At 39.2% G+C, this 60,948-nt stretch overlaps 2 protein-coding genes, 1 non-coding gene and 1 pseudogene across 3 annotated transcripts; 2 read left to right on the top strand and 2 right to left on the bottom strand.

The window, feature by feature from the left end:
* The first annotated feature begins 6,820 nt into the window (after positions 1 to 6,820).
* Positions 6,821 to 20,571, top strand: TUBE1 (tubulin epsilon 1). The gene is made up of 12 exons (XM_049771234.1): positions 6,821 to 6,850; positions 6,948 to 7,021; positions 7,661 to 7,713; positions 9,213 to 9,270; positions 10,740 to 10,855; positions 12,721 to 12,842; positions 13,961 to 14,148; positions 14,321 to 14,493; positions 16,444 to 16,584; positions 18,662 to 18,802; positions 19,679 to 19,853; positions 20,409 to 20,571. Exons 1-12 carry the CDS (start codon positions 6,826 to 6,828, stop codon positions 20,565 to 20,567), a joined length of 1,425 nt encoding a protein of 474 aa, XP_049627191.1. The 5' UTR covers positions 6,821 to 6,825; the 3' UTR covers positions 20,568 to 20,571.
* A 357-nt stretch (positions 20,572 to 20,928) lies between these two features.
* Positions 20,929 to 21,035, top strand: LOC126008404 (U6 spliceosomal RNA). Its single transcript, XR_007495737.1, has one exon. It is a non-coding gene; the product is annotated as a U6 spliceosomal RNA (small nuclear RNA).
* A 2,561-nt stretch (positions 21,036 to 23,596) lies between these two features.
* On the bottom strand, positions 23,597 to 33,177 carry CCN6 (cellular communication network factor 6). Its single transcript, XM_049772609.1, has 4 exons — positions 32,877 to 33,177; positions 31,003 to 31,245; positions 26,291 to 26,484; positions 23,597 to 23,878 (listed from the first exon to the last, which is right to left on the bottom strand). The coding sequence occupies exons 1-4, from the start codon at positions 33,175 to 33,177 to the stop codon at positions 23,597 to 23,599; spliced, it is 1,020 nt and encodes a 339-aa protein (XP_049628566.1).
* A 1,780-nt stretch (positions 33,178 to 34,957) lies between these two features.
* Positions 34,958 to 36,052, bottom strand: LOC126007124 (Krueppel-like factor 4; annotated as a pseudogene).
* Between the last annotated feature and the right edge of the window lie 24,896 nt (positions 36,053 to 60,948).

Here is a 60,948-nt window from a genome sequence, read left to right as displayed (position 1 = left end):
GCCTGCCACCTTGCTATATGAGTCTATTGTTTCTAGAAGCTTTTTGGTAGAGTCTTTAGGGTTTTCTAAGTAGAGTATCATGTCATCTGCAAACAGTGAGAGCTTGACTTCTTCCTTTCCTATCTGAATTCCCTTGATATCTTTTTCTTGCCTAATCACTATAGCAAGTAATTCCAGTGCTATATTGAATAGGAGTGGTGAGAGAGGACAGCCTTGTCTTGTGCCAGAATTTAGAGGGAAGGCTTTTAGTTTTTCTCCATTGAGGATAATATTTGCCACTGGCTTGTTGTAGATGGCATTAACTATATTGAGAAAGGTTCCTTCCATTCCCATCTTGCTGAAAGTTTTGATCAAGAATGGGTGTTGGATCTTATCAAATGGTTTCTCTGCAAATATTGAAATGATCATGTGGTTTTTATTTTTCTTGTTGTTGATGTTGTGTATTATGTTGATAGATTAATGGATGTTAAACCATCCTTGCATTTCTGGGATGAAACCTACTTGATCATAGTGGATGATCTTCTTAATGAGGCATTGAATTCTATTTGCCAGGATTTTGTTGAGGATCTTTGCATCTGCATTCATCAGTGATATTGGTCTGTAATTTTCTTTTTTCGTAGCATCTCTGTCTGGTTTAGGTATCAAGGTGATGTTGGCTTCATAAAAACTATTTGGAAGTGTTTCTGTTTGCTCAATTTCATGAAAGAGTCTTGCCAGGATTGGTAGTAGTTCCTCTTGGAAAGTTTGAAAGAATTCATTAGTGTATCCATCTGGGCCTGGGCTTTTGTTTTTCAGCAGATATTTGATTACCATTTTAATTTCATCGATGGACATGGGGGTGTTTAGATATGCTACATCCTCTTCCTTCAACCGTGGAAGATTATAAGAGTCCAAGAATTTATCCATTTCATCCAGGTTCTCATTTTTAGTGGCATAGAGTTTCTCAAAGTAGTTTCTGATTACCCTTTGAATCTCTGTCATATCAGTAGTGATCTTTCCTTTTTCATTCCTAATACGAGTTATCAAGTTTCTCTCTCTCTTTCTTGTTAGTTTTGCCAGTGGTCTATCAATCTTGTTTATTTTTTCAAAGAACCAACTTCTGCTTTCGTTGATCTTTCGGATTGTTTTTTGGGTTTCCACTTCGTTGATTTCTGCTCTCAGCTTTGTTATTTCCTTCTGTCTCCTTATTTTTGGGTCCTTATGTTGAGCACTTTCTAGGTCTATTAGCTGTGTCATTAAGCTACTCAGGTAAGCTCCTTCTTCCTTCCTGATGTGTGCTTGCAAAGCTATAAATTTTCCTCTCAGTACTGCTTTTGCTGTGTCCCATAAGTTCTGATAGTTTGTGTCTTTATTGTCATTTGTTTCCAGGAACCTTTTGATTTCCTCCTTGATTTCATCTCGGACCCACTGGTTATTGAGTATGAGGCTGTTTACTTCCAGGTGTTGTTAAGTTTTTCTTCTGAGTCCCTTTGAAATTCACAAATAATTTCAGAGGCCTTGTGGTCAGCGAAGTAGTCCTGCAAAATTTCCATCCTCTAGATATTAATGGAGGTATGTTTATGTGCCAGCAGTAGTCCTATCCTGGAGAATGTCCCATGTACAGTGAAGAAGAATGTGTATCCAGGTTCTGGGGATGGAGTGCCTATATATATCCACTAGGCCTCATTCTACCATTTCTCTTTTCAGGTCTAGTATATTCTTATTGAGTTTCAGTCTGGTTGACTTATCCAGTGTTAACAAAGCCATGTTGAGGTCCCCCACAATTATTGTGTTTTTATTGATATTATTTTTCAAATTTGTCAACAATTGTATTAAATATTTTGCTGGCCCCTCATTCGGCGCATATATGTTTAGGAGAGTTATTTCTTCCTGCTCTACATACCCCTTGATTAATATAAAATGTCCATCTATGTCCCTTACAACCTTCCTGAGTATAAAGTTTGCATTATCTGATATTAGTATGGCCACTCCAGCTTTTTTATGGGTGTTGTTTGCTTGGATAATTTTTCTCCAGTCTTTTGAGTCTGTGTTTGTTCTGACTATTCAGGTGCGTTTCTTGTAGGCAGCAGAAGGTTGGATTGAGTTTTTGATCCATTTAGCCACTCTGTGTCTCTTAACTGGTGCATTTATCCATTGACGTTGAGTCCTGGGATTTAATGCCATCTTTATATCAAAATTTGGTGTGTCTTTTGTTTAATCTTGTCTTAAGTTAGGTCTTTCAGTTTTTCTCTTAAGACTGGTTTTGAGTCTGTAAAGTTTCTGAGCTGTTTGTTGCCTGTGAAACCATGTATTCTTCCGTTAAACTGGAAAGTGAGTTTTGCTGGGTACAGTATTCTAGGTGAAGCATTCATTTCATTCAGTCTTGTCACAATATCCCACCACTGCTTTCTGGCCTTGAATGTTTCTGGTGATAGGTCTGCTGTAAATCTCAAGGATGCTCCCTTGAATGTAATTTCCCTTTTTGATTTTGCTGTTTTCAGAATTCTGCCTCTATCTGTGGGATTCGTCATTGTGACTAGGATGTGTCTTGGGGTAGTTTTTCTGGGGTCTCTTTTGGTTGGTACTCTTCGAGCATGCAGGATTTGATCACATATATTCTTTAGCTCTGGAAGTTTCTCTTGAATGATGTTCTTAACCATTGATTCTTCCTGGAAATTTTCTTCCTGGGTCTCTGGGACTTCAATGATTCTTAAGTTGTTTCTGTTGAGCTTATCATAGACTTCTATTTTCATCTGTTCCCATTCTTTGACTAATTTTTCCACTGTCTGCTCATTTGCTTTAAGTTTTTTTCCAATCTCTCCCGCTGTATGAAATTGTTATTTATCTCATCTTCCACAGTGCCAAGTCTATTCTAAGCTTCTGATACCCTATCCCAGAGCTTATCCATTTTGTCATTCACTTCATTTACTGAGTTTTTCAGGCCTGTTAGTTGACATGTTATTTCAGTTTTGAGTTTTGTGATTTCTGTCTTCATATTTTCTTGGTTCTTATTAGTGTTCTGTTCAACTTGATCCATGGTTTCTTTGAGTTCGTTGAGCATCTTCCATATTGCTTATCTAAAATCCTTATCTGAGAGGTTGATTAGTTGGTTGGTCATTATGTGGTCATCAGAATTGTCATCTTCATTCTCTATGTCTGATGCTGGCCTGCGCTGTTTCCCCATTCTCACACTAGTATTGTGGGTTTTTCTATGTGTTGTGGTGGTATTCATTGACTAAATGATGCAGGCAGCCACACTCCTCTGGCTCCGCCCTTTCTGGATGGGTTGACTTGCCTCCAAGGGAGGGGAGTCCTCCGGGGATGAAGCCTCACACAGGATCAAATCTTAGGCCTGAGCACGCAGCAGAGAAGACAGTCTGGAGAGAAATGCTGGGCTTCAGTGGTCCAGCACAGTTCTTAGTGTGATTTTTTCTTCTTGTTGCGATGGTGTTCTTTTCTTAGAAAGAGCGCAGGGCCACGTAGCGAACCTCCTAAGAGGTTCACACAACCAGACAGTAGACAGACACACACAGGCAGCACTCACAATTTTTCAGTCGGGCCCCACTGGGCAGGTGTAGTTTCGTGGATTTTCCCAGCCTGACGTCACAAACAGGGGACCTGGCTTCTGCAAAGTACTGCTTATAGCTGGTTTTCACCTTATGGAGCAATTCCTTGGCGTTCCCGCCCCAGAATTGGCCTCTGGGAGAGCGAGTTTTCTGGAGCCTCTTTTTGGCCCACTCCCAAGAAGTTCACACAACCGGACAGTAGACAGACAACCACCAACAAAAAAGTTTAAATAAATTTAAAATAAAAAAGTTTTAAAGAAATAAGTTTAAATTTTTATATTAAGAAATTTACTTATAATGTGTTTTAGTTTTTTTCCTGTTTCTTATATATAGTATCATAGGTATAGAGGTTCATAATATTTGTCATATTTAGAAACAGTTCACCCATTATATTTTCAAGTCATTTTTATTCTTCCTTCCAGAACCCAATTCTGGAATTTAAGTTGTTTCAAGTTGTCCTATAGCACATTGATTTCCTCTTTTTCTATTAATTTGGTTCTGTTTATTTGGGATATTTTCCATTATTGTTTTTAGATATACTACTCTTTTCTATTGAAATATCTAACTCAAGATTAATCTAGCCCAATTTTTTACCTCTGGAAGTATAATATGAGTATTTTATATTTGTTTCATAACTTGTACTTCCTCTGTATTTTTAATAGCTGATGTATTCTCATATATTTTTGAAAGTCCTTATCTAGTAATTCTTTCTTTTGTACTATTTTTGGTCTGATTTTACTGATAATTTCATCTGATTGTTAACTGCAATTTTTCTAGTCTTTGTTTATCCTGAAATTTTGATTGAATGCCAGATTTTATGAATTTTATATTGTTGGATGTTTGATCGCCTGAACCACATATGGTCCTCTGAGCCCCACCAGGAATAATCCCTAATCAGAAAACTAAAAGTAAGACCTGAGGCTGTCAGGTGTGACCACAAAACAAGACAAAAAATTATTTGTTAGGAGATTTGGAGCCACAACTGATTATCTTAGGGCTGGTCCTAGCTCGTTGCTTAAGGGTCATTCCTAGTGATGCTCAGAGTGCCATGTGAAGTGCTTGTATAGAACCAGAGTCAACAGCATGCAAGTCAAGCACCTTATGCTTGCATTATTTCACATCAACACTTATTAAATGACTTGACTACATAATACAAGTCAGAAATATAGGTAATGTGGATAGAAAAAAATTAGTCAACTCCACCCTCGCATGTTGGCTACCGTGACTGACTCAGTGGTTACTTTTGCAAAACTCCCTGCCATCTTTTCAGTGCTAAGTGCTGCTTTGCTATAAGCCCATATACCAACAGGAAAAAGGCAACCTTCAAGTAATAAGTAACTTCTCAGCCTAGGGGAGGAAGACACTGCCTGATACCATGGAGCCAAGTCTCCCTATAATTTACATTCCTGAGTTAATAGCTAAACCTCCTCAACAGAGCTTGCCCCACCATAAAACCTGCTGAGAGTTCCGGAAAGTGGTCTACAAACCCTACTTTAGGGTCATAGGGCAATTCCTTGAAAACTGCTGACTTAGGAGTGATTGTAAAATTGTCACTGCTTCTCCCTCCCTTCTGGAAAATGATTTACTGCCTTTGTTTCATGGCTTTCGCGCCAAAATGTATGATTGACACCATCTTTTACCTGCCCCCTTCTCCTTCTCTATATAAGAGATGCAGAACCCCAATAAAGACACCTTTGAACGGTCTGATCGCCAAAGGTCATTATTATTAACCTCTCTTAGATTTTTTACAGGTGTGGTTGTTCTTCTAGCCCTGCTAAATAAAGGTGCGGTTGTCCGTGAGCCTCTCAACTGATTCCCGCTGGCCGGGCCCCTCCGGGGGGCTTGCAGGACCCCGCACTCGCATACCTTATTTTCCAATACAACATCTAGTACTTCATCCAAAAATTCATATGTCATGGAGTTAATATTCTTGTTATTAGTCTCCTGTAAATCCCAAATAATATATTCTTTGTTTTATTGTTCCCCCCACCAACATTAGGTTTTACCACTGGCATGTACTTCATTTTTTGCATGCTATTTTCTACCGGTTATAGTCCCTTTAATATTAATATGCATAATTTTTTATATTTCCCCTTGCACTTACTACACATATAAAATTCTGTCCTAAATTTTACTGGTGTGTTAATTAGATATTGTACTAATACTATTGCACCTCCCCAAATTATCTGCATCATCAACCAAAATACATTTTTTTTTGCTCATTAGATTGTGAATAGCCTTTTGTCCAGTTGACCTCCACTTCCCCCATCATGATTAAACTAGGAGCAGCACTATTCTATATTTAAATTAAATTTCTGACTCAGATCTAATCTACATGTCTTTATCATTTGGGTATTAGCAGACACCTAGAACATTTATTTTCCTTAGGAAAAGTAGAAAAGTTCAAGATGCAAAAGCAGCATGTAAGCAAAGCTAACACCCCTGCTTTGTCGTAGGTGAGATCTTTTATTTGGCGACAGGACTTCCTTTCAATGGGGCAAAGATGAATACTCTGCCTTTCTGCTAGAACCTCGTGCAGAGATAAATGCAGAGAGAATTCAAAATAATCCTATCTTCTGGGCAAATTGTCCTTGACTTTTACTTATCAGCAAGGAGTTAAAAGTCCTATTTTCTTTTCTTTGTGTCTGATTGTGAGGAAATATACAACACCAGAATTGTCCTAAATTTTGCTTTCTCTTTTGAATTTACTGATGTGTTGGAGCTACTTGTTCAGCAGCATCCCATCGAATCCGAAAGGGTGGAATTGGGCCATCCCGGAGTATTATTGAAACAAAACCACGATTGTTTCTCATAGACCGTAGTTTTAAAGACCCAACTTTTAAAATAAAAATGAAAATAAACCATGACTCCAGTTACAAAAAGGATTAATTTAGCTAAAGAAGGTAAGTTGGCAGCCAGGAGGATCCTGGAGCTATTTAAAAATAAATTTAAAAAATAATAATAAAGACCTAAGTTTTAAAATCCTACTCCCCAAACTAATTACCCGCCTTTTACCCTGGCCTCTAGTGCTGCCGACGTGATGCTCAAAGATGTTGACTAGGCAGCGACGCTCAAAGATGTTGACAAGAGGCCCGGTTGCTATGGTGACAGAGAGACGCTAGCGGAAAACCTAGGCCAGAATCGGAAGTGCTTTTACGACGGCAGCGACTTGCGGCAGTCACGTGACTCCAATTGCCCCGTCCCCTGCCTGGACGGTGGCTGGGCGGGGACATTCAAAGAGGGCGCCGGTGCTGCGGGGCTGGGTCGAGTGCGCTGCGGCATGACGCAGTCGGTGGTCGTGCAAGGTGATGCCCGCGGGTAGAAGGGGGCCGCGGATGCTGTGTGTGTAGCCGTGCCTCCGTCCTCATGCCTGTACTCTTTCCTTCCCTTCCCTGCTCGCAGTAGGCCAGTGCGGAAACCAGATCGGCTGCTGCTTCTGGGACCTGGCGCTCCGGGAGCACGCGGCGGTCAACCAGGTACCGGCCCCGCGCCCCTTGGCCGGTCCTGAGCCTCTTCCGACTTCGCAGGAGTCCTCTGCTTGCATTGTTCGTAGGCTGATGGACGTTGCGGGAGGTTTTTTTTGCAGAAACAACGTGCTGGCTATTAAATAGCTTTGGGGGGAGAGCTCTGAGCACCACCGAGTGTGACCGCCTCCCCTCAAAAAAGAGTGTTGAGGTTGCACACAATAAACTTAAAGGCCCAGACGTAGACACTGATCCCCCCAAAAATCCCACCTGTTCTCAGGGTCTCATCTTAATCTGATCCTTGGGAAACGCAACATAGGTGTGATAGCCTATTCTTAGTTTGATCACTCAGCTAAAATGATCTCCAAAAAGCCAAAGAAATTTCTCATTTGATACCTCTATTCTACAGTTCACTGGAATAATGGAACCCCCTGTTCATTGGTCCTCGGTTACTCTTGAACTTCTATAGATTTGAAGACATTTTCTGTTCTCTAGAGATTGAATAATCAGTCTAAGTGTCTTATTTGCTTTTTTTTAAATCAAAACCTTATATCTACTTCCTACCCTTCACAGTTACTAAATAGCAATAAGTTCATATAGGTAAAAGAAGCAGAACTTAATAAAATACTATGAATATCATTTTCTTTGCAGAAAGGAATTTATGATGAGGCAATAAGCAGCTTCTTTAGAAATGTGGACACCAGGTAAGGGATTAAGTCTTTGGCAATGTAATGGTTCTTTTTCATATTCAATTTTCAATTATATATTCAATTTTCATTTTGACGTTTGGAAACTCTAAAAAGGACAATAAAAATAACCGATGGCTGAAAAGTTGTCTGCCTTTGAGTTTCTCATTATTGAAATTTTTACTATCATTATTTTTATGTCATGTATTATATAACATTCTGCATAGTAGGAAAGGTTTGGAAGTGTTGGGCCATATCTGGCAATACTCAGGACTTATATTCTATCCTTGCTCTGCACTCAGGGAACACTCCTGCTGAGGCTCAGGAGTCTACACAGGGGACCAGGACTGAACCTTACAATAGTCTGTACAAGAACGCTATCCCCTATGCTGCAACTCTTGAGAGCATTTTCTTGTTTCTCCAATGTCAGGTTTGCAGAAAGTGGGAGGTGGTGAGTGCCATCTTTCTCCTCTTTCTGTGTTTTATCAGCTTCTTTTCTAAAATTAATACCAAAATACTTTCTAAAATAAAATCATATTCAGCTGGAAGATGGCTCAAATGGCTGGAATGTATGCTTTGCACATGAGGTCTCCAAGTTTGATTCCAAACACCTCATGTTCCCTGAACATCTGATTGTGGCCCTCTACTCCACCTCTCCACCCCTGACAGGAAAACAAGACTACATCTTTGTATATAATTTGTTTAAGGAATTACTCAAACCTTTTTGAATTGCATAAATTTACCTATATGAAGCTTAGTAAACTTTTTCTATAAAGAGCCAGGTCATATTTCTAATTTTGTAGACTACAAAGTCTATAATAGCTACCAATATAGTTAATATATAAATAAACTATTCTGGGAGCCGGTGAGGTGGTGCTAGAGGTAAGGTGTCTGCCTTGCAAGCGCTAGCAAAGGAAGGACTGTGGGTTCGATTGCCCTGTCGTCCCATATGGTCCCCCCAAGCCAGGGGGAATTTCTGAGCGCTTAACCAGGAGTAATCCCTGAGCATCAAATGGGTGTGACCCAAAAAAAAAGAAAAAGAAAGTATTCTGAAGAATTCAGATAAAACTTTCCTTACAGAAGTAAGCAGCCTGTCAGGCTGGCCTAATGTTTATTGTTTACCAATCTATTGCATTGTCCATGCTCAATTCTACTTCCCTTTAATTTAGGTAAAAGCAAAATAATTGTCATCAATTCTATCTGGTCTTTTTACCAGAAAATCTTCCTAGAAGCCACTGAGAGCTCAGGAATTGAACACTTGTATTGAATATGTGAGGCCCAGATTGGATCCCAGACATACAAAGAAGAGCTTTACAGAATATTCACCTTTTGTCTTCATAAGAGCTAGGGTATATGGCCAACTCTTAACAAGAAAGGAGGAGACCTTTATTGGTGATTTTTTTATGTTGGCTGCATTTAGTTTACAAACAACTTAATGTAATAAAGCTTTATTGTTTGATATAATAGCTGTGGATCTTATGACCTTTTTTCTCACCTTTTATTTTAATCTTATTCAGGGTGACTGATGATGGAGGCAATATTTCCAGGAGAAAAATCTGTTCTTTAAAAGCACGAGTAAGCTGTATACACTGAATTCTTACATTGCATATGTTTTTAAAACTATCATGAGAATAAAACTTTTTAATTTTAACTTAATTTCTTAAAAAGGTGGTAAGCTATCTTTAAGCTAAGCAGATATTTGTGTCTAGCTGAAACTAAGATATTTTGTAATAGAGTAAAAACAGCAGATCTCTTTTCCTACACGTTTAGAAAAGTACATCTGATTAACAATAAAAGCTTTCCATAAAGACCTAATATATTTTCAGGAGCAGCGTATTCAAAGATAGTGGAAGATTATATCCAGTCACAGTAGAGTGAATATTCTTTTTAAATTAAGTCTCTTTCCAATAGCACTTTTCTTCTGTGACTGTTTCTATACAAAGATCAGTCTTTATCAAAAATGCTATAGACTGTGACTAACATGAAGGGCAATTTAGAAGCCAGGGATGTAATCCAGTACACATTTCCTGTAGCCACTTTGCCTCCCTTCTTCCCTTCTTTTTTTTAAATATGTTTTCCATAGTGAATTTTATATTCTTATTTTCTTCTTAGTTGTGTAAGCTCTTTCCTTCCTGCACACATTTGTAGTAATTAATTAGTCTGTATAGTTTCTTGGCATAAGAAACCCTGTTAATCTCCTTTGACACCTATCTAGTGTCTTAATTTTGCCCAGAATAATAAATTACTGATTTGAGTAGGATAGTTTTAACTATGATTCTTCAAGAAGAATCTTGCACCCTGCATTTGTAATTTTTTTGTTTGTTTGTAAGAGTACCCCTCTTATATTTTGAGACCTCGTTTTTAAGAGAATTTATAGCCATATGCATGCAAACACATGGGGAAATGCACTGTAAAATTAACTGAGGGGATTGGTCTTATCCTTTCTTTTTCCATTTGACATTTTGATGCAGGATAAAATAATTTAGAATCTGGATACCAAAGTGATAGTATAGTGGGTAAAGCATTTGTTGGGTTCAATCCCCAGCATCCCTATGGTCCCCTAAACCTGCCGGGAGTAACCCCCAAACACTGCCAGATGTGACCCAAAAAAAAAAAAAAGAATTTAGCATCTGTTTATGGAATCTATGCTAGATCACCTCATTCATTTTTCATTTTAGTTTTCTTTTTTTTTAATCTTAAGTCTTTCATTTACTATGTTTAGTAGCTAAATTCTTAATTTAATTTAATTTGTTTAATTCTTAATTTCAATAATCTTCCTAAATTGTATTTTCCTTTGAATTTTGTAAACATTTTGACTCTCTGCCACATTAAAAAAAATTTTAGGATCTTTTTAATTGGATTGTACCTCTTGAATGTATACAGTTTTGTCTTTGTTTTTTTAATTCTTAGAACAGATTTCACAAAGAAAAGTTTGATTAAACTTTCAAAAAAGAACACTGCAACTGATGGCTCTTAAAGGTCTTTTCCTTCACAGAGTGACTAATTCTAGAATATGCTAATGAACTTTTATTTCTCTTTCTCAGGCTGTTTTGGTTGATATGGAAGAAGGGGTAGTAAATGAGATTCTGCAAGGCCCACTAAGAGACGTATTTGATAGTAAGCAGCTCATCACTGATATTTCTGGCTCAGGGAATAATTGGTGAGAATATGCTGAACATAAAAATTCAACATCAGGGGCTGGAGAAATAGTACAGTTGGATAGGGAACTTGCCTTGCATATGGCTAACATAGGTTCAGTCCCTGGCACTACATATGATCCCCTGAATCCACCAAGAGTGATCCTTGAGCACAGCAGGGTAAGCTTTATCACAGCCAGGTGTAGCCCAGAAAACAAAACCGAACAAAATTGAATATCATCTGCAAATGAAAATTTTCCTTTATTTTGACAGATACTGGGCACATAAAAGCACAGTGTAACTTGTCACCTCCAGCTTTAAGCCTCTTAGTTCAGTCTTTTACTTGATAAAGGATAGGGTTTCACAATGCTTGCTTACCATTTGATTCTACTTTTGTAATAAGTCTAATTTATTCATTTTTCTTAGGGACCATAACTTGTGGTTGGGAAAAAGTCAAAGATCTTTGGTGCCAGAAATCCAACTCCAGGCTTTGTATATGCTAGATATGTTCTCTACCACTTGAGCAATCTCCCTGGATCTTTTATTTATTTATTTTAAGAAATAAGTGAATCAGGGGCCTGAATGATAGATAGTACAGTGGATTGGGTGCTTGCCTTGAATGCATTCAACCCATATTTTATCCCTAGCATCTTATATGATCCCCCTGGGTGGGCATTGACAGTAGTAATTCTGAGAGTAGTGCCAGGAGTCAGCTCTAAGCACTGACAGTCTGACCCAAAAAAGGAAAAGATGAATGAACATTAAGAAAAAAATGCATTTGCTATATTTTATTTTGTTACTTGAGTCTTTCATCTTGTCATTGTAGTGACAAATTGTTTTTATAAATTGTGCCTGAGTTATGTTACTATTCTCAAATTCTCGGTTATATTTTGGAAACCATTGCAGAGATGTAGTTTTTTCATTGCCGTTTTTTAAAATTACATATGTCCTTTATTATTTGCAAATTCATTATTTTTACTTTTTATAGCCAATTCTCAGCCTCATAATATGTAGTGATACCCGATTTTAGTGCGTGAATTTAAATCCTGCTGTGTACTCAGTCTTATTTGAAGAGAGCCAGTCATTAAATAACAACTTTCCTAATCAGCAAGCTCTTATAGAAAAATACATGTTGTGGGGAGACAGTTTTTCATTTATCATAGTACAACCCAAAAGGCTTACCTTTAGATATTAATTTCCTCTCAGTTCCTTTTTGTCTAGTAGTAACATGGTGTGACCAATGCTTTGCTCATATTTAAAACTAACACATTTTTAATTCTACTTTTTAATGCTTTTCTGATTTCATTCAAATTTTTTGGGAGGGTAGGTAATGCCAGAGATTAAACCAAGGGCCTTGTATATATAGGAGGTATATATTCTACTCCTTAATCAGTTTAATCACTGGTTCTTAATTTTAATAAACTTTTATCACTGACTCTTTTAGATTTTAATGTATTTGTGTTTTGGGCCCCAACTTAGCATTTTTCAGGTCTTACTCCTGGCTCTGCATTCAGAGATCACTACTAGTGGGCTTGATGACTCCATTTGGGGTATCACTCATCAAACCTAGGTTGGCTGAGTACAAGTGTCCTTCCTACTGTACTCTCTCTGGCTCTTACTTTTTTATTTTAATAAATAAAATTCAGTGAAATCAGAGTTTAAAAGGAGAAAGGAATTATTGATTTAACTAATATGTTACTTTTCTATGTAAATTGAAAAAACTAGTTTTCATTGGCAGTAAGCTATCAGGATATTTGCAAGTTATTAACTTGTTACCTATAATATTAAAATAATGAAATTTGCTTAATACACTAAAATTATTTTAGTTTTTTATGTGTATTTAGATCACAAATAATAAAGAATTAACAAATTATAATTTTCTTTTCAGGGCTGTGGGTCATAAAGTTTTTGGCAATCATTATCAAGAACAGATTATAGAGAAACTCAGAAAGTCAGCGGAGCACTGTGATTGTTTGCAGTGTTTTTTTATAATACATTCCATGGGAGGAGGTAAAGTCACTAATTTTGGGGGGGTTTTTGTTTGTTTCTTTTTGAGGCCATCTCCAGCGGTGCTCAGGGGTTATTCCTGGCTCTGCACTCAGAAATCCCTCCTGGCAACCTCGAGGGACTATATGGGATGCCAGGGATCCATCCTCTCGCCCAAATCAGGTCGGCAAGCATGCAAAGCAAACGCCCTACCACTGTGCTGTCACTCTGGCCCCCAGACATTAACTAAATTTATAGCAATGTGAAATACAGTGGGAATTCATTTTACAAACATGAACCTTGTTTTCAAACATCTAGTTGGTAAAATAAAGTATGCTAAAGACTTTTTCTAAGTTGATCTTTATTTGTAGTATATATAATTTGAGAAATACCAGACTAGAATTTCTTTTTTTTTTAACTTTAAAAGTTTTGAAATTTCTGAAATAATGTAAATATAACCCTCTCTTAGAAGTTTATATTTACAGGATTGCCTTTAAATATTTTCTATTTTAATATTTTTGTTTGTTTTGGTTTTTGGGTCATACCTGACGGTTCTCGGGTTACTCCTGGCTTTGTGCTCAGAAATCTTTCCTGGCAGGCTCGGGGACCATATGGGATGCTGGGATTTGAACCACCGTGCACCCTGAATCTGCTGTATGCAAGGCAAACACCCAACCACTGTGCAATCTCTCTGGCCCCTCTATTTAATTTTATTTTTAACTCAGCACAATCATGCTTGATTTTTAAACCATTTTAATTAAGTTTTGGTTGCTTAATGTTATGCTAATGTTATTAAAATTGGGAGCTAAAAAAACAAATGGGAGCTGGAGCAAGTACAACAGGTATGGCACTTGCCATAGCCAAGTCAGATTTGAATTGTGTAGTCACTTATGTGTAAAAAAAAAACTATTGAAAGTTTTCCCAGCCTTATGATCAAAGCCAGAGACAGTATACAGGACTTTAAAGTTCACTGTCCATATTGTCTTCATTAGCTTATTTAAAATGCAATTAGTTAATATGTAATTATAAGTTTTAAATTATTTAAAATATGTAGTTTCACAACTAGACAAAATTATAAGTTGCTGATAATTACATGTTTTTAATCACTTATTCTGTTTTATTTTTGACATTTTAATCGTCAGGAACAGGATCTGGACTAGGTACATTTCTTTTAAAAGTGCTTGAAGATGAATTCCCAGAGGTATATAGATTTGTGACTTCAATATATCCTTCTGGTGAAGATGATGTCATAACTTCTCCATACAACAGCATCTTGGCAATGAAGGAACTTAATGAGCATGCAGACTGTGTGTTGCCTATTGACAACCAAGTAAGAAATGACACGATCATGTATATACATTCAGTCCTATATTTGCTTCTCAGTTTATATAAAACATTCTTTTCAAAAAATCTTCCGTTTAAATTGCTTTTCTTCTTTCCTTCCTAGTCCTCTATCTCCACTCATCTTAATAACTTTTCTCCTAATATTTTCCCCTTTGAAGTCTTTAATTGACATCATTAGCAAAGTTGACCTCATGATGAATTCTGGAAAATCTCGTACAAGTATAAAGCCAGACAGTTTGATTACTTCAAGGGCTGGAACTCTAAAAAAGCAAGAGAAGCCGTTTGATGCAATGAACAACATTGTGGCAAACTTGCTGCTCAACTTAACAAGGTAATCAGGATATACCTAAGGATAATTTGGAAACATCCCTATTTTGCAGTAGCATTTTTGTAGTGCCATTTATTAGCTATTAAGGTGTAGCAATTTCTTTTTTCATTTAATTTTTGCTTGGTTTGCAAATCTTTTTGGATGGGCCACACCTCCTGTGCTCGGGGGACCATATGGGATGCTAGGGATCAGGCCAGGGTCAACCACATCTGTACCCACTATGCTCTCTCTCCATTCCTTGTCTTTATTATTTTTTATTGAATTAACTGTATTTAAAGCATTATATAAATTTAACATTTACATATGTAAAAACCAGCATGCATATAGTACCTTCCATTCACCACTTGATTCTATTTGTCTATTCTAGCCCAATGCTAACCCTCACCATACAGTTGATTCTTTATATGTGGTTTGCCCACTTCCCTTCTGCTGATACCTAATTGGCCTTCTAGACTAAAATTTTATTTTGGGGTACTAGACAGATAGTACAGCAGGTAAGGCACTGCCTTGCAAGCAGCAGAAGTGAGTTCAAGCCCTAGCAACATATATGGTTTCATATCATATCTGCTTCACCAGTAGTGTTGCCTGAGAGCACAGACTGGAGTAAAACCTGAACACCTCTAGGTGTGGCCAAAAATAAAAACACAAAGAAAATGGAATTGCTTTCAGTGCAGCCACAAAGTTCCATTTAGTCTGAAGAGATAATATAGGAGGCTATGGGACTTACTTGCCTTGCATCATGTGGCTTGACCTAGGTGTGATTCTCCAGCACCCTGTATAGCTTTTCTAGGAGTGATCCCTGAGTGCAGAGCCTGTTGTAAGCCTTGAGCAGTGCCAGGTGTGGCCCAAATACTAAAAATTTTATTTTTGTTTTACTTAATTCATCTACTTGTTTGATTTCTTGGTATCAGTAAAAGTTTATCAAAAGTAAATTTATATGACTCAAAGCATCATTCCCAAGAAAATAAGAGAATCTTAATGAATTACTAATAGGTGTTAAATGTTAAAAGATTCTGTCAATATATACTTGCTAAATACCTACTTAGAAAAAAACAAATGTACTTTTTACAATAGAGTGTCAATCTTTTCAGAAAGCTAATCTGCGCCTATGGTCCTAGATTTCCTTTAATTTGTTCTAAAACAGATGGGGAGTGTACCCTGCAGCCCTTTATGGCCTAGTACTTAATGGGACCATCACAGAAGCTTTTTTGCAGTTGCCCATGGCCCAGCCACCTGAGTTAGATGGCCTTCAAATGATGTAAACATTTTTCTTTTCTTTTTCTTTTTTTTTGTTGTTGTTGTTGTTGTTGTTTTTGGTTTTTAGGTCACACCTAGCAGTGCTCAGGGGTTACTCTACACTCAAAAATCACTCCTGGCAGGCTTGGGGGACCATATGGGATGCAGGGATTGGAACTACTGTTCTTCTGCATGCAAGGCAAACGCCCTACCTTCATGCTATTGCTCTGGCCCCAAATGATGTAAATATTTAAATGGCCCTTGGCAGAAAAAGAGGCTTCCAACTTCTGCATTAAAGGTTTGATTGCTTTTTGTTTGGCATTTTTGTATTTCAAATTATATGGTACATTAATCAGACCCTTGAGAAATTTAATTTATTAAATAATTATTATGCTTATATATTTAACTCAGCATATTCTCTGTGAAATAATACATTACCTAAATAATATCTTAGTAAGATATAAGATATAGTAAGATATAAGAGCCTTCCAGTTGTGCCCAGGGGATCCAGGGGCCTCTCATGCAATGAGACCAAGGATGTGGTACTGCTCAGGCGCTGATGGTGTTAGTGGGAGATAAGAAGGTTTCTAGGACCATATCTAGATGGGCTGCTCATGTGGTGTCCCTGTGATAATTGTCCACTAATGTGTTAATTACAGTTCAGATACAAAGGATTGTTTTAACATTAATTTTTCTCATGTTTGAATATTGTTTTAGCTCTGCAAGATTTGAAGGGTCCCTTAATATGGACCTTAATGAAATCAGCATGAATTTAGTTCCTTTTCCTCAACTCCATTACCTTGTATCAAGCCTTACACCTTTATATACACTAGCAGATGTCCACATTCCCCCACGAAGGTAAGCTGTATTTACTTATTCTAACTTATTCTAGGGGGACTTGGCTCAAACCATATACTGGATCAAACCATAAATAGTGGGCAGGATCTCACACCTATGTACTATCTCTCTGTAATGTCACTTTTAAGCAGAAAACTAACATCAATTTACTTAATATATGTAGTTTAAAAAAAAAAGAAAGGAAGTAAAAAAGATACAGTTAGCTTGTACATGGAGAGCAACATGGGGGAAAATATCACACATTTACAATTGACTGCTGATGGGAAAGATACTGTCAAAGTTTGTAAGGGAAGTATAGTGAGAAAGTAAATACTAAATTAAATACTGCTTTTTATCATTTAAGTTTTGGCAAAATAACAAGTGCAGCAAAAATGTCATATTGCTATTAACTAATTTTCATTAGAGCTTATAAGCAATTAACCATTTAATGTCACTTAATGATAGGGATCTTTCTCTATATCACATGTGGTGACCTAAACCAGTGTAGCAACTTGCACAGTTCTTTGCAAACATGGAATCGCTCATTGCAAGTTCACTGTTAGAAGTGAGAATGGTACTGATGTTAATGGCTGTTATGTGTTTGTTGTTAGCTAGACCAAAAATTATTGTACATTAATGAAAGTGCATTCCTGGAAATTTTACATTTCTAATATAAAGTACCCCAATAGTTATAAATTTATATTTTATGAGTTAAAAGCTAAACAAAATACATTTGCCCACTTAAAAAATAACGGTTTCAAACGCTTGTTTCTTTGACTCCTCAAAAGTCACAGATACACTAAAACTTTGAATAGAGTAATACAGGATTCATGAAAACTTCAAGGCTATATGTCTACTGATGATTCCTCTTGATATAGGATAATCAATATAGAAACAAGCTCCAGCAGGGCAAGGAATTTTGTTGTTGTTCACCTGCTTGGTCTTTGCACTTAGAATAGTTCCTGTCTTGTAGTAGATGGCTAGCAGATACCTGGTGAATAAATAGGTGCTTAGGTAGTGTGATCTCTGCCACTCTGCAGAATCTTCAGATTTAGTGCAGTGCTCTGGCTGGAGTTATCTAGCGAGTTCAATCTTAAGTTTATGAGTTAAGTGGAATTTAAGATCCAAATAAGGAGCTCAGAAGCTCCTTATTGTTAGAGAGAAATTTTGTGATTTGTCATTCACTGTATCTGTAACTGAAGGATAAGAAGAATGAAGTGAGAGGCCAGGGTGATAGAAAGGCAACTAGAGTTTTTGCCTCTCACATAGTCATACTGAATTTGATTTCTGTTACCACATAGGGTCCCCCAAGACCTTCCAAGAGTGATCATGAGCACAAAGCCAAGAGTAAGCCCTGAGCAACCCCCAAAATAAAATAGTCCAAAAAAGGGGGAGAAGAAGAAATGAAAAGACTTGTTTTAGTTATAAATTTCCCATTTCAGGAATTTCTTCTACAGAGTTACATCTTGTATAGCAGAGCCTAACATTTTCTCCTTTGATAGTTTTCACTTTTTTTGTTTGTTTATTTTGGGGCCACACACGGCATTGCTTAAGGGTTACTCCTAGCTCTGCGCTCACACAAGAATTAAAGAATTACTTAGGGGACCATATGGGATACCCAGAATTGAAGCTAGGTCAGCTCCGTGCAAGGCAAGCACCCTACCAACTGTGCTGTCATTCTGGCTCTGATGATAGTTTTCTAATTATGCTTAATTTACTTTTATTTTGAAGAAACAAATTAATTTTTGTGTATGTTTTTAATTTTGTATTTATTCTCTTATATTGATTCTTATAGCTCTAACATTTTGAAGTAGATGAACATATTCAACTAAGTAATAATGATTTCAGTTTTCAGAAATGTTAAATGTACCTGAAGCTCATTACTTCCGTAGTCAATACCAGTCTACTGCAGCAGTTTTTTACTCCAAAAGAATAGATATTGCATACTTTTCTCTCCAATTATGAAAGTTGCCAAAAGCTGCAACTAGAATATAAATATATTCAGTTTTTTTATTTGTAGATAACTGTCTTATAATTTTATAATTACACATAATAGAAACGTATAGTATTTTGTATTAACAGTGACTCATCGTTCTAGGTTGGATCAAATGTTTTCAGATGCATTTAGTAAAGATCATCAGTTAATTCGAGCTGACCCCAAACATAGCCTGTATCTTGCCTGTGCCCTCATGGTTAGAGGAAATGTGCAGATTTCAGATCTTCGCAGAAATATTGAAAGGTTTGATTTTATATTTTTCAAAATAATTAGGGAAAAAGTAACAATAGCAAGGTATTGCCACTTAGCTAAGGTTGGCCTTGAATATACGACATCCTTGGCTTACTTTTCTGAAGTATAAAATAGAATAATAGTACAAAGATGTTTTGTTTTGTTTGTTTATTTGTTTGTTTGGGGATCACACCCAGCTACGCTCAGTGGTTACTCCTGGCTCTGCACTCAGAAATCACTCCTGGCAGGCACGGGGGGACCATATGGTATGCTGGGATTTGAACCACCGTCCATCCTGGATCAGCTGCTTGCAAGGCAAACACTCTACCACTGTGCTATCTCTCCTTCCCCAGAGCACAAGTTAAATGAGATGTTTTATTTTCTAAAACTATTTAGAAAATATAACTGTTACCACTATTACTTCCACTTCACAGTTTCTATGTTTAATTTTATTGAACTGTATAGTAACCAAAATTTCATCCCAATATTTCTCATCTTTAGGAATGCATTTCTAGCGTTTAAAAACCACCATTATAAATGATTTAATGTTCTGCCACTAAATGTCCCTCAGACTATATCATAATACTGTTAAAAATACATTAAAAATATATTTATAATGATAAACCAAGCAATAGCATTATAAAGTTTTAGGAATGCCATGTCACACTTTTATTATGTATACACTTAGAAGCCTGTCTACTATATTTTAGGTCTATATAGGTATAAAGGTATTCTGGAAATGTTACAGTCTTATAAGCCAGTAGTAAATAATAACATAGCTAATCAGAATGGTGCCATCAGTAATGTACATATTTCATGTGTAGACTACAATAATGCAGCAAACATTTCCAATACCTTAGTTTTTACATTTGAGGTTTTGCATTTCAGATTGAAACCTTCACTACAGTTTGTATCCTGGAATCAAGAAGGCTGGAAGACCAGCCTGTGTTCAGTACCACCTGTGGGACATTCTCATTCATTATTAGCTTTAGCAAATAACACATGCATAAAACCTACCTTTGTGGAACTGAGAGACCGATTCATGAAACTCTACAAGAAAAAGGTAATTATTCATTTTTGTAAATAGGTATATTTGTGTTGGCTGTTGAAGATGTATCTCCACTGTTACAAGTCAGGAGTAATCCTGTTGGTTTTTGTGTTTTTGTTTTTGTTTTTGGTTTTGGTTTTTGGTTTTTGGGCCACACCCTGTGAGGCTCAGGGGTTACTCCTGGCTATGCACTCAGAAGTTGCTCCTGGCTTCTTGGGGGACCATATGGGACGCCGGGGGATCAAACCGTGGTCCGTCCTAGGTTAGCGCAGGCAAGGCAGGCACCTTACCTCCAGCGCCACCGCCCGGCCCCTGTTTTTGTTTTTTTATTGTACTAGGAGAGAGACATAGAAATACTTGTTGCTCTAAGTGAGATATCTCAAGAGTTTATAAAATTTAGGTAAAATGTTCAATTTTACCAGATTCTCTTTTTTTTTAAATAAGTGAACTGTCATTTTTAACTAGAAAGTCTATCTACACTGTATTATTGTATCTACACTATATTATAGTATAGAATAGTTGTTTGAAGTTTCCTAAATGGAAAATGTTGTCCATTTTGTTAACATTTAGGCTCATCTTCATCACTATCTACAAGTTGAAGGGATGGAGGAAAGCTGTTTCACAGAAGCTCTGTCATCTTTATCAACACTCATACAGGAATACAACCATCTGGATGCCACAAAAAGCATTCCTGTGCAAGATTTACCCAGACTAAGCATAGCCATCTGAAGGAAGAAACCAGACCAAGAGATGACGGAGCGCATACTTTGCATATCCACCTGCCCTGAGCTCTGCTATTTATGGACCCAAAGAATTCAAAATGTACTTTTTCTTAATTTCATTTTGGTTTTACTGTCATCTGACCTTTCTGTTTCAGCATTTTTGTGATTCAGAAAGCTCAGTTTGTGTGGATGGCTTGTTTTCTGGGTTGTTATTTTGTTGGGTTTTTTGTATGTTAACAGAAAGAATTTTTGTCTAAAACAGTATTTTCTATTTAATCACATTTTGCTACTGTTATATAAAACTGGTAATGTCCTAATCAATATCAAATATCATCAGAAAATTCCCCTTTTTAAAATTAAGAGAATATGTGCTTGCTTTGGCAGCACATATACTAAAATTGGAACGATACAGAGAAGATTAGCATGGACCCTGCGCAAGGATGACATGCAAATTCGTGAAGCGTTCCATATTTAAAAAATAAAATAAAATTAAGAGAATATAGTTCTTTTAATATTTTATTCGTAGTATTCTTTTCTGGGATTTATATAATGATAATCATGGCTTGAATAGAAACTCTGTACATATATATTTTTATACTTATTTATAATTTTTTAATATTACACCTAAAGTTTCCTACTTTAAAAAATAAATGCTGGGGCCGGAGAGATAGCATGGAGGTAAGGCATTTGCATTTCATGCAGGAGGTCATCGGTTCGAATCCCGGTGTCCCATATGGTCCCCTGTGCCTGCCAGGAACAATTTCTGAGCCTGGAGCCAGGAATAACCCCTGAGCACTGCTGGGTGTGACCCAAAAACCACACAAAAAATAAATAAAAAAATAAAAAGTAAATGCTGGGAGTAAAACACTAAATAGTTTTATATAACAACCACCAACTTTTCAAGTTCACCATATAATTGTTAGCATAACATCGTATTTTTTTAGTACAAAACTTGGCTTATAATCTTTCATCACCTAGTTATCACATGATATAAAATAATATATAATAATATATAAAAGATATGTGTTACCACATGATATAAAATAATCCTGTTCATCACACAACTTAAAAGGTCAACAGTGGTAATGTAATCACCAATGGCCTGGATGAGCATTTGTCTTCTTGTTCTCACTGAGCTGCTCTGTAGCACTTTGTCAATGTGCAAATAAACCCTTTAAGAACTACTTAAACTTTTTTTTTTTGTGTGTGTGTGTGTGTGTGTGTGTGTGTGTGTGTGTGTATGTGTGTGTGTGTGTGTGTGTGTGGTTTTGGGTCGCACCCACCAGCACTCAGGGTCATGCCTGGCTCCAGGCTCAGAAATCGCTCCTGGCAAGCTTCGTGGACCATATGGGATGCCAGGATTCAAACCACTGTCCTTCTGCATGCAAGGCAAATGCCTTACCTCCATGCTATCTCTCGGGCCCCAAGAACTACTTAAACTGTTTCTACAAGTGGATAATAGCAGTTATTGCTAATTGATGCTCACTGGAAACTTCCTAGGTGTCCATCCTTGAAATCTTTATGCTCCAGGACATAAGAGTTGAGAGCTTGTCTGACATGAAATAATCTTTAGAACCTTCCAAAGACAAGAATTTCTAAAATAATAGATGGATCTAAAGAAGACAGACTGGCAGAGTGAGGAATAATCACATCTTTCTTGTGAAATAAGTAGCACTGAGGACACTGCTTCCGATAATAAAATCTATGACAGCATGTCAAAGTTTAAATTTTTAAGTCAGTGCTTAGCCATATATTATAGTTTTTCAATTTATTGTTTTGACTACATTATGTAAATCAGCAACAAGGATTGTGTTACATCTTTTTTTTAGGCTTAAAAGATGTTCACTAAATTTCTATAAATTGATGTGCAGGCTTGGATTATACAATTTTTATAGCATATGCACAAGTTTTATATGCATCCTAGACTTGCCTTAAAGATTTTTAGTAGATGACTTTTTAAGATATTTTAATATGGATTTTTTTAAATTTGACATGGTCTCACCTCTTTAAAAAATTATATCTATGAATTATGGTGAAATATTGTATGCTCTATTACAACTATTAAAGAGGTTTTGTTTCTTGCTCTCAAACTTTACATTTAATGTGTATTTATACTAAATTATTTTATTAAAATATGTTTTTAATCAGTGCACTTGATTTGCTCATAAGTGTCTATAATTCCTGAGTAGTGTTACTTGTCATGTTTTGTTTCTATTTATGTAAATGAATAATATAATGCAGCTTTATGTTACAATTTGTCTTTAATATTTTATCTTTCATTTCAGTATATATTTCAAATCCATAGGATTAATTTAGTTTTCGTTTTTTCCTTTTTTTTTTGGTTGTTTGGTTTTTTGAGCCACACCCAGTGGGGTTACTCCTGACTTGAGGGACCATATGGAATGCTGGGGATCAAACCCGCATCTGTCCTAGGTCAGTCGCTTGCAAGGCAAACACCCAACCACTGTGCTACCACTCCAGCCCTAATGTTCTTTTCAATATAAGCGCAATACTGATGGTTTTTATATTGTAGCCTTTATTTTTTTGGTAGGATTTGGTATAAAAACTTTTAACAAGTAGCTGGAGAGGTACTAGCACCTACTTCCAAATGAAATCTTAATGAACTGATATTTAGGATAAACCAGTTTAAATTATAAAATATTTAGTTTAATCACATGTCAAGAATTAATCTGCATCTTACTTCCTCTATAATGCTTATTAAAGGCAACTAACCTTGTCAGAATACGAATAAATTTTAAATTTTTTATTTGTTTTAAGCACTTTCAACAAAGTATTCTAAATTTTAGTCAGATGTTTTCTTGTAAAGTGTACATTTCTATGGAATGCCTCAACCAGCCCAGATATCTGTACTACATAATTGTAAGCTGTATTTTTTAAGTAATAAGTTTTCAAACTTTACATATTTTTAGGGGAATTATTTTCAAACGTAATGTATGTCATCTCAGAGTACCTAGGTATTCTTGTCTTTTATGTAACTGTTTTATTAAGTAACCTCAACTTCCACCATACACATTTTTATAGAATCTGGAGCTCAGAAAATGTATCTCCTGGATCTTTACAGTTTCTCTGACATACACAAGATATAATCCACAGCATCTTCCATTTAAATGACCTCTCATTTGGGCAATCGAATTGAATGGTAATCATTGTAGACTTATTAGGAGCACAGCATCTCTTATCCAAGCATATTCCACAGAAAGTGGGTTTGTAACTCTGAGTACTTAAGCATCCAGAGAAGGCAAATTTTTCAGCTTTGATGAGTTGGAAAGTAGGTTGGCATGTTTTTCCTTTGGGGATCTAAAAAGATATACAACAGTAAGTCATTCTTTGAATTTGATTATATTAGCTTAGAAAAGTGATAACTATCATATATTTTAGAATTAAAATTATTTCTGGGTATTGATAGTTATTGTTAGTGAGTTATGACACACTTCCTTTTTTTTTTTTCAAATTTTATTTGAGGCATGTGATTTATAGCACTATTTGTGAATTCCCCCAAGAAGTCAGAGAAAAAGCTTTGTGGGGCTAAGAATATATTTTGCAAGATAGAGGTCCAGGTTTGATCATCAGCATCACATGATTCCCTAAGCATCGCCAGGAACACCTCAGCACAACTGGGTATTAGCCCCCAAATCATCTTAATACTGAGATTTCCCTCCAACCAGAGTCATGCTACATGGTCTAACTCCCCAAACTAAGTTTTTTTTTGTTTTTGTTTTTGTTTTTGTTTTTTTTATGGTTTTTGGGTCACACCCGGCAGTGCTCAGGGGTTACTCCTGGCTCCATGCTCAGAAATTGCTCCTGGCAGGTACGGGGGACCATATGGGATGCCGGGATTTGAACCAATGACCTTCTGCATGAAAGACAAACGCCTTACCTCCATGCTATCTCTCCGGCCCCAACATTAATTCTTTAAATGATATTAGAATCTAACAAGAATCTACTTTAAAAAAACTCATACTGTGGAGAAGAAGAAACAATGAAACAGAAAAACAGTGAGGACAGGGCCAACAGATCTCAGGTGCATTGGTAGTGTTAAGGAACTGAAATGGGGCCAGAGAGACAGCATGGAGGTAAGGCATTTGCCTTGCATGCAGAAGGACACTGGTTTGAATCCTGGCGTCCCATATGGTCCCCCAAGCCTGCCAGGAGCAATTTCTGAGCCTGGAGCCAGGAGTGACCTTGAGAGCTGCCGGTGTGACCCAAAAACCAAAAAAAAAAAAAAGAACTGAAATAAATATTCAAGGCAAAATCAACAATCAAACTTAAGAAGGTGCCTGTTATTATGGCATGTTGAGGGAGGGGGGTGGCATGGATGGACTCTGGGAACACTGGTGGAAGGAGGTTGACACTGGTGAGAGATTTGTCCTGAAATATTGTATGTCTAAAATCCAACTACGTATAATATTTTAATCACAATAGTTTAAATACAACTCTAAAATAAAAATTTTAAAAGGCATATAGATGGCCATATGGAAAAATTGTTCTGCATCACTGATTATCAGGGTAATACAAGTAAAAACAACAATTCATGTCAGTATGTCTGCACCGATCAAAAAGAATGTTGACAACTGCTTCTATTGTGGATATGGGAATTAAGGAACCTTCATCCACTGCTGGTTTGATCTTTTGGGGAAAATATTAGACACTTCTTAAAAATCAGAACTAAACTTCCATATAATCCAGCAACCTACTTCTGGGCATTTCTTCCAAGGGCACAAAAACTCTTGAGAAAAGACTTGTACTTTCATGTTAATTGCAGCATTATGCACACACCAAAATTGGGAAGCAATTCAAGTGTCTAGGAACAGATGATTGAATAAAGAAATTGTGATTTACCGTATTTAAAAAAAAAAAAATAGGGCCCGGAGAGATAGTACAGTGGTGTTTGCCTTGCAAGCAGCCGATCTAGGACCAAAGGTGGTTGGTTCGAATCCCGGTGTCCCATATGGTCCCCCGTGCCTGCCAGGAGCTATTTCTGAGCAGACAGCCAGGAGTAACCCTGAGCACCACCAGGTGTGGCCCAAAAACCAAAATAAATAAATAAATAATAAAATAGAAGACTAAAAGTACCAGAACCTAACTACAGAATAAAGTTTAGCATGATAGAGAGACATGGAGTGGGGTAAGAGGGAAGATTAAGGCATTAGGGTCTGGTGAGTAGGGATTTGGAGACATTGGTGTATAGGTATAGGAGGAAGGGGTGTAGTAAGGTTGTATGCTTGAAACCTACCATTGGCAGTATTGTAAAATTTCAAAACACAATGACTAAAATAAAATTAATTAGAAAAAAAACTCATACTATGGGTTCTACTTCAAAATCTTCCCATGCATCAATATCTGATTTCCTCTGAAGTGGTAGAGTTAAAGTCATAATTTGTTGTAGCCGGAGCAAAGTATAGTAAGGTGTTTGTCATACAAGCAGGATAGGATGTTTGCCTTGCACACAGCTAACCTGGGTTTAATTCCCATCATCCTATATGGTCCCTCAAGCCTGCCAGGAGTAACCCATTAGAGCTGCCAGTGTAGCCCAAAACAACAACAAAAAGGAATAATTTGAAAGTTCAGTTTATTTCTGTAAAAATCAAACCTTAAAATCCATGATCTGTCACTTCATAGTGTGTTCATATGTATACACACGCACACACACACACACATGAACACATACACACAGGTCCTTAATGTTGAATAATAGATAATTAACCTTACCTTTACTGTCTTTAATAAGTTGCTGTCACAAGGTTGTATATAACACAATCTTTTCTCTCTTCTCATTTCACAGTTGCTATTTTCATTTGTGACCCTGTTAGATATTCCCATCCCACAAGTTCTAGAGCAAGGAGTCCACTTTGTTGCTTGCACAAGACATTTTCTTTTCCAAATAAGTGGGAGATTCCTGTAAGCTAAAATGGGGAGCAACATAAAATTGTAAATATATGAGTACATATTTATGAGTACATAAATATGTACTCATGCAGATAGATAATAGATCATTTTGATTTTGTTTTTTGACCCAACACTTTACAGAGGTTACTCCTGGCTTCGTACTCAAGGATGACTTTGGCAGGTTCAAGGGCCATATAGGATACTGGGATTGAAACTGGGTCAGGCAAGTGCAAGGAAAGTGCCCTATCTGCTCTACCATCACTCCAGCCCCAATAAATTTTTAGTTAATAGATCTGTCCCTTTTTTGCAATGTAATAAAATAAGTTAATGATCTAATTCATTATTCTTTCTTATTTTCACTCCCTAAATTATCTCCAGTCAAGTATTGGAATATTGATTAAAGATTTGAATCAAAATTTGGATTGAAATCCAATTTCTTAAAACTAAAACTACTTTGTGAAGAACAGTTAATTTACTCATTTGATCTTATTATTTATCTCATGAGTACTAAATTTTTTAATTATTTTGAGGGGCAGGGTGTTTTGGACCACACTTGACTCAAATCTTAATTCTGATCTGTTTTTAGGGATTCAAATGGTCCTCAGAGATTCAAATGAGGTTGGCCATGACATATCCCTGTATAGTCTCTCTGAAGTCTTAAAGTTATGCTTTTATGAATATCTTCCCTTTCTCTTACTCTAACCTGTGACTGATGGTATTTCCAATAGACACTGAAATATTAGGAGAGTCAACATACTTATCAGAATAGTATGGTCTTAATATTTGATTTCATGATATGTTAAAAATGTATATTAGACCTACTGATCTTTTAGGAATTCTCTACATTCTAGCTTCTTAAATTGTGGGTCACAACTCCATATAGAGTCACATAACAGAATGTGGGGGTCATGAAAAATTGTGGCATCAATAAAGGGTTTGACTACAAAGCAACCTCGAATTAATTCAAAGTCAACCTCTTTATGAATCTGTGGCATTTATTGTGCTTTGGATGTATGATTGTGGTTTGGATATATGTGGAGATGTTTCTAGCAACACTCAATTGTATTGCATTTCTTGAGCAAAAAGGGGTTAGTAGTAGAAAAAGTTTAAGCCTATTCTACAGTGACCTATGCTAAGTAATCATTTACTAAGTTATGACAAAGACACAATCTAGATTACTCTCTTTAATTATAAATATTTCCTGTTCCTTCATATTTCCTTCATTGGCTAGCCATTTCAAATCACTTCCAAGACACGAAGGATGAATGAATGAATCTGTGGATGGAAGCGTGAGATTCTGATTATTGCTTAATACAAACAGTTCAAGGTGCAACATGAATATATAGAGAAGACCTAACAGTTCTTCTATCGCTGTAAATTTATTAGGAATTTATCCTGATCATATATGAATCAGGTTTTTTATTTATTTTAAGCAAACTATGTTATTAGTCCAGTGTTTCAAGGCATTTTCTTAACATGAATACTAAAATAGATATTTTTAGGAATAAGGTGATTTGAGTTTGTTGTAGAATATAACAAAATTCTGGCCACGATACTTTAAAATGTTCATCTAATTTTTAAAAGCTTAGCCTAAAAATGCTATTATCAATCAACTTTGGTTTTATCCCTCAATAAAATATTGGATACTACCTTCCTGGTTATTACGATAGGATCTTGCAATTGCCCATAGAACTAAAAAGAGGAAGCAGAAACATGAAAATACCTGGAAGGTAGACAACAGTTTAAAGCCTCAATGCAGGAGGCAGGTTAAAAGCCAGGCACGCATCTGTAATAAATAAAGGTAGGTTATATTATCACATTACCAGTAATCCTACAAGGTAAGCCAAGAGCTGCAGTTGAGGAATTTGTTTAACTTTCAGGAAAAAGAAGGAAAACAGGAAGAGATTTTTAAAGATTTAGTATTTAGTGAGCATTGGGAAAAGCATGGTGCATCATGCTTTATAATAACCAAGCAAAGCTAAATTCAAACCAAAGACGATCTGGAATTAACTCGATGTACCAATTACTATCATAAATGTAGTTTAAAGTGTGTTTGTCCTTGCCCCTAATTTTTTACATCACACTCATATTTGGGACTATAACTGTAATTTCATAGAAAATCATAAAAGAAAAATTCGGGTAGAGTGACTTCCTATGAAAATTATCTAGGTACATATTGGTTAAAGCAAAACACTGTCCCAAATATTATTTGGTAGACTGCTCCTTTTTTATTCTTGTCTCAGGCTTCTCTGACTCTAAGAGATCCATGAAATCCATGACTTTTTGCCTTGGTCTCTTTCTTTATTAAACCAATACCCATCCACCCAAGATGGGGAAGGTCAAGTAATCCAGGTGAGCTTTTACATATCAAAAGGAGAGATTTTAAGGAAAGAGGAAGATAGGAGAACATCTTTGTTTTGGGTTGATAGCTGGGTGTCCTCTTAAAACTGATAAACTTCCACTAATGAAACCAAATTGAACTCAATACCAAGGTGTTCACTTACGGGAAACTTATTCAAACTACCCAGAGTTTGATGCTTGAATCTAGGAGCCTTATATCAAGCCAATCAGATTTAGTATAGAAAAACCAATGTTCTGGACACTTTGAAAAACAAATAAGTTGACTTATAATTTCAAAAGCTATAGAATATTAGTGTTTTACTATTAATTGAATAGATGCAATAGATGCAAAATGATCACAATTTGTCACAATTTTTTCAAATTTACATACATAATCAAAGTTCCTGAGGATGCTTCTTTCATAGTTTCTGCATGACAATAAAATAAATTTAAAAAATGTTTATTTTAGTTTTGGGGCCACATTCAGCTATGCTCAGGGCTTACTCATGGCTCTGCACAAAGGAATCACACGTGGCTGTGCTCAGGAGACCATATAGTGTGCTGGATTTTGAACCCAGGTCACACCTGCCCAGTGTACTATCTCCCCAACCCTCTAACACAAAAATTTTAGAGGCCTTCCCAATGATGCTTGGGTTGAAGTCACAGGCACTACGACCAAGACCAGAAATTTAATTTAGGGTCTCCCACTTGCAAAGCAAGCACCCTTTTGAACTATCTCCCTGGCAACCTAGTTTCTACATCTCTAAAACTGATTCCTCTGAGGATAGTTGCTTTTATTAAATACCAATACCACATAAGTAAACTCCAAACTTTAGCATAGATAAATGTTTCTATGACACCTTTTATTTACTAATCCCTAAGTTATATTTAAAAAGTCATTCTTGACTTCTGAATGAAAACACAGATGTGATTAGGAACCACATATCAATAGTACCGTTTTGAGTTCCCTTTCCTCCCCTGATTCACTTGCTAATGTTTGTAAAACATTCCTCCAAATATCCTTGCATTTAAATAAGATGCTTAGAACAGACCAAAACCAGATTTATAAATAATATTAAAGCTAATTATAATGGTTGACTGCTCAAGATAAACTTATTATTATAGAAACTTTTATTATCAATAGAAGTTACATGCTTCTGTAACATGCATACCTGTGTAACCTACTTTAAAATGCCTGGACATGTATGTGCTTTAATTTGAGAGAAAACATTTTTCCCCTATAACAAATTTAAAACTTGTGTTTTCTATTTTAATAGTGTTTTCAAATTCAAAATATGTCCTTAACTAATTTTTTTTTATCAGTAGTGTTTCCTTTCTGCTTGTTTTATATAAAACAGTGCCTTTAAAATATTTGGAACTAGATTGGAGAGATAATACTGTGGATGGAGTACTTGCCTTATACAAAACTAACCCAAGTTTGATCCCCAGCAGCATGTTTTATTCCCCAAGCACCACCAAGAGTGATTCCTGAGTGCAGAACCTAGAATAAACTCTGAACACTCCAGGTGTGCCTCAAAAAGCAAAAACAAATAACAACAAGATGATAATTTCATTAAATAATAATAAAATCCTTAGAACTGGAAAATTAAAATTTATTTTGGTGGGTTGGGTCACACCCGGCAGTGCTCAGGGGTTACTCCTGGCTTTATGCTCAGAAATCACTCCTGGCAGGCTCAGGGGACCATATGGGATCCGGGATCCGAATCACTGACATTCTGCATGAAAAGCAAACACCTTAGCTCCATGCTATCTCTCCGGCCCCAATAAATTTTTTTGTCTAGGGTGTATGTTAAAAATGTTAGTTCAATTTTTTCTGGAATGAGTTTGGGAGTAAGTAGTATCTTAAGAAAATATCTTAAGAGGGTTTTCTGATCTTATACAGTTTTAAAGAATGGGATATTTTATGGAAAATAGTCTGAAACATTTTCTTTCAAAAAAATGTACCTGCCTAGGCAAAGACTGAGTAAGCAGGAATTGTCCAATCAAGTCATTACTAAGTAAGCACCAATTAGTGCTCATGAGATGAGAAAGGAAACAATGAAAGGACTCTAATGGTGCTGAAGGGGCAGTAACTTTGTACCTGAAAACCATAAAAGTAACACCAATACAAGCCAGAGTAAGCTGAAGACAAACAAGAAAAAATTATTCATAAAAACTGTTCAATTTATGTGCACCTGGCATTGTTTTGTAGCTTGCTGAACGCTGCTGTTGTAATGATTCCAAGTCACATTTTGATGATTCAGACTTCTTTCCACCTTTGACCCCAGAGCAGTGACGACCAGTTAGCTTGGGGATGAACAGGGGTGTGCAGCCAATGGCCCCACTCACACAGAGGCAACTGAACAGGGGATTGGGCTGAAACACTTGGCCATTATGATAATGTACCTTGTTGAACTCACATCCCACAGCAATGAGGTCTGTAAAAAGAAAGCAAAACTGTCAAAGAAGCTGTAGCAGGAAAGATAAGCCTTCCCTCTATGAGCCTTCTAGAAGAAATAGCTTTCTCCTTTCTAAAGCACACTTCTCTAGCTTAGGCCCCATCTGGAATCTCTTTCATGAACATCTGTAAGCAGGGAAAATGACACATTTCTTTTCTATTGTAGGCTATCAACTCCCAGTGGTCACTTCTAGAATTAAGTTCACACAAAAGCTCTATTCTAAAGTTCATTTAAACAAATCATAATGCGTGCTCGCTTCGGCAGCACATATACTAAACAAATCACAATGAGTATGAGTGTGAGAAAATGACTGAATCGAAGATAGGAGTAGTGACTGTTGATAATCATGTTTTCATGGATGTCCTCCATATGAGAAAATATCCTTCCTTTCTTTTTAATTTTTCTTGCTGTCTAGACTGAAACCCTGAGTCTGTTAGGCTAGGGTCACACCCTGTGGTATTCAGGTTTTATTCCTGGCTCTGCATTCAGAGATCATTTCTGGTAGACTTAGGGGGTGCCACTGCTTGCCAGGGATAGAACCCAGGTTTGTCATGTGCAAGGCAAGCACCCTACTCACTGTACTATCATTCCAGGCCCAAGGATATATAAAGGATCAAACAGTGACTATTTAGTCATTGCAGACTATTTGATGGCATAGCCACTGGGCTCTGACTTTTTTTTAGGGGGTGGGCACACCCTGTCTGACTCATGGCTCTGTGCTCAGAAATCACTTCTGATAGGCTCGGGAGACCATATGAAATGCTGGAGATTGAACCTGTGTCTGCCACACAAGGCAAATGCCCTACTTACTGTGCTATTACTTTGGCTCCTGGACTCTGATATTTAAAGCATCACAAAATACATGTTACTGAATGTAGTCAAGATTTGGTCCACAGTAAGCCCAGCTCCAAAGAAGTGTTCTCATTCCATGTTCAGACCAAACTACCAATAACTTGCCTTCCTCTTAGACTTTCCTACATTAAACAGTCCAACTGACATGAGTGTTTCTCTTCCCTTAAACTTTTTATTAAACTTCCCTTTAACTTCTTATTTTAAATAGATTATCATCCTGAATTTTTTAGGTTTTGGAAATTTATTAGATTTTAGTACATCTCTAATTCTGATATCCATAAAGCTGAGGGGCAAATAGACACGTGGAGTTCAGCCTTCATTTTTAAGGAATCTGCTTTAGTACTGCTAGGTATACATTCTTACATTTTAGGCAAGATTTTTATCTTTTAGTTACAGAAAAGGATGAATTCAGACTCCGTCTAACAGCATTGTTAAAAAGGTGTCATTTTATTATGACACTTTAAGAAGTCATACTGTACACATTTTCTCTTATTTCTATCATTAAAGATTATTACAGGAAAAGAATGACAAGATGATTTCAAGGCAATAAAATTGTACCAGAGGTTTTCAGGCATTTATAAGCAAACTGCTCACTTCGCATGTGGTCCAATCTGATAGGGTTCGTCCCACTGGTGTATAAATACTACATTTGCTTCATATTAAGCCCAAATAAGGTGATAATCCCAAATTATCAATTGGGTGGGGGGAATCCTCCTGTACTGTCTCAGCCTTTCCCACCAGGCCCTGAAGGCACTTACATGCACATATGCCTGTCTCATACCGAGGCTGGTCTGCAGAATAATCACAGTACAGCCCTTTGTGTGGATCACAGACATCAGCTTCATTGCAGAAGTCCCCAGGTTGCTTGGCACACATCTTACAGCACCCACAGCCGTCCCTCACCAAGCTCACTCCAGGAACACAATAGGGCCTCTGACGAGGGCATGTACAGGGCCAATGGCAAAACTGTTTCCGAGGATGTACTTCCAGGGCTTCTGCAGGCCTGCCTTCAGGTGCCGTGTGCAACTGCCCAGGGCTCTGGGCCCCACTGCAGAACATCATCTGATAAAAAAGAAACAGTTTCTCATACCCATGTATAATTTTATAGAAACAAAACTCTTAATTGGTAAGACAGTGTGGGAGGATGTGACAATAGGAATACTATCCAGCAGCTTTTGATATATCCATTCTTCTTAAACTTCTCTTTACTTATCAACTGAGACTTAACTCCTTTTACTTTATCTTTTCTTTTTTTTGGTTCTTTGGGCCACATCCATTTGATGCTCAGGGGTTACTCCTGGCTAAGCACTCAGAAATCGCCCCTGGCTTGGGGGGACCATATGGGACACGGGGGGATCGAACCGAGGTCCTTCCTTGGCTAGCGTTTGCAAGGCAGACACCTTACCTCTAGCGTCACCTCACTGGCCCCTCTTACTTTATCTTTTTGTTAATGGCTCCTTCTCAAGATCCTTGTTCTTTTTTTTTTTCCTTGCCTTATTTTTTTTTTTCCTTTTTCTTGATAGTTTGCTAGGGACCACACCTGGTGATGCTCAGGGCTAACTCCTATCTCTGCACTAGGGAATTACTCCTGGAGGACTGCAGGGACCATATGGGATACCAGGGATTGAACCCAGTTCAGCCACATACAAGGCAAATGTATGTACTGCTAGACTATGACTCCAGCCCCCTCTTTCAACTGCTCAAGTATCTTCCTTCACTATGTCTTATAACTACCATCCACACCTCTTATTGAACTCAGACTCCACTAAACAGATCTCCACTTTGGTGTTGGAGAGCCATAGTACATTTAACACAACCAGAAACAAACTCCCCATATCCCCATATACTTTCTATAAAGTCTCTACTTGAGCAAATGCCAACTTTATTTTCCCACAATCTTTCAGTCAGGTCATGTTTGACTCATATTTTTTTAGAATATTATAGGTTTATTTAAAATTTAATTCTCACCTTGAGTATGCAAAATACAAACACCACAAAATGTTCATTTTGCTTTGTGTTTTACAAATATACAAAATAGAAGTTTGCTTAAATTTATATTATATATTTATTAAGGCAAGGAACTATATAGAAAAAACAACATTTGTTCTGCTTAAGGCATACTTGGGAATAAACCATTGTACAAACTATTGCACATCTGAAACCACAGTGCATAACAGATTGTCTGCATAAAATTGGTAAAGAAATAAACCAGGTGTATTTACCTGACTTAGGTCATACAGATAGATCGAAAGACAAAAATAGATTTTCCTTCTCAAAGTATGCAGCAGTTTGAGGACTTTGGCTTCTGTGTTTGGTACCTTTAGAACCAAGACTCACCAAGCACCATCTTTAGGCTATTTATTTAGGCTATTTATTTTTCTGTACCTGAATTTCTTCTTCTAATATAATGGCTTTTAGAAGGCAAAGGCAGAGAAAATACAAGTTGATCTTTATACTTATATTGCATGGGAACATAATTCAAGGGGATTTTGGTTTTCCCTCCCCCAACGCACAGATCTAATTTTTACCCTGATATCCACAAATTCCAGTTAACCCCTTTGGCGGCATCTTGTAAGTCCAGGAATATTCAAGTTGGAGTTTTAAAAACTGGAATGATAAGAAGATCCAGTCACAGACCCGTCTGTTCTTTGATTGTCTTTTGGTTTCTTCATTGTTTCCTGATTATCCATCGTTCATGAGTGGCCTGTTGGGAACTTGACCATGATTGTAGTGCTGTCCAGCTGGGCGTACCTCCCTCTTCTGGACAACAGTGTAAAAGGTTAAAAAATACTGAATTCTCTTCTGGCAGTGTGGGTCATACATAGCCACTGTTTGGGACTTAAAAGTGCCTCTTCATGTGTAAAGCAAGGTGGTCTGACCTGGAGAATGCCCGGTGCTTGCGGTAGTGCCTGGTCAGTTTATCTGAGTGGGCAAATTTCCACCCACAGCTGTTCCAGTCACAGTGGTAAGGTTTCTCACCTGTGTGGGTTCGCAGGTGTGCTTTGAGATGAGAGCCCTTCGTGTAGGTTTTGCCGCAGCCCGCATAATCACAAGAGTGAGTGGCAGTCCTTTTCTGGGGCCACGACCTTCTCCCCCTCTTTGGCTTGGGCTCTTCCGCCAGGCAGGAGCCGGGTGGCATGAGCTCTTGGCAATGGAGCGCAGTCGCCTGGTTCTGTACCTGGTCGGTCAGGAAGGCCGGGTAGTTGGGCCCGGCGTGGGGTGGAAGCCAGGGGGTAGCGACAGAGCAGGGTGACAGTCCCTGGCGCTCAGCAGTTCCTCAGCACCCAGGGTCGGGGTAGTCCTGCTGGGGAGCTGCTGCTCCAGGGAGAAGTCGTGTGCGGACGGCCTGTGGCCATTGCTCAGGGAGGGACACGGCCTCCTGCTTGATCTTGGGGCCCGCCGCTGTAGGGCGTGACCACCGCCGGGTGGCTGCCGTCGGGGCTGCCTTTGCCGATACTGATGACCGACTGGCTGCCGTCCTCGCCGCCGGGAGCGCTCAGCGAGGACTTGAGCACGAACTTGCCCATCAGGCCGCTGCCTGGCGGTGGCTGCTGCCGCGGCGGGATGTACACGGGGTCCACGTCGGGCCGCAGCAGCTCGGCCACGAAGCCGCGCGACGGGCTCACGTCGTTGATGTCGGCCAGGTTGACAGGGCGGGTGGAGGCGCAGACTCGCGGCTGTCGAGGAGGCCACCTCCGTCTCCACCTCCACCACCACCACTGCCGCCGCCGCCGGGGCCGGTGGTGGAACCCGGGGCCACGACCGAAGGGTCGCCCCCGGCCCGGATCGGGTAGCTGAAGCTGCAGGTGGGCGGCGCCCTGGCCGGCCCGCTGCTCGACGGCGGGGACGAAGAGGAGGCGGAGGAGGGAAGGGAGAAGACGCTGCGTCCAGCAGGTGCTCCGAACAACCGCTGGCGAGAGGAGCTCTCGCACATGAAGCGGCTTCCCCCGGTGCTTCCCGGTCGTGCCTACGACCTGGCGGCCACCACCGTGGTCAGCGCCGATCTGGAGAGCAGCAGCGCCCTGGGCGCAGCAGCAACCCGGAGCTCCTCCCGAGGAGAGAGGAGGAGTTCAACGATCTCCTGGACCTGGACTTTATCCTCTCCAACTCGCTGTCCCATCAGGAGTCCGTGTCATTGACTCATATTTTATATCTAGTCTCACCTGTGAATTCTGTTGTTTGAAATTTACCAATTTATTTAAACTATATTCATTGTAGGAAGCTGGAGAGATAAGAGTTAAGGTGTTTCCCTTGAATATGGCTCACCCTGGCTGGACCCATGGTACCACATGGTCCCAAGCACAGGGTGTAGCTCTGGAGCCCTCCCGCAGCACCACTGGGGTGCCTCAGTTAATCTCCAGCCCTGTAGTGCCTGAAAAGTACCATGTCTTGGGGCCTTGCTTTGAACCCCCAAAGTGATTGGCTAAGAACTGCAAGGAGCTCTGTACCACGTGAGCACGGCTTGAGAGCCCCATCCCCCCCAAAAGAGAAAGAAACAAACATTCTAAACATCCTGCCTCACTGTTACCATAGAGATTCTAGTCACTCTTATTTTCTTTGGATGATTATAATAGTGTCCTAAAGGTTCTCCTTGCATCTCCTTTTTCTCTTTGTTTTTTTTCAATTTAGCATCCAGAATAATGCTTTAACAATAATACTAAACAAAAATTAGTGGAATTGCATTAAACTAAAACACTTCTGCACAGCAAATGAAAACAACAAAATGAAGAGGCAGCCTAGGAAATGAGAAAAAAATTACAAGCTATATGTCAACAAAGGAATTGATAGTCAAAAAATGTTTAAGAGGAGAAGTCATACAATTCAATAGTAATAAAGGCGTAAGGGAAGAACAACATCCCAATTTAAAAATCGACAAAAGCAAAGGACCTAATGTGACATTTCCCCTGAAGACATAGCAATGGTATTTAAAAAACAAGAAGGTGTTCAACGGAATTGACATAAAAATGCAAATAAAAAGCATCACTTCTTTCTCCTTTTTTCATCCCTCACCAACTGAACTCCATAAGTGGACTCCTTGTACTACTTGGGCTTTCCTAAGTAACGGATGCTGTTTCTCCTACCTTTAATTCACCTGAATCCGCTTACTTCACCTATTTTCCAGAACTATTTAGCTATCACCTTATCCAAGAGACTTACTATTTTCACCTTTTACCCACCTTTCTTTTACAAGTCTTTGTTCTGAAATTGCTTGTGTAAGCACCTCTTCTCTACTGAGACAGCTACCCAACTTCAGTATATTGGTGATTTAGCTCTTTCTGAACTATTGGCACCTAGCATTGTTTTTGGCAAGAAGTTATATAATTTACTCTGTTTTTGTTGGATAGAAACCATGCAGTTGGAAAAAGCAGAGTGCTAAATCTCCAACTCAAAAAAGCCTACATTTAAAGTTATCAATATGAAAAAAAGTAAAATTATCAATACGCTATGCACCACTAATTTATGACAAAGGAGTCAACAACTTACAGCAAAGCAAAGAAAGTCTTCAATAAATAGAATTAATGGACAATTACGTGCAAAAAAGAATGCCACTAGACCACTCACTTTCTATACATAGAAATGCAAAATGGGCAAATTTCAATGTAAGACATAAACTTTAAAATACAGGAACACAGGCAATATGTTCTTTCAACAGGGGCATTATATAAATAAAATTAGAAGCCTTAAATAGGTTCGTGTTCAGAAAAGTATGCAAAGGGCCAACAGGCATAGGAAATGTTGTTCATAATCTCATTCTTAGGAAAGTAGATAAAAATAAAGCAGCAATGAGATACCACTTCATACCTGTGAAAATGAATATTAGGCCAAGGCTTTACTTGGAGTACACTGACAAGAGGCTCTATTTAATAGGAAAATAAAGATGTACTTTAAAAGGAAATACAATAGCATTTTAGATTTTACCCATGTTTCTAAATACTTTTCAGTGCCAGAGCATTAGAACAGTGGATTGGGCTCTTGTCATGCATGCAGCCAACCTGGGTTCAATTTTCAGTATCCTAGATGGTCCCCCTAAGCTGAGCTAAGGTTAATTCCTTAGTTCAAAATTAGGAATTCCAGTAGGTGTACCAAACCATTCAATAAATAAAATTAAACTTAGTATTATTTTCTCATCTTATCTATCACCACCAAGGGATAAATAAAAAGGGAAAACTGTCAATAAAGATGAAAATGTGAGTTTCTTTTTTTTTCTTATTTATAATATTCTATTTGAACACCTTGGTTACATACGTGATTGTGGTTGGGTTTCAGTCATATAAGAGGACACCCCTCATCACCAGTGCAACATTCCCACCACCAATGTCCCAAATCTCCCTCTTCCCCACCCTGCCCCTGCCTGTACTCTAGACAGGCTTTCTATTTCTCTCATACATTCTCTTTGTTAGGATAGTTCTCAATGTATTTATTTAACTAAACGCACCATTCTTTGTGGTGAGCTTCATGAAGTGGGCTGGAGCTACCAGCCCTCTTCTCTTTTCTCTCTGAAAATTATTGCAAGAATGTCTTTCATTTTTCTTAAAACCCATAGATGAGTGAGACCATTCTGCGTCTCTCTCTCTCTCTCTCTCTGACTTATTTTACTCAGCATAATGATTCCATGTACAAAAGCCAATATGAAATTCTACCAGTAAACCCTCAGCTAGCTGATAGAATATGAATATCCTACAAAAGAGTTAGTTTATTTATTTTATTTCTTATTTAAGTTGTATCGACAATGTGAGAATAGACTGCTGATGATATATTGCTGCACTTCTGGAAAATAGCTAGGGGAAAGAAAATAAAAAAGTAATGGAGAGTAGTAGTGTCTCCTCTGCGATACACAGATTCATTCATGGTTACAGCCTCCATAGTCTCAACACAATTTATAATTAAACAGTTTTGATCCTCCCTTTGCTGTACCTCCTAAAATAGCTCATACTCCTTTCTTACTATTTTATTGCCCAATGACTTCCTTAATTAGGGTTTTGTTTTGCAAAGGTGCCAGGGGAAGGTGGTGGTGGTGGTGGTGGTGGTGGTGGTGGTGGTGGTGGTGGTAATTGAGTCACATCCATCTGTGCTCAGAGTTTACTGCTGGCTCTGTGTTCAGGGATCACTCCTGGTAGTACTTATCTATGGTTCTAGGTATTGAACCAAGTGTGTGCAACATAAATGCCTTACCACCTGTATATCTCTCTGTCTCTGCCTCACTGTTTAAAATTATATTTTCATCCATGGACTTTCACGATATCAAGCCTACACCCTATCTTTCAACATACATTCTCAATTTTTTTTGCAATTATTCACTCTGAGTATAACTTACATTATGCTTATTGATTTTTCACTATGTAATATGTTATTCATCATACTCTGCACACTTTATCTTAACAATTTCATTTACCCTTTTGCCTACATATTGTCATAATATCCCTAGAACTAGTCACATTTCCTCATTTTTATACCACTAACTAATATTATAGCAATTCCCTGGTCTTTCTTCCTCAATAATGACTTTTAAATGAATCTACAATGATGATGCTAGAATTGCTGTTAGAGCATCTAGGTTTATTACTCTCTTTAAAGCCCATGTGTATACTCCTAGTGCCTATTGTATAAGGTCCAAAAGCCCAAGCATGATATCTTTATCTTCCTCTATGCTGGTGCATACCTACCTCTTTAGCCTTAGTTTACAGGTCCCTCTTTTCTGCCTGTAGTTTACTACTCTCACTGTGCCCATCTTCTCCATCCTTTCCCCCATATTACTCCCTCTAATAATATGTCTATTCCTCAAACTGGCCACCTGGGGACAGCTTTCCAGTCTTGAAGCATTTCTACATAATTTCTAATACCCGAAGACACCACTTTTGAAAGCAAAGAAGTGAGAGAAAATCATAAAAGTAACCTGAGAAGCACTACAAACAAATGAGATCTGTTTTTGTCATATATCAGAGACCAAGATATCCTTGAAGAGGTGATGAACAAATAAGCTATGATATATCTACATGGGCTATTTATTGTTCAGCACTACAATATGAAATGAGCTATCAAATCTTAAAAGGACATAGAGGAGCTATAAATGCACATTACTAAGTGAAGAAAAATGCAACCAGACATATACTGTATGATTTCAACCATGTGATATGCTGGGAAAGAAAACTGAAGACAGCATGAAGATCAGTGGTTTCTGGAGATTGGGGGAAGACAAATAGATAAAATAAGATTTTCAAGGTGAAAATATTCTGTAGGAGACCTTAATAGTGGAAACTTATTATAAAATTGTCTAAATACATAGAATGGACAACACCAAAAGTAAATTTTGTACTATGGAAATTTAAATAATTTTGATGTGTTGGTTAATGAGTTGTGACAAGTGTCTATACTATAATGGAGTATAGCTGTTGGGAAGGATACATGTATATCCTATATAAATGAGAAATCTCTGTACCTTTCTCCCTATTTTTAGCCCACTACTAAGAAATTAAATCTTGGACAAGAGAGCTAGCTCATAGTAGTAGAGCACATATACTGCACAAAGAAGGCACTGGTTTAGTCCCTGTCATTACATGGTCCCTTGTGCACTGTTGGGAATGGCTCTAGAGTACTACTGTTTATGGACTCCAATTTCTTTCTTTAAAAAAAAAGTACTTAAAATGAGAAATAGAGGGGCCAGAGCATAGCACAGTGGTAGAGCATTTGCCTTGCACGAGGTTGACCCAGGACGGACCGCAGTTCCATCCCCAGCATCCCATATGGTCCCCCAAGCCGGAAGTGATTTCTGAGTGCATAGTCAGAAGTAATCCCTGAGCATCAACGTGTGTGGCCCCAAAAACAAAACAAACAAAAAAAGTGGAGGGTTAGGCCAGGATTAAGGCATTTACTTTACACATGGCTGACCCCAGTTCTACCTCCTACATCAAATATAAGCACTAACAATGGTCATGCCTAAATAGACCTAAAATTAGCCCCTGACCAGCACCAGATGTGACTACAAAAACTCTTCTCACCCCAAGTAAAACAAGATAAATTATTCCAGGCCTACCTGCCTCATAAGAATTACTAAAAGATCTTTGTTCCCAAAGGAAATTTGATTCCAAGCTAGTAATTTAGAAATAAAGACATAGTCCTGGAAATGGCAAAAAATGTAGATACATGTAAAGAATTCCCTATTTTCTCTTCAGACATTTCAGTTGTTTCAAAAGCAAAATCTCAAAACAGCCAAAGAATCATCAAAAGCAAAATCTCAAAACACTAAAGATTCATATACAGAAAGAATAAAAATCTTTTTAAATATACAAATTTTAATATAGCTCTGATATAGATAACTTTCTGTCTTTAATTTGCTATTTGGGCTCCAATCCTCCACTGTAAAATGGGGAAAATACATACATATTTGAAGGTTATTTGAGACTTAAATAGTGACTAACATGCCTAACACAATATTTAATATTGAGTTGTTACACAATAAATGGGCAGTATTACCAGAGTCTTCAAAAATTCATGACAGAGGTAAGTAAAAAATAACCTTGGTACCTGGAGAGACAGCAAAGTGGGTAGAGTGACTGCTTTGCATTAGATTCAATCCCCTTCATCCCATATGGACCCCTGAGCTCATCATGCATGTTCCTGAGTGCAGAACTAGGAATAACCCTTGAGTATTGCCTGGTGTGGTCCAAATAATAATGTAATAATAACCATTAAGTGTTTTTGGGTTTCTTTTTTTTTTGTATGTTGGAATCACTCTATGTTGGTAAATTTGCCATTTAGAAACATGGGATATGTAATGACAGTTCTTTCTTGAGAAAGTCAGAATAGGACAGAGGCAGCTGCATGTCTTCCTGAGTAACTTGTCTCTCCACATAGTAGCAAGAATAACCCCCACCCTTCAATATTATCTTGTTTCTTAAAATCTGAAATATCTTTCTATTTAACAATATTTAATCCTTTATTTACCTACTGAGGTACCTACCTACCTACTAAGTCAGTACTTACTGAGGTATTTTCAATACCCTCATTACCTGCTGTCATCATCAACTGTTCATTCAGAAACATGACCATGTTTCTTAAATATCCAGGTTTTGGGAGCTCTATCCATTGAAGTACCAACCTCTATAATGTCAATAGGCACATGCACAAGTAACCCTGCTTTAATCCTTTTATTGAAAACTACCCGGGCAATGAATAAACCTATTAAATTAAAGTTTGCTTTGATCAGCTTGCAATGTTTCAAAATCTCCATGGACTGATTTCACTTGCAAGAAAAGTAAAAAAACACATGGGTTGACAAGTGTAATAAAAAAGACAAGTGTAATAAAAATGCTTTTAAAATGCCAATGTTTCAAAAGGCTCCTTGCCAACAAGGACAAGCTTTAACTGAAGAAGTGGTCAAGATTATTTTTTTCAATGACTGCACATTTTGTACACAATTCTACAAAGTTGAACCCCAGCCTGGAGACCACACATAGAGGGCCTACAGAGTTACCTCCCAGTAAATGCCTGGTGTGAGCTATATTATTCCAATTTTAAAGAAAACACACATATAGGTATAGAGCACCAAAGTTGAGGGGCTGTGCAAACATATCAAGAGAATTAAGAGGCACTCCCTGGAAAGGATAAATGCTTTACACTTCTTTCAGGAAGTCAATAAGCTGAAGCAGAACTTTATTCCGAAAGGAAAATGGCTCCCTGTCTCTGATGAAATATTTCCACAGGACTGTATCCTCCTCCCCCATCTTCTTTCCTTTTGGGTTTTGGCCTGAAGAAATAAGAGCTGCTTTTGTGTCCTGAAGGGAAAGAGCAACATTTCAGAACTTACCTGGAACAGAGTAGTGAAGACCAGCACAACCATGAGACACCCCTGCATGTTCCCCTGATGGTGGCTCCTCCACTGAGAGATAGGTTTTTTGTGTGGCCTGCTGCCACACAAAGTCTTCTCTGTCTCCTCTGCAGAAGAACCCACGCCTCCTGTCGCCCAGGCCACTGGTGCAGACTCGGCTTTCACTCCCAAGGATCCCTTTTAAGACTGTTTGCTTTCACAAGACTCTTCCCATGTTTACTTTCCAGCTGTGTGGAGTGCTGCTGAGTGAGGCTTGTGAGTGAGTGTTTGGGACTGAGAGGGGAGACCCTGTGGTGATTTATATTGGAAGCAGGTAATATTTCTACCTGCTTACCAAGATCACAGCTAATTGGGGATAACTCATGCCCTTCCCTCCAGGCTGACAGGCTCTGGTCTGACTTAGTCCTTTGAGTCTTAGGCCTTTGAGTCTTCTCTTCCCCTGGGCATGCCACAGCCACCGAAGACTAGCCTGGTCCCTCAATACAGTGTTCCATGACAAACTGTATTGATATTTATACTCCCTTCATATCACTAACAAGTATCCTGCACACCCCTGATTTTGATTCTCTTCCAGGCTCCACCCTACAGTGCCTTGGACTTGTTTCCATGACTACACATTTCTTTTTCTTTATATATTTTCTCTCTTTTTTCTCTTTCTCTTTCTCTCTCTCAAGTAAAATAGTTTTACTTAAATAAATTTACTTATAGAAATGTGTCAAGAGAGATCAAGAGAAATATGTATAATTGGGAGCATGAGCATATCCTAAGGGAGAAAGCTGAGAGGACATATCTCAGGCAGTGTCAATCTTCAGGGTTGAGAATGAACTTCCAGAATATTTCTGATACCATATTAGGCAAGATTAGAAAAATAAAAGATGAAAACTGAGTAGTTCCCTATAATACCTGGCCTGAAGAAGACTCTGTGGTCACATCACAGTCCCATATAATGAGAATAAGTTCATAAAGTAACTGATAAAGATAAGTTCATAAGATAAAGCTGCACTAATAAAATAACAAATTAGGATGGAAGCCAGAGAGATAATCAGGCACTACAGTGCTCACTTTTCCCATGGCTGACTTGGGTTCACTCCCCAGAAACATATGGGCCCCCAAATACCATTAAATGAGACCCCAAAACCAAAATAACACATAACAAATTAAGAAACAAAAAACTATAGGCTCATAATCTTTCTCCTAGTTATGTGTGACTAACAACCCATCTTTTCTGGGGTCGAGGTAGCTGTAACCCTTTGTCAACCTTGGTCTTTGTTCATATGTCTTATGTTCACAAAGGAACTTCTTGTGGATCCAGGGTCTGTTCTACCTCCTACTCATCCCTGGGCCCATTTCTATCCCTTAGACCTAAGAAGTTTTAGACCTGTTCTGTTACTTTTTGTGTTCACTACTCATCTTTGTATTCATCCATCCTATATGCAAATAATCTGTACTTACCAAATAATCAATTAAACCATTCTTTTCTTTATGTTCTTCTCCAGCCAGAAGGAATACCCAGGCCATAGTAGTATTCCTCTCTAAGAAACTGGACAAGACCCCTGCCTGGCAAGGACTAGAAGGAAAGGCATCAGTTTTGGGTCCCATAAACGTCTTATGATTTTCTGGTTTGATGTGTTTTGATCTTTGAATCCTTCCTCAGAAATTCGTACTTAGCCTGTTTGTGAAAATGGATCCTTTCTCTTTTCCTGTCTGGTCTATCAAAAGCAGAAGATCTCCTATTTGTCTACACTTCTGCCTGTTCTGAATGTAGTACCCCAGAATTTGTGCTGTGCTTGTATGTGCAAGAGCACTCCACCTTTCATTTGATCTTTGAAATGCAGACAATGGTCACCCTTTTTTTTGTTTTGTTTGGTTTGGTTTTGGTTTTGATTTGGTTTTTCACACTTGGCAGTGCTCAGGGATTACTCCTTGTTCTGTACTTAGGAATTACTTCTGGTGGTGATTACGGGACCATGTAATATGCCATGGACTGAACCCAGATATCTGAACCCAGATAGGTCATGTATTTACAAGGCAAATAACTATTGATCTAGCCCAGACCTATTAAAAAATCTTCCATTATTCTGCAATCTTTTCCAAGTATTGAGGCAGAACCAGAAGTCAAACTCACCATCCTTGCCTCTTGGAACTCAAGAAACATCTTGGCTAAGAAGTTACCTGAGCACCTCTCCCCCAAATAGTAGAGGATGGATTAGCTCTAGGTTAGTCACCACAACATATGTTTAAACATCCCCAGTCAGAGGTAATCTCCTGTTTGACCATGCTCACTCACTACAGATGGACTCAGTGGAAAAGGTATTGTTAGCAGGTGGGGCTGCCTCCTCAGGCTTCATTCCCCAACAGCCACTGTGTGCATCCAGTTCTCAGTGCTTTCCTATTATCTCATTTAACTAAAAGCTCATCTGTCTGGGAGCTCATTTTACAAGTGTTCAGCTTGGGAGCTCCGTTCAGACACAGGTTGAGCAGAACTAATAGTGGCATCATGGTTCATGATTTACAAGCAAGTTCCCACATGTATTATCTTTTTTAATTTCACAGTTCAGTGAGATAGGCAAAAGCAGTGTTACCATCCTCATTTAACAGATTAGAAAGTTGAAGTTAAGTGATTGCTTTTGGTCAATAAAAAACCTTAATCCTTGCCTTCTAAAGCTATATATGCTAGCAACTGAGAAGATTCTTGACAGCCACCAAAGTATCCATAATTAAACATTGAATGAAGCTTAGTAAAAAAAAAAAAAAAAAGAAAAAGAAAAAAGAAAAGACAAAACAAAGAAACTCTATTTTGTCTTGTTTTTTTGTTTGTTTGTTTTTGTTTTTTGTTTTGGGGTCACACCTGGCTCCAAGCTCAGAAATAGCCCCCGGCAGGCACAGGGGACCATATGGGATGCCGGGACTTGAACCACCATCCTTCTGCATGAAAGGCAAATGCCTTACCTCCATGCTATCTCTCCGGCCCCAAAACAAAGAACTCTAAGAATGACAAGTAGGAGTTAATTTAGGTTGGAGTACAGAGAAGGTAGCTCTAAATAAGTGACAAACTGAGGTATGGTGGAGATTCCTGATTCAGTGCCTATTTCATTAGCAAAATGTACCTAAGCCATAGTGGAGTTTCATCTGCAACAAGGACACCTTTCTTTTCCTAAAAGTCTTCAAATTGCTCTATCTGCAACTTCATCACAGATGGAATGAACCTTTCTCCAGGAAGGAGGGAAGGTGAAGGTCAGAACCCCTATCTCTTTCCTATTTGATTCACACCATGCATCTTCCTTTCCTCATCCTCTCTTCACTCTTGACCTCTTGTAGAAGTTATGGGGTCGGAGCTATCATCAGCTCAAAGAGAAGCAGAGGAATGTAAAGCTTGCTACATCATTCTTTCAGCCTTCACCATGTATACTCATGAAGATAGCTATGCATGAGGGAGCATTTGAGTGTTTATGTCAGTGAAACTAGATGAAGAATAACAGCAGCCCACAAAGACTGTTCAAGCTTTCTCATTGTTGCTTACTAGATAATATGTATTCACTCATGTGGTCCTTGTGCCACATTGCAGAAAGACTCTCATTACCATCATTATATACTTATAAGAAAACTAAGGCCTGGCCTCATGACCTCATATAATCCCAATTCTCTACTGCTTTTCTGCTTGTTCTGTAAATGATATAATAATCTGTAACCAGGAATGTAAGGGACAACTCCTGGCAGTGCCTAGGAAATCATGAAGTGCTAAGGATTGAACCCAGAGCTCCTGCATGCAAAGCAGGAGTCTTTGCAGCCCATAGGAGAATGATTTATTGTATTGTCATTTTTGCCTTAAGGTTCAATATTTTTCTTCTTCCTCTCTAAATTGTCTCTAAGTTGTTGAGGTCCTTTCTATTTTTGTTCATACAGAGAATGGGAGGTGATTTGGAAATCTTTATCTTTTAGGGAACTTTAATCTCACTAAAGATAAGGTGCTGATGAGAGACTAGAAAGGAGAGGAGGAAGTGAGGGAAGTCTGTGACGCGGCAAGGACTGGATACTGGTTGTTCCAGTGGTAGCTCAGAAAGGCACTAAAACGACTGAAGAAGGAGGAGGAGAAAGAGAGGAAGGAAGGAAGGAAGGAAGGAAGGAAGGAAGGAAGGAAGGAAGGAAGGAAGGAAGGAAGGAAGGAAGGAAGGAAGGAAGGAAGGAAGGAAGGAAGGAAGGAAGGAAGGAAGGAAGGAAGGAAGGAAGGAAATGATCATAGTGTTCTTCTGGGTTCTTCTGGTGACCCACCCAGATCTCTGCATCTCATGTCTCAAAAGCTCTGTGTATGCAATCAGCCTTGTGCATGGTGTGGTTTGTCTGGGTGCAGGCAGACAGCTCTTAAAGTGAACCAGAATTTTGTCTTCTTGACTCTTGGATCACTGTTCAACTTTCAGTGATGGTGGTGATGAAGTTGGGAGGAACTCATCAACTTCCAATACTACTGGATGAAGATGGGAAATAGAAATTCAGAGATAAGTTTAAATTTTTTTTTATTTTTTATTTAAACAATTGTGATTGACCAGGATCGGTTAGCCTTGCACAAGAAGGATCTGGGACTGACCCAGGTTTGGTTCCTGGAATCCCATATGGTCCCCCGAGCCTGCCAGGAGCGATTTCTGAGCGCAGAGCCAGGAGTAACCACTGAGTGCTGCCAGGTGTGACCTTCCCCCTCACCCCCACCATCACCACCAAAAAAAAAAAAAATCCAATTGCAGCTACACTACTCCTGAACTGGCCTAGCTCCCCTGACAAGCACAACAAGGTCCACTTTGGGAGTCACTCTCTGCCACCTCTCAGCAATGAGATCTCTAAGAGTCCATTGATTTTTTTTTTTCTAGCTTGCAGTAAGGTTTTGGCCCAACCGTGCCAGAAAAACACTCACAGTTAGTGGCAGCGGCTCAATAAAAGTTAGTTGGTTATTTTTAGAGTCCTTTTAAGGACTTCTTTCAAAATTATTTCTAAGAACTGAACTAAGCACACTGCACAATTTTCTGCCCATTTCTCTAATTAGCACACATTTCACTTAATTATTCCCTGGAGTTGAGGTGGGAGGGGGTAGGGGATGGTTGTTCCATGAAATTTATTTCCATTTTTTTATTAGTGGAAAAATTATTCCATGGCCCCCTGAAAATATACCTTCTGAAAATGGACACATAACATATTCCCTAACTGCACCTGAGTCTACTAATAGTTTTAGCCCTACTCCCTCACCCCCATGTATTCTAGCACCCCAGTGAGGCATTATCTCCTACTTTGGGAAACCTTCTTTTGCGAGGTAGGCATACCTCAGGATGCTCAAGGCTTACTCTTAGCTCTGTTCTCAGGAATCACTCCTGGTGGGACTCAAGGGACCACAAATGGTACCAAGTATCAAATCCTGCTTGGCCGCATCCAAGGTAAGTGCCCTACTTGCTATACTTTGAGCCTGGCCCCTGGGAACACTCAGCTTCACCAGAATTTCTTTCTCCTTCTTCATTTACCTACACAAATTTTGTTTCCTCATTGAACTGCAGGTTCAATGGTGGATTGTAGACTGGAAGTTATCAATCTTTACATGGCTTCTCCGTTAGCTCTGAGTGAACAATGTCCAAGAATGAGGAGCCCCTGATACCCACAAAATATCCTGTAGGGGGTTGTATGGGTCTTGCAATACAATCACCCTTGAAAGCAAGGATCCTCATTTCTAGTGGGTAGCAGCCCACAAACACCAAGACTGAGCTTAGAGTAGATCATCCTTCACTCACGTAGTGAAGCACTGTTAGATGGGGCTTGCAGTGAGCCCTGGGGAGGGAAGCAAGTGCAGAAGACACACATGAAGGGCAGTAGGTAGGGAAAGAAAGACAAAAGAGTTCCTTCCGTCCCAAATCAGGAGTTTCTCTTTGAGCAGGAAAGGACATAGTCCACTATGTCATTCCTGATCTTCCCAGTGCTTTCTTGTGTCAGACATAATTGAGTGACATGCATGCTGGACTGTGACCCGGGTGCCATCCACGCTCATTGATCTTGGACCATACTTCCCAGCTCTTCCCATTGGGGGATTCCTTGCTCTTTCTATCTATGTGTTGCCAAATGCTAGAGATTCAGGAAATTTACTGCCTGTGGGGTAGTGTTTTCACTGTACATATGTCAGGAATATGGGGCACAAAAAGTGCCTGACAGGTTCACCCTCTCACAGGGACTCAACTGTTGTGCATCTGAAGTGACACAAGATGTATCTTCCTTAGTCACAAAATGGACTGTCTCTGTCTCTCACCACTCTCATCCCCTGTGCTCATGAGGACACCATCGAGGAGGCCCTCATGATGCAGTCCTCCCTGTCACACCCCATTCTCATCCTTGTGTTTCCTCAGGACAAGAATTCCCTTGGTTTCTGCTGCTGTGCCAGGGAAAACTGTGTCCTCTGTTCATTGGCCAAGAGATCCTTTGCATATGAGACTTTCTCCTGAAAAGCCTTCCTCAATAGCACCCCAGAGTAAAGTTTCCCAGCCATCACTGGGCCTTGTATAAAGGAACTATACAATCCACAGAAGGCTACAGGCATGGCTAATATAATAATGAGACAAGTACTGAGGTGTCCAGCTAAATATTTTAGTACATGTTGGGCATATCTACATGAAAATAATTGTTGATACCTGAAATTAAATATTTTTATCTTTAAAAAATTATTTAATTTTATAATATTTTAGTCATGGGGATTGAATTTTACATGCAAAGCAAGTGTAATGCCACTCAACTGCCACTGAGTCACATCTGTGGCCTCAAATGAATGCGCACAATTCTCTCTCCTCTCTTCTCCTCCCTTCTATTCACCTCCTCTCCCTTCCTTTCTTCCCCTCCCTTCCCCTCTTCTCCCCTCCCCTGCCCTCCCTTCTTCCTCCCCTCCCCTCTAACCCTCTCCTCCCCTCCCCTCTCCTTCCTTTTCCTCCCCTCGCCCTCCTCTCTTCCCCTCTCATCCCCTCCCCTCTCCTTTTCCCCTCTCCTCTCCTCTTCCCCTCCCCTTCCTTCTATTCCTCTTCTCCCCTCCCCTCTCCTCTTCCCCTCTCCTGCCCTCCCCTCTTCCTCCCCTCCCCTCTAAGCCTCTCCTCCCCTCCCCTCTCCTTCCTTTTCCTCCCCTCTTCCTCCTCTTTTCCCCTCTCCTCTCCTCTTCCCCTCCCCTTCCTTCTATCCCTCTCCTCCCCTCCCCTCTCCTCTTCCCCTCCCCTGCCCTCCCCTCTAAGCCTCTCCTCCCCTCCCCTCTCCTTCCTTTTCCTCCCCTCTTCCTCCACTTTTCCCCTCTCCTCTCCTCTTCCCCTCCCCTTCCTTCTATCCCTCTTCTCCCCTCCCCTCTCCTCTTCCCCTCCCCTACCCTCCCCTCTTCCTCCCTTCCCCTCTAAGCCTCTCCTCCCCTCCCCTCTCCTTCCTTTTCCTCCCCTCGCCCTCCTCTCTTCCCCTCTCATCCCCTCCCTCTCCTTTTCCCTTCTCCTTACCTCTTCCCCTCCCCTTCCTTCTATCCCTCTTCTCCCCTCCCCTCTCCTCTTCCCCTTCCTTCTCCTCACCTCCTCTGCCCACCCCATTTCCCCTCTCCTCCCCTCCCCTTCCCCTTCCCTCTCCTCCCCTCCCCTTCCCCTCCCCTCTCCTCTCCTCCCCTCTCTTCTATCCCTCTTCTCCCCTGCCCTCTTCTCTCCCCCCTCCCCTCCCCTGACCTCCCTTTTCCTCTCCTCTCCATTTCTCCTTCCCTCTACCCCTCCCATCCCCTCCTCTCCTCTCTTCTCTCCTGTTCAACAGCTCTCCCTTAGAAAGTCAAGGATTGTTGCCTTGTTCGATTAAGAGCGTCCTCTCCTTTCCGACGCCGCTAGATGGCGCCGTGGGCCAACACTCCGCGCCAGCCAGGCTCCGGCACTGCGGCAGAGCCGGGCATCGGCGTTCCCGCGCTCGAAGTTGCCGCAGAGGTGGGAGGAGCCGCCGCCATCTCGCGAAGTCTGCAGTATGCTGCGGGGTCCCCCTTCACAAAGCTTTTTCTGCAAAAGCCACCCTGAAAAAATGTCCTTTGAGGGACTGGAGAGATGACTCTCTGCGGACTCCCCAGTCTGTTCCCATGCACAGGGAACAGGAACAGGCCTTCCAAGCAAGCCAGAATACTTTCTTTCTTTCCACATTGTTGCTGGGAATAGAGGTACCAAAGCACCGCAGTCCTTCTGCAAAAAATGCCACCGCCTTTAAAAATCAGCACCTGTTATTTTGGATATTGCCTGCTATTTAGAGAGGCAATACAATCGCGTGGGGAGGAGTGTGGGTGTCCATCGCCTACTTCTCAAACGTTCTTATCTGTATTAGGTGGGACTGTTGGGGATGCCAAAGCATAGTATGTCGGTGGAACCTGTGTGTGTGTGTGTGTGTGTGTGTGTGTGTGTGTGTGTGTGTGTGTGTGTGTGTGTGTGTGTGTGTGTGTGTGTGTGTGTGTGTGTGTGTGTGTGTGTGTGTGTGTGTGTGTGTGTGTGTCCCGCTCCTGGCCACTAGAGGGCGATCGTTCCTCCAGACAAGAACAAGAATATGAGATTGCACACAACAGAAGAGCCCGCCAGCTCAAAATACAGATGCAAGCACCAATTCTTTTTATTTGACCAACGCCTTTTCTTGGACGATGGCGGGTTGTTTTTGTTTGTTTGTTTTTTTTCGAGGAGATTCTAGGTAGTTCCCTTTTTTGGCAAACCCTATACAGGTTGCATCCTCTCCCGCTTTCTGGTTTCCTGAGGATAATAAATGCAGCAGACACTGAGCACTGGTCTGTAGTAGGAAGCATATCCCCGCAGTGGGGGGATGGGGAAGGGAGAGGACGGGTGGGAGGAGCAGACACTGAAACAATGGTGCAGAGATGCTGACTTTGAGGAAGGGTATGGTTTGCAATGTTTTGTGCCATCATCAGTATTGTAATCACAATGCCAAAAAGAAAAGAAAAAAATTTAGAGAAAATAAATACACGCATGCATGCATGTATACATACATACATACATACATATATCTATGCATACATAAAAGCAATAAAGACAATGCAAGCTTCTGAGGCAGAAGAGATTTCAGGATTTCAGATTTCGGGTACTTACCTTGTGCACACTGTGGTTGTCAGGCTCTTGACCCTTGCCACTACCAATGGACCCCTTAGTACTACCAGAGGTCATTCCTAAACACAAAAGCCAGGACTCGCCCCTGAGCATAGCTGAGCATGGTCCTCCAACATCACTACACACCCCTCCTCCAGTAAATACAATGCAAGCTTCTCAATTTAAGAATTATTCTAGATGGACAGATAACCATTAATCATAAATGTTGTTCAATAATTCCTTCTCCACTGGGTCTTCACTGGAAACATTCTTCTTTGTGTATTGCAGGTTTTAATAATAATTGATCAAATTGTGTAATTACTGGGAAACAATCAAATTGGTCCAGAGGTGAGGGGACAAGCAGACAGCACAGAGGCCCTTCAGAGCAGTGGCCTGTCTCATTTCAGGGGCAAGGGGCCTCAGTTAGTGTCTCTACATACTCTGTGGTGCTAAGTACCACCGATCATATTTTTCTCACAGTTCTGGAGGGGTCAGCTCAATGCAAAGCCCCCTCCTGGGTCAGAGACAGTTGCTACATTCTCTGGCTTGCTTCACAGGATGGCAGAGGCATTCGAGAGCTCAGGGGTCCCTCTCACAAAGACACAAACTGCCTTCTAGAATCTAGAGGATTCCACCCTCAGACCACATCACCTTCCAAGCCCTACCTTCTAAAAGCCTCACTTTAGATATTAGGCTGTCAGAAGTAAAATATGGAGCAGGAGGTGATTTCACCTGAGGAGTCAGTCCTTTACACAGTCTGTGTGTTTCACAAAGGAAACTGGGAGATTCTTTGGAAAATTCATTTGGCCTTTCCATGGAGGTCAATGTAAACAGCTTCTACTTGGTGGGAAATGTGACTGAACCATAGAGAATGTGCTTGGTCTGTTTATGTCCTGGGATTCATCCTCCAAAACAAACAAACAAACAAAACACTTCTACTTAATTTCAAAAAACTGCTACTAGTTTACAAAAACCCAATTAAATTTCACACAAGAGTTGATCTATAGAACTGCACTTATGAAAGGAGGAAGAAGTGAAGGAGAGATGAACCTGGATCAATGGTGGTGGTAATGGTGCTGGTATGTTTATGCATACAACTCTGCAATTAATAGTATTGTAAATCATGATACTGAAAATACAATATTTTAATCAGGGTGCAAAATATATAATAGAGCAGAAAGGATGTTGCCTTGCACACAGCTGAACTGGGTTTGAATCTAAGCACCCCACACAGTCCCCTGAGCACTGTGATTCAGGTGAAGACCTGAGCATAGTAGGTATGATCTCCAAGCAAAAACAAAATAAATATTAAATTTAAAATAATAAAAATAAATATGTAATTTAAAAAGAAAAAGGCATAATAAACTACCACTTAGCAAAAAATATCATCTGTCGTATAATCTGATCAATTACTGGATCACAAAGTATTCGAATTGAAGGCTTGGCAGAAAAAAGTAAATTTGTTCTCATTCCCTACTTCTGTAGAGTAGGCCCAAAGTTAGTCTAACATCAGAATCACTGAGTGTGAGAGTAACTCTGGCTGATGAAGCACCATTTGTGTCTTCCTCCAGGAACACAGTGGGACCACAGTCTAGATTGGTATCGTCAACTCTGGTGGCAGGTGACTATCTTAGTCCTGAAACTCAGGTGTACAAGACTATCCTGTGTGGTTAGAACCCCAGAATCTAAGTTCAATAGGATCCTCTTTCCCTGACCTGGTGGGCAACTAAATTCTACTTGTCACTGGGCTTGTACTCCATCCCTCTTGGTCTCTATGTCTGGTTTCTACTGTCTAATCCTCAGGACTCTGGGACTCTCTCAGAAAACAAGCATCAGTGTGATTCTTGGCCTGGAGGCCAGTGTTTCTGGATGGGGTCACCCTTACAGATGTCTTGACATCTCTCAGCAGAGCCCAGGAATGGGGAAAAGCTCTTATCCCATTCACCATCAGGCTACCTAAATAGATGCTACTCTATCTTACTTGAGGGAAGAAGTTATTATAAACAGCAGTAGCTGTGAACTACTCAGCCCCAAACCCCTTAGCACCCAGGGGAAGCAGAACCAGTTTGTGGATTAGTAATACCTGAACATAAGTTTCATTCTAATGGGAACAAAAGATTCATAGGTTCAACATTATCTTTCATGAAGAACAATCTGTCTTTTCTAGATAGTTATAAAAGAAAAGGAACAGAAACAACCTATCAAGGAGTACACAGGGCCTCTGTAGGCTCCTGAAACATTTCCACACCTAAGCAGTTCACTTTTTATTCCTATTTTCCACTTCTGCACATTCCTCAGTTCCACCACTAATTAAAGCAAGTGCATTAAAATTTCAGGATCAGCAATACATGCCTCTTCAACCCAAGCAATTTCTGTTGTAGTTGTTTGCCTTTCCTCCTGGAGAAAAGAAATAACTCAAGTTTATATGATGCAAATGTATGCTTTGAGAAAATGAATATGGAAACAAGTCGGAAAGTGTTCCACAAGACATTAGGGAAGAAAACTAGAGATGGGGAGGGGGGGTGGGTCAGTGCTGTACTTCAGACAATGAAGCTCCTCATTTCAGGAGACACCTGAACCTTGTTGGAATTATCTGCAGACACTGTCCAGCAGGACACGCTACATTGATGGAAATGATCTCGAGTGTAGAGCCACAGGTACTGGCTACTGGGGTGCTTAAAATATGGCCAGTAGAACTGAAAAACTTTCTGAAACTGAACTGCAGATTTTATTTTCTTTTACTTAATCTCTTTTTCATTTGAGTCATTGTGTGACTTTAAATTGCCTTGTGGGCAAGCCATAACTCAGCAGTCTCTCTTTCTCCTGTCCTTCTTCCCTCTCTCCCTCCTTCCCTCCCTCCCTTCCTTTCTCTCCCTCTCTTTCTCCCTCCCTCCCTTCCTCCCTCTCCCTCTCTCCTGTATCTACCTGCAGCTATCTTTTCCTTTTTTATTTACTTTCCTTATTTTAATCTGTGATTTATAGTTCACCTTCTTTCATAAAGGCTTACCACACACTCAAAAACAACCAGAAGAAAACAGGCATATTTAATTAATAAAAGAAGGAAGATTCGTTGTAAAAGAGAGGAGAGAAAACAGATGTTCCCAGATTCAATGAAGAAGTCATTGCCTTGTTTAATTCTTTAGAAAGAATTAAGTCTTTCTAAAATTCTGGAGTGATGACATAGGGGACAACGTTTAAATTTATAATTTATTGTTTGCCAACTACCCTTATTTTCGGGATATGGTTGCCCTGTGCTAGTAGTATTTGGATCTAGAGTCACTCAGTGGGGGTACCACCCCTGGCAACTTAAGCCAGGTTCACCCATCCCAGGCCTTGTCCAGAGAGGAAAAATGGTGGCATTCAAAGTCACTGTCTTTCTTAGCTGGCCTGAAATTCAAGGTAGGTGGAAAGTTAGAGCAGGGGCTGTGGTCTACCTCAGACAAAGGAACAGACAGTGGTGAGCATTGAGGGTGAAGGCTCTGCCTTCACACCTGCCATTTTGTTCACCACTTCTCTGACACTGGCCACAAAGTCTGAGGTCATCTGGCTTTCTCTGGAAAATGAGAATAATTTCAGTTTCATTTTCATTGAAGAAAGAAAGAAAGAAAGAAAGAAAGAAAGAAAGAAAGAAAGAAAGAAAGAAAGAAAGAAAGAAAGAAAGAAAGAAAGAAAGAAAGAAAGAAAGAAAGAAAGAAAGAAAGAAAGAAAGAAAGAAAGAAAGAAAGAAAAAGAGGGAGAGAGGAAGGAAGGAAGAAAGAAGAAGAAAAAAGAGGGAGGGAGGGAGAGAGGAAGGAAGGAAGGAAGGAAGGAAGGAAGGAAGGAAGGAAGGAAGGAAGGAAGGAAGGAAGGAAGGAAGGAAGGAAGGAAGGAAGGAAGGAAGAAGAAATAAAGAGAAAGAATGGAAGGAAGTAAAAGGCAGTTTAATAAGACAATAGGCTTCACACATTTTATTTTTAATTATAATAATATAGAAATAAAAATTTGCAATAGGATTGGTGTCATTTCCGAAGTCTTAGCCATTATTAGCCCTTTGGATCTGTAAGACACACTGATCTTCTGTAGTCCGGAAATTGAATATGTCTTGTTTAAGCTAGTTTGGGTTGGGTTATGGTAGCCATGTTAAGCAGAGACTGGCTCTGGTGCCATTTCAGTAGGAAGCCTAAGTCACTTGGTTCCCTCTATAAGGGTGGGAGCTGTGGCATGGAATGTGAGGAGTCTGGTGGACATTGTCTTCCAGCTACTGGCTACTCTGCCACACTTTTGGATACCCTACACACACACACACACACACACACACACACACACACACACACACATCTTTCTTTTCTTTGTAAATAAGCCTCCCAGAACAAGCTGTCTTGATGGACTGTAGAACCCCACCTCATACTAAAGAAACTGATGTTGCCAAAAGCTACTTTCTTTGCAGATATCTGTGCTGGAGAATCTTCTTGATTGAAACTTTAGGAGAAGTCATGGGTCATGATTTGCAGTTCTCTTGGTGATGGCAATCTTGGTATCTTGAAGTTTACTTTGGAGGCAGACACACTAATACAAGGTGCTGAATTAGCCAATTCCTGAAACCCTGAGACATGCCCTTATTGAGATGCTATCTGTTTCTGTCCAAATTCTTAGTTTTCTGTTCTACATCCTTCATGTCAATTTTCTCAGCATCCCCAATTGTTGCCAGTGAATTTCTTCTCTGGAAAAGTTAACCATAAAAGGAGGGAAATATTTGACTTATCAGCAAAGACTTCTTTTTCTCTTTTGTCCTTTTGAGTAATTTAGTGATTGTAGTTCAACACAGCCTGCTCCCTGACCATTTGCTGCTACATTATCAAGTACTCTGTTCCCCAAGGAAGTCACATGTCTATTTAGTCTTGCCAATTCTATAGAGCTTGGATTGGCTCGTGGCCACATCTGATCATCAGCCCATGGTACAACCTGTGGTGTGAGCTATGAGGACCCTGCAGGGACCAGGCAGGTCACACTACTTCTGATTTTACTAGTATCAGATTTAAGACTGACTGTGTTCATGATAAATGAAAATACATTGCTCTGTAATGACTACATTGATATATAAGTCAAACATTTCATCTTCTATTTTTAAAAACTTAATTTAAACATTGTGTCTTAGAAATTATTCATAATACAATTGTTTGAGGGCAGTCAATGTTCAAATACCATTCCCACCACCAGTGTTCCCAGTTTTACACTCAACCCCCAAATCTAGTGAAGTTGGACCATTGCAGAGGCTATGGACTGTGGGTGTGGCTACAGGGGCTTCCAGCAGTATGGGGGACTTGGGAGGTCACTGCCCATCCCCACTTTGAAGATCCAAGAGTTTTCAGCCTAAAAGCAGGTATAAGTATGAGTTTCATAAACTTGCCATCTTTTCAAAGATTAGTTGCAAAGCAATGGAGCCAGGCATGTGTATGGTTTGCTATGGGGTGTGGGTGTGGCTCTCAGGACTTCAGCAGGGCAGGGACTTGACCTGCCCCCATCCCTGAGGGACCCTGAAGTTTTCGGCTGAAGACCACTATAACTGTGACTTTTATAAGCATCTTTTCTGAGAATAGTCACAAAGGTCTTCATCTTCTATTTAAATGGTTGTGCCAGAATTTTTTTTTTCTTTTTTTGGTTTTTGAGTCACACCTGGCAGCGCTCAGGGGTTACTCCTGGCTCTTGCTCAGAAATTGCTCCTGGCAGGCTCAGGGGACCATATGAAATGCCGTCCTTGGGCATACAAGGCAAATATCCTACCTCCATGCTATGTCTTCAGCCAGCCAGAATATTTCTAATAACAATTTTAGTGGTTAGATAAATAAATCAATATTCTTACTAATGAAGACACTCAACTATATACAGCTTCATTTCTCAATGTAAGTTATTTTTTGGAAAATAGTTTACCGGCTAAAAGATCTCTGAATTTTAAGGTGTGAAAGAACACATCTACCCATGCCTAATGCTGTGCTCAGAGGACAGTACATAATAAATGTTTGCTGAAGAAATGAAGGAGGAATCTCATTTATGAGTTCCTTCATAATGAGTGCGCCAGAGTAGAATGAGCCAGTCTTGTGTTTGCCTTGGAACAACAAACTTCTATGAGCTTGGTAATGTAGGAAAGCAAGCACACTGGTGATTGAGAAAATTCACTCATTACAAAAATATGAGATCATTCGTTCCTTTTTATTGCAAAATATTTTTACAATTAAATTGTTATGTTAAGGAGAAAACACACCCAATGGGACACTAGGCTGAAGCTGTAAGACTATCAAAATAAAAGGCTGGAGAGATGACACTGTGGATGTACAGTGGTACAGGCACTTAGTTGGCATGTGCCTGGCCCAGGTTTAATCCCCAGTATCCCATATAGTCCCCTGAGAACCATCAGGAGTAATTTCTCAGGGCAAAGCCAGTAATGACCTCTGAGAATCACTTGGTATGACCCTAAAACTAAAAATAGAAAACTATCAGAGATAGGACAATTTTTGTCAGCTTGTAGACTAGATAGAATAACATTCTTTACATCTAAAATTCTTCTCCACCATGTATGTGGCTGGAGAAATGAATATAGTCAAATGTTCATTATACAAATACAATATACAGACTTAATGTAATCTGAATCAAAATACCCGGTGATTTTTGAATCTCACTTTTTTTTTTAATTTGAGAGTTTAATGCTGATCTTCACATAACACAACACTGCTGAAGATGATTAGTGTCAATAGCAATTTAAAATAAACCCAGAAGAATTTTTCATTTCTTATCTTTCTATGTGTCACTTTTTAAACTTTAAAAAAGAATTCAGTGCCTGGGCCAGAATGATAGTACAGTTGCATATGACTGACCTGGGATCAGTCCCTGACATTCCATATGGTCCCCAAGCACCTCCACAAATAATTCCTAAATGCAGAGACAGGAGTAACCCCTGAGCATTGCCAGATGTTTCCCAAAATCAAACAAGCAAAATCAACAAGAAGAACAACAAAATACAATTCAGTACTATGACTATGGAATGATAGAATTTCAGAGTTCTGAAGCTTTCAGGCCATATTTGCACCCAAAACTTTATTTTTTTTATTTTTTTTATTTTTCAGAGGTAACATGTTTATTTTTAACTATATTTTTAAGATTATTTTTATTTAAACACCATGGTTACAAGGTTGTTCAAAATATAGGGGTTTTTCCACAGATAAAGTTGTCCATAATTGAGTTAGTCATCCAATGTACAACAATTTTCACCAGTGCTTATTTCCCTCCATCAATGTTCCCATTTTCCCTCTCATACCCCTCCCAATGCCCTCTTCCCTCCCACCCATACACCCCCATCAGGGGTAGGCATTCTCTCTCTCTCTTTCTCTCTCTCTCTCTCTCTCTCTCTCTCTCTCTCTCTCTCTCTCTCTCTCTCTCTCTCCATTGTGGTTTGCAGCATTGTTAATAAAGGGATGTTATACATGTCACTTTTTCCCCTTGCAGCACCTAGTTCTTGTCCAGAGTAATCAGTTCCAACTCTATTTGTCCTAGTAGACACTTCACTACTCTAACTGCACTCTCCACTTTTAGTAACATGCTTTCTACCATGAATTGGACCTTCCTTCATCTCTATTGTCTCTGGATATATATCATCAGCACACTGTCTTTTATTTTTATTTTTATTTTTTTTTTTTTTTGGTTTTTGGGCCACACCCTGTGACGCTCAGGGGTTACTCCTGGCTATGTGCTCAGAAGTTGCTCCTGGCTTCTTGGGGGACCATATGGGACGCCGGGGGATCGAACCGTCGTCCGTCCTAGGCTAGCGCAGGCAAGGCAGGCACCTTACCTCCAGCGCCACCGCCCGGCCCCTATTTTTATTTTTTTTATATTTTTTATTTTTCTAACATTCCACTAATGAGTGATATAATTCTGTTTATCTCTCCCCTCTGAATCATTACACTCAGCATAATAATCTCCATGTCCATCGATGTATAAGCAAATTTCATGACTTCATTTATTCCCTAATGGATCCATATTATTCCATTGTTTAAATGTATCACCATTTCTTTAGCCACTTATTTGTTGTTGAGCATCTGGGTTGTTTCCAGATTCTACTTTTAATAAATAGAGCTGCAATGAACATAGGAGTGGAGAAGGCATATTTGTATTGTTTTTGTGTTTCTAGGGTATATCTCTAGGATAATATTGCTGGATAATATGGAAGCTCAATTTCCAGTTTTTTTTGAGGACCATTCATATTGCTTTCCAAAAAGGCTGGACTAGATGGAATTCCTACCAGCAGTGTATAAGAGCCCCTTTCTCCCCGTATCCACACCAGGACTGATAATTCTTATTTTTTGATTGTGCCATTCTTTGGGACCACACCTTTTTTATCAGTAATTAAAGTTGTATGATATTTAGGGCTAGAGTGATAGAAAAGTGGATAGGATGTTTACCTTGCAGGCAGCCGATCCAGGTTCAGTTCCTGGCATCTCATATGGTCCCCCAACCCTAGCAGGAGTAACCCCTGAGTGCACCAGGTGTAGCCCAAGAACAAAATATATTGTATGATATTGGAATACAAATAAGAAAACATATCAATGAAATAGAATTAATGGGGCCGGCGAGGTGGCGTTAGAGGTAAGGTGTCTGCCTTGTAAGCACTAGCCAAGGAAAGATCGCGACCACTGTTCGATCCCCGGCTTCCCATATGGTCCCCCCAAACCAGGGACAATTTCTGAGCACTTAGCCAGGAGTAACCCCCGAGCATCAAACCGTTTGGGCCCGGAAAACCAAAAAAAAAAAAAAAAAAAGAATTAAAAAAACTCAGAAGTAAGACCACACATTTATCAATACTTAATTTATGTCAAAAAGTACAAGTCCCATATAATAGAACCAGGATTCTCTTTAACAAATGGTGTTGAGAAAACTGGA

Source organism: Suncus etruscus, chromosome 4 (genome assembly GCF_024139225.1).
Source record: "Suncus etruscus isolate mSunEtr1 chromosome 4, mSunEtr1.pri.cur, whole genome shotgun sequence".
Classification (NCBI taxonomy): domain Eukaryota; kingdom Metazoa; phylum Chordata; class Mammalia; order Eulipotyphla; family Soricidae; genus Suncus; species Suncus etruscus.
This window is presented reverse-complemented; position numbering and strand designations above follow the sequence as displayed.

Bases quoted from the DNA above. Each gene is read 5' to 3' on its own strand.
- TUBE1 (XM_049771234.1), top strand. From the start codon at position 6,826: ATGACGCAGTCGGTGGTCGTGCAAG. The intron at 7,022-7,660 runs GTACCGGCCCCG...TTTTCTTTGCAG, and splicing joins AGCACGCGGCGGTCAACCAG to AAAGGAATTTATGATGAGGC. The intron at 18,803-19,678 runs GTTTGATTTTAT...TTTGCATTTCAG, and splicing joins CTTCGCAGAAATATTGAAAG to ATTGAAACCTTCACTACAGT.
- CCN6 (XM_049772609.1), bottom strand. From the start codon at position 33,177: ATGTTCTGCAGTGGGGCCCAGAGCCCTGGGCAGTTGCACACGGCACCT. The intron at 31,246-32,876 runs GTAAGTGCCTTC...TTCTTTTTACAG, and splicing joins TGAGACAGGCATATGTGCAT to ACCTCATTGCTGTGGGATGT. The intron at 23,879-26,290 runs GTAAGGTTAATT...ATATCTTTTTAG, and splicing joins ACTTATTAAAGACAGTAAAG to ATCCCCAAAGGAAAAACATG.